This window comes from Bubalus bubalis, chromosome 4 (genome assembly GCF_019923935.1).
Source record: "Bubalus bubalis isolate 160015118507 breed Murrah chromosome 4, NDDB_SH_1, whole genome shotgun sequence".
NCBI classification, from domain to species: domain Eukaryota; kingdom Metazoa; phylum Chordata; class Mammalia; order Artiodactyla; family Bovidae; genus Bubalus; species Bubalus bubalis.
The window spans coordinates 61727397-61799485 of NC_059160.1; the positions used below are offsets into that span (position 1 = coordinate 61727397).

The 72089-nt window shown below is 38.8% G+C and overlaps 1 protein-coding gene and 1 pseudogene across 1 annotated transcript; one reads left to right on the plus strand and one right to left on the minus strand.

Annotated features, from left to right (window-relative positions):
• Window positions 1-14813: 14813 nt before the first annotated feature.
• On the minus strand, window positions 14814-22958 carry LOC102410726 (annotated as a pseudogene).
• Window positions 22959-45997: 23039 nt separating this feature from the next.
• On the plus strand, window positions 45998-47033 carry LOC112584339 (olfactory receptor 6C68-like). The gene has a single exon (XM_025282444.3). The coding sequence runs from the start codon at window positions 45998-46000 to the stop codon at window positions 46931-46933; it is 936 nt and encodes a 311-aa protein (XP_025138229.3). The 3' UTR covers window positions 46934-47033.
• The last annotated feature ends 25056 nt before the right edge of the window (window positions 47034-72089 follow it).

Here is a 72089-nt window from a genome sequence, read left to right on the forward strand (position 1 = left end):
GAAGATAGTGTCATGGGAGGTGATGCTCCCTGTGTCTTGCATCATAGGATGGAAATGTCAGCCTCTTCAAGAAGGTGGCTAGTCCATGGCTGGGCAGGCAGGAAGCACTCCTCAGACACCACCCAGACATTACAATGTAGCCAAAACCCCCTATCACAGGCCTGGGATGGCAACACAGACAAAAACACCCAACACCCCAGGGCAGGCAGGATTTCTTCTTCACAGAGACATGTAAACAGAGCAGGAGCTACAATATTTTTTTTCCCCACAAGATTCCTCAGAAAGGAATAGACCAGGATATCTGTCACTCAAGAGATAGTTTTTGTTGAGGCTTTTTTTTTTTTTTTTTTTCATGTAAATCTGAGTCAACAACATTATCATCTAAGACATTTCAGAGAAAGAAAACAATGGTCACCAAAGGACAAAAATCATCCTTTGGCTGGCAGAGCTGGCTCCAGGATTTGGAAGACTAACCTCCACCAGTAAGACAACTTTTTTTATTGGACTTGAAGCAAGCTCTGGCCTGATTCATAGCTTCCCTTTAAGCCTGCAACTAATCCCTGAACAGGCTGTAGCCCATTGAGGGGTGCAGGCCCAGAGAAGGGAGGCCAGATGTAGTACTGGATTAGGCAGAGGGACCGGGCATCATGTGAGTCTGTAGAGGCAGGATCATGGTGACTCATCTTACAGGACAGCCTGAAGTCTTGAAGTCTCAAGGTAGCCCAGCTCTGGTCAAAGAGGAAGCCCCAGCAGAGTCTGTGGGGCCCCTGCCTCTGAGGAAACAGTCCAAGTCTGGCTCCTTAGCCCAGAAAAGAAGCCATTGCTTGTGGTAGCCAGGAGATGGATTTCTGGGACCCTGTAACTAAATACACATCCTGACCTGTGGCCCTAGAAACCCTTGTCTCGAGGCTAACAAGTTTCCAGCACCTGGTAGAATGATTGCCATTTCTTATCCTGAGACATTGATAAGACATCACTTCACAGACACTAGACATAGATGCCTCAAGCTGAGGGAAAAGGGAGGAATGATCAAATGCAAAAGCAGAGGGGAGTGCAGGGGGACTCTCATGGATCAAGTTGGGGAAAATAAGAGTGGTAGGTTTTTTGTTTAATTTTCTTTTTTTGTTTGTTTAACCATAAAAAATCAGTAAAGAAAAATTTAAAGATTAATAACAGGTTGGTCTAAAAAACTGTATTGCTTAAAACAATTTCAGAATTTTAAAAAGCAACAAGCAGAACAGTCTTATGGACTCTGTTGGAGAGGGAGAGGGTGGGAAGATTTGGGAGAATGGGATTGAAACATGTGTAATATCATGTATGAAACGAGTTGCCAGTCCAGGTTCGATGCACGATACTGGATGCTTGGGGCTGGTGCACTGGAACGACCCAGAAGGATGGCTTAGGGAGGGAGGAGGGAGGAGGGTTCAGGATGGGGAGCACATGTATACCTGTGGCGGATTCGTTTTGATGTTTGGCAAAACTAGTACAGTGTTTGAGATTTAAAAATAAAATAAAATTTAAAAAAAAAAAAAAGCAACAAGCAAGGAAGATATAGACTTGGAACCACTGCTCAACTTCCTGCCCTGCTGGGAGGCCAGTCTTTTTACTTTGGCCAACCTTGGACATGGCCTAGATGTTGCCCATACTGGGTTTGTCTGTTTCCATCTGCCCCACTCCCCAGTAAACTGAGAACAAACAAACTAAAGTAGGAAATAGGCAGCAGAGCAAGGCAGCTAACTCATTAAGCCCAGGGCTTTAAGGACCTGGTGACATACTGGCCACCACAGGACTCCCTTCTGACTACACATGGCAGGTGAGAGGCAAGGTGCTATGGAGTGGGTGACCGTCATGATGCCATGGAGACCCCTCAGTTTCCTCTACCTTTCCTCCTCTGGATCTGCTTTCCATCCCTGGAGGTTTGTCCATCTCCTTGGGCATTGGGCCTGAAGGACTGGGTATTAAGTTTAATTTTTTAAATATTTTATAAATTGAGCTTGTGTAACTAATTTGTAGCAATTAAACTCAAAAAAAAAAAAAAAAAACAGGACTACCAAATGAATAGTCCTACTTCTGGACAGGTATCCAAAAGAATTGGAAGCAGTGTCTCAAAGAGATATTTGTACACCATACTTACATATTCAATAACCCAAACATGGGAATAACCAAAATGTTCATCAATGAATGGATAAAAAAAATGGGGTATATATTAATACATACAGTGGGTTATTATTCACATTTAAAAAGTGAGGAAATCCTGTGTCATGTTAGTGTGAAAAAACCTTGAGTACCTTATGCTTAGTGAAATAAGTGAGCCGCAGAACCACAGCAACTGTATGATTCCACTTATATGACGTATCTAAAGGAGTCAAATTCATAGCAACAGAAAAGCAGAATGATGTTTACCAGGGCCTGATGGAAGGGTGTAAAGGACAGTTGTTTAATGAGAGTTGTTGTTCAGTTGCTAAGTCATGCCCTACTCTTTGCAACCCCATGAACTGCAGTACACCAGGCTTCCCTGTCCTTCACTATCTCAGGGAGTTTGCTCAAACTCATGTCTATTGAATCAGTGATGCCATCCAACCATCTCATCCTCTGTTGACCTCTTCTGTTCCTGCCCTCAGTCTTTCTCAGCATCAGGATCTTTTCCAATGAATTGGCTTTATGAATAAGGTGGCCAAAGTTTTGGACCTTTAGCTTTAGCATCAGTCCCTCCAATGAATATTCAGGGTTGAAGTCCTTTAGGATTGACTGGTTTGATCTCCTTGCAGTCCAAGGCATCCTCAGGAGTTTAATGAGAACAGTGTTTCAAATTTGAAGAATGTAAATTTCTGGAGATGTCTCATAACAGTGTGATAATACTTAACAGTACTGAACCATACACTTATAAATAAATGGTCAGGAAGGCAAATTTTATGTTATGTGTTTTGTATCCCAATAAGCAAATAAATAAATAAATATTTTTATATTGGGCTTTTATACAAGTTATTTCAAACAAAATAATATCAAAGTATCTAAAATTGGAATAAATATTGAAAATGGAGATGTGTGGTAATAAATCTATATTGTTAGTTTGAAAAATTTGTCAAAAGACTAAATTGATTTTATTGCTATAATAAAATATAAAAAATGAAAGAATAATAAAAGTAATTTTTAAACTGAATCTCAAACCATTACAAACATTGAGAATTAAAGCATTTTATTTCTTTCTAAGAAAGGTTTGCACTTTAGTTATGAATCAATTCCAGTTTTAAATTCAAGTAAATAACACCCAGATTATTCACTTATGTACCATCATTGATCAAAGTTAGAGTCACTGTAGTCCTTTCTTTTTCTAAAGTCTGTTCTTTATTGTTTTCTAGGGAATTTATTCAACCATAACTTATTGAAAACCAATTTGAAGATCAGCCCCAGGTGCTATTTCTACCTAGGATCCACCTGCATACTAGGGACAAAATAGCATATTACAGACAAAATAGACAAGGTATGGTAAAATATAACATCAGTTGACTGGAAGATAACATGTCTATGAAAAGGAGATAGCAAAAACGGCTGATCCTCCCTCTGTCTAGTCACTGCACTATGTCTCTTTAGCTCGTTTCATCAGTAAGTGATTCAATTTCTTTCCTTTGGGTCCTGGATGGTCCTGTGACTAGTCTGATGAATAGAATGTGGTAGAAGGGATATTGAGTCTAAGACTCTGGAGCTTTGGATGCTTCCATTCTCTTCCTTGGAGGCCCATGACCTTACCATGTGATCAAACATTGTCTAGAGGATAAAGCACCATCTGGAAGAGAGCTCAGTTATCTTAGTAATGACTCATTAAAGTACTACAGTTGTGAATGAAGCCTAACCTGTCTGGCAAAGCCCAGTCATGCATAACGAGAATCCTATGAATAAATCCAACCAAGATCAACTAATCTCTCCCCAGAGCAGCAGAGACACTCAGCTTACACAGAAAATGGTCAGTTGAACCACTAGTTTTTTGGAGAGATTTATTATCTCACACTAGATAACAGAGGCATATATGAGGGGTTCCAAACATAGTTCTAAAGTACATAAGAAGTCTAGAGAGGCACACAAGGAAGAGAATGCTTTTAAGAACTGACATCATGAGCATAGATGTCAAAATGAAAGATATAAAAGTTGAGAATATTCCAGTCTGCACCATTGAAGACTGGGGTCTAGAGGGAGAAATGTGAAAGATTATAAAACAAAATTAACCAAATGTAAAAAAAAAAAAAAAAAAACTTCAAGAAATATCTGTGAAGGTCACACATTTCATTCCTTAATTTTGAAGATTTTTTTTCCCCTAATAATCTCATTGAAAATTTCTAATGGGCTCCTCTTCTATAAACAGAAACTTCTGAATACTTTGCTGGTTGTTTTGTTGATGTGTTTATATTTAGCTGAGATTTCCTCACTCCTTGTTGGCTTAATTTAGCTACATTAAGGAATTGGATTTTATTGTATATTTCAGTACTTGTCCTGATTTGTCATCCTAAAGATCACTTTGTTGTCTTGACAGTTTCTCAGATCAATGCAATCTAGATTGTCAGTTTGTGAAAGATTGTGCTCTTTCATTTTGGAGGAAATCTAGTGAATCTAAATTCTGAATTTGGGGAATTTAAAGTTTTATTTTCCAAGCTAGTTTTTTCCAGGTTTCAAAGCTTGTATGTTTTCCTCTTCATTGTTAAAATACACTTATTTTTTGTACTAGATTATCCTTATGGCAGAAAGTGAAGAGGAACTAAAAAGCCTCTTGATGAAAGTGAAAGTGGAGAGTGAAAAAGTTGGGTTAAAGCTCAACATTCAGAAAACGAAGATCATGGCATCTGGTCCCATCACTTCATGGGAAATAAATGGGGAAACAGTGGAAACAGTGTCAGATTTTATTTTGGGGGGCTCCAAAATCACTGCAGATTGTGACTGCAGCCATGAAATTAAAAGATACTTACTCCTTGGAAGGAAAGTTATGATCAACCTAGATAGCATATTCAAAAGCAGAGACATTACTTTGCCAACAAAGGTCTTTCTAGTCAAGGCTATGGTTTTTCCAGTGTTCATGTATGGATGTGAGAGTTGGACTGTGAAGAAAGCTGAGCGCTGAAGAATTGATGCTTTTGAACTGTGGTGTTGGAGAAGAGTCTTGAGAGTCCCTTGGACTGCAAGGAGATCCAACCAGTCCATTCTAAAGGAGATCAGTCCTGAGTGTTCTTTGGAGGGAATGACGCTAAAGCTGAAACTCCAGTACTTTGGCCACCTCATGTGAAGAGTTGACTCGTTGGAAAAGACTCTGATGCTGGAAGGGATTGGGGGCAGGAGGAGAAGGGGACAACAGAGGATGAGATGGCTGGATGGCATCACCGACTAGATGGACATGAGTTTGAATGAACTCCGGGAGTTGGTGATGGGCAGGGAGGTCTGGCGTGCTGCGATTCATGGGGTCGCAAAAAGTCGGATACGACTGAGCAACTGAACTGAACTGAACTGAACAGATTCTGGCTTTCTTAATTTTTAAAAATTATCTTGCTTCTGATTGACAATAAGACTAATATTTATGCTTTTTTCATGTTGTCATTTGGATATTTGAATTTCAAGAAGGCTTGAGGTATAGCACTTTGTTTTCACGTAAAGCCAATAATTCAATTTTTTTTGTTGTTCTGTTTTTAATCTATAATAGTTTTTACAGTCTTGTGAGACTGGTCTGAGTTGAGGCCAAGTCTCAATTTGGAGAAATGTCACTTTGTAAAAAGTTTATTTGCAATGACAAAGAAATGAATGATAAAATTGTATTCTTTATTCATTAATAATGATGCAATAAGTATTATAGTAGGAACACACTGAGTGCAAGGAAGAGATAAAAGAATTAATAATGTAAGATTAAACACATAAGGCCTGCTGTATCATGATAAGCTTAATTCTCAGTTTTGACATTCCTTTACTTCTCTGAGATCAATAAAATTCCTTTAAATAAGGCTGTAAAAGCTTGTTTCAGTTGCTTGTTCTTCGTGGTACAAAAAAAGTGAAAAGTCAAAGTGTTAGTTGTTCAGTCATGTCCAACTCTTTGCAACCCTATGGCATAAGCCCAGGCTAATATTCTCATTTGAAGGAAATTCTAAAATGCTCTACATAAGTACCGGAAAGATATTCAAAAGGTATGCTACTCAGAAGCTAAAATTGGGAAGGTGAAAACAGTTCTCTCTTATAGAAGAAAATATTCTCCCTTGAACATGAGAGCCACACCCATCATTAACCTTAGAATGCTTAAGCCTGTTTGGTTAAGCTAGGGTATCTGGTGATTACTATAAAAATAGATATCCTCTACTCCTGATACTCTATCCATGAGGAGGTACAGCTTATTCATGTATAATTTTCAAAAAATTAAGAAATTTGAACTCATACAGTTAGTAAATGAACACAAACAAAAGTTTGTAATCAACTGGACTATGGAACCAGTAGAATGGTAAAGCTGCTTCAAAGAAGCATTCATAAGATAAAGAATTGTGACCCCTGAAATTTTTTTCTAATGGATACTGAACTGGTTAAGCCACATAGAGCTGTAACAGAGTAATCTTTGTATGATCTTTTCTTGGGGCAAAAATCTACAAGATAGCATGTAATCTGGTTTCAAAACTAAGCAAATAGTGAAAAGCAAAGTCAAATGGAAGTATACTTTCCAATTTAATTAAGTACTTCTTCAACTTGTTAAGTCCAACATTGTGAGGACATGCATTGATTCTCCTGCTTCAGTTCCAAGATTATAAAATGTTTTTCTCAATATTTAATTTGTGCAGTATTTCTAACCTTTTTAAACCTTATCTTTTCCCTATAGTGCTGAATACTATACTATGAAGAAAAATAACAATGCAAATCTGTACTCATTAACATGGAAAATAGTCACTTTTTTGACTTGTAACTATGTATATTACTTTCATGTATATTTACACATTTTTATAAGAGTTGAAGAGGAGCCAGAATTATGTCTTTCCATCAGACAATTGTTATGCTCTTGGAATATGTCCAGTAAGGTTGTTGCATCTTATTATCCCCAAGGACATGGTTTCCAGTGATGCCACTGTTAGCTTCTGCCAATATTCAGTTCATATTAGATTCATTAGTCATGTTCAAACTTTGGTCACAAGGGCCCTTTATTTATTTACACAGAGGACCTCTGCTCATCTATAAAATATTGGGACAATAAAACATTCATTTTACTTCATTGTGAAAAATCTTTATTTGTCCAGAGAATTCAGAAATTATCTCTTTCAAAATCTTCTAAAAATAATCTTACATTTCTCAGAAATTTAAAATAAATGTGTTTTTCTTTCAGGATTGTGATGTAAGATTTTTTTTTTTTCCTAGACTTAAAGTGGAATAGGATCTCTGAAGAGTGTCCAGTGTTAGTCAGCGTTAGTGATTCAGTCATGTCTGATGCTTTGTGGCCCCATGGACTGAAGCCCATCAGGCTCCTCTGTCCTAGAATTCTCTAGGCAAGAATACTGGAGTGGGTAGATATTCCCTTTTCCAGAGGCTTTTCCCAATCCAGGTACTGAACCTGGATCTCCTGCATTGCAGGCAGATGCTTTACTGTCTGAGCCACCAGGGAAGCCTAATGAGAATCCATGTCTGCTAAATCAATTGAAAACTCAGATAATCATCTCTGTTCCCCAAAATGTTGTGAGAATGTGGATGGGTTCATGAAAGAGTTACTTATGAATGTACTGACTTCACTTATACATTCAGTTTCATCTTGGGACTAGAAGAATTTCATATTCAACTAAAGCTATGATTGTCTTTCATAAGTGTATTTTCTTTTTTGGTAATATCAGTTTTTCTCTTCCCATTCTATTTACTTCATCTCTATAAAATATCAGATTTATGTTTAAAGATAAAGCAATAATTAATTTGGATATCTCAAAAAAGAAAATAATTCTGTCTGATATTATTTTTTTCTAGAAAATTAAAATGTGAAGGGATTAGACTCACTGGAGATATTTATAACACCCATCAATTGAGACATGGGTTCATTCCTGTTTAGTATTTTTAAATTCAGGAGTAGATTGGTACCAATCACATAATAAGTTTTCAATACATCTATCTTGAATAATTAATGTGTACTCACTCGAACAGAATAATTGAAGGGACAATCAGAAGTGATGTGCTCGATAATGTCACTGTCACTAATCAATATTTATACCAAGATATAACTATTTTATTCTTCATTAGAATGCCAGGTATCTGCAACGTTGTCATCAGTGATTACTGAGCTATTACACGTAGATAATCATGTAAGTAAATAGGAAATATCAATTTTCTATTAAATAGGAAATACACCTGAATTAAAACACTTCATCAACATTCATTAACATCTAGATATGACAGAAGAGAATTGTGGATGTGATAAGAGTTAATTAGAATGGGAAAGTTTTAAAAATTGGATACTGCTTTGAGTTTCATTGCCACAGTGAAATCTCAAGGGCTTATGAATTTTCTAGCTTTGTTTCAGAAGTGTCACTTTGTAGGGGATCTTATCTAAAAGGGTGTCAGAATATCAGATGAGTATTTCTCCCGAGCTTGGACCAGTACCTCTTTCTTTTGATGGTACCAATACACCTATAGGTACTTTCCTAAATGTAGATGATAGATGCTGTCAGTTGTTTTGGTCTCAATGGAAAAACTTACCTAAATTAACAAAACACCAAAAAAAAAAAAAAACCACATTCAGTTTTTTTATGGGTGTAATTTATAGCAAATAAGTGAAAGCCATTTATATAACTAATGATGTTCTCCATGGGAAATCCTTTTCTACCTCAGCATGGAGGAAAGTAAGAAAGCTTGTGATATTTACAAATGGAAATATCTTTCCATGCTATTAATAAATAAATTGTGGCTGAGAATACCTGTGGTGGATTCATTTTGATATTTGGCAAAACTAATACAATTATGTAAAGTTTAAAAATAAAATAAAATTTAAAAAAAAGAAAGAAAGAAAGAAATGTTGAACACCTAGTGCATTCTATGCAGAACTGCAGAGTCAGTAACTCTGACATTAATTACCTGTTAACAGAACATTGCACATACCCAGTCACCAAAATTCTCCTGCTTCTCGTAGAATGCAGAAAAGAAAATCCATTTGTCACAATGGCCATTGCTTAGCGCTCAGATGCATTAAGATAACTTCTGAGTAATTTGGGGGTCAAATAAAAGAATATGAGAACAGAGAGGAACATTAAAAAGAGAAAGAGTTAGAGGTTGAGGCTTTAATTTTCTGTCTGCCAAAGTCTTTGCGTGGATTATAGAATGAATGCTCAAAACAATTTTTTGAACTAGAGGTTATTAAGTAAACTGAGACGAAAAGGAGCAATGTGGAATAAGAATTCAGGCGGTCTAATTCTAGAAACTGCAAAAAGCACAGGAAGTTTACTTTTAAAAAGTAAACTTTTACTTTTAGTCAATAGGAAAGCAATACAGGGATTTGGGGTCATGTTTCCATAACATTAAATTTAATCTCAAATGTCAGTGCAGTTTTTTTTTTTTTTTTCTGATTAACTTTAATAGAGAAAAATCTTTTCTAAATGTTATTTAAAACAGTTTTGTTATTTACTTATTAAAGTTACATTGACTTACATTATTTAAAATAGTTTTAAAATTATAACTTGTTCTTGGTCTATAAAGGCAAAAATAAAATTCACTCTTTGATTATTACTATAAACTTTGGATGAACAGTGACTGTGCCCTTGGCAATAAGATGCTGATGAGGACATAATCCTTAAAATTAAATTTACCAACAAGGCTGGAAATCTAGTCATAAAAGCTGCTATAAGATAATCATATATAAGTTAAATAAGCAGGGTGATAATATACAGCCTTGACATACTCCTTTTCCTATTTGGAACAAGTCTGTTGTTCTGTGTCCAGTTCTAACTGTTGCTTCCTGACCTGCATATAGATTTCTCAAGAGGCAGGTCGGGTGGTCTGGTATTCCCATCTCTTTCAGAATTTTCCAGTTTATTGTGATCCACATAGTCAAAGGCTTTGGCATAGTCAATAAAGCAGAAATAGATGTTTTTCTGGAACTCTCTTGCTTTTTTCCATGATCCAGTGGATGTTGGCAATTTGATCTCTGGTTCCTCTGTCTTTTCTAAAACCAGCTTGAACATCAAGCAGTTCACGGTTCACGTATTGCTAAAGCTTGGCTTGGAGAATTTTGAGCATTACTTCACTAGCATGTGAGATGAGTGCAATTGTGTGGTAGTTTGAGCATTCTCTGGCATTGCCTTTCTTGGGATTGGAATGAAAACTGACCTTTTCCAGTCCTGTGGCCACTGCTGAGTTTTCCAAATTTGCTGGCATATTGAGTGCAGCACTTTCACAGCATCAACTTTCAGGATTTGAAATAGCTCAACTGGAATGCCATCACCTCCACTAGCTTTGTTTGTAGTGATGCTTTCTAAGGCCCACTTGACTTCACATTCCAGGATGTCTGGCTCCAGGTGAGTGATCACACCATCGTGATTATCTGGGTTGTGAAGATCTTTTTTGTACAGTTCTTCTGTGTATTCTTGCCACCTCTTCCTAATATCTTCTGCTTCTGTTAGGTCCATACCATTTCTGTCCTTTATCGAGCCCATCTTTGCATGAAATGTTCCCTTGGTATCTCTAATTTTCTGAAGAGATCTCTAGTCTTTCCCATTCTGTTGTTTTCCTCTATTTCTTTGCATTGATCATTGAGGAAGGCTTTCTTATTTCTTCTTGCTATTCTTTGTGACTCTGCATTCAGATGCTTATATCTTTCCTTTTCTCCTTTGCTTTTTGCTTCTCTTCTTTGCACAGCTATTTGTAAGGCCTCCCCAGACAGCCATTTTGCTTTTTTGCATTTCTTTTCCATGGGGATGGTCTTGATCCCTGTCTCCTGTACAATGCCACAAACCTCCATCCATAGTTCATCAGGAACTCTATCTATCAGATCTAGGCCCTTAAATCTATTTCTCACTTCCACTATGTAATCATATCCCTACTGTCTTCAATTTGAGTCTGAATTTGATAATAAGGAGTTCATGATCTGAGCCACAGTCAGCTCCAGGTCTTGTTTTTGTTGACTGTATAGAGCTTCTCCATCTTTGGCTGCAAAGAATATAATCAATCTGATTTCAGTGTTGAGCATCTGGGGATGTCCATGTGTAGAGTCTTCTCTTGTGTTGTTGGAAGAGGGTGTTTGCTATGACCAGTGCATTTTCTTGGCAAAACTCTATTAGTCTTTGCCCTGCTTCATTCCATATTCCAAGGCCAAATTTGTCTGTTACTCCAGGTGTTTCTTGACTTCCTACTTTTGCATTCCAGTCACCTATAATGAAAAGGACATCTTTTTTGGGTGTTAGTCTTCTAAAGGGCCTTGTAGGTCTTCATAGAACCATTCAACTTCAGCTTCTTCAGCATTACTGGTTGGGGCATAGACTTGGATTACTGTGATATTGAATGGTTTGCCTTGGAAACGAACAGAGATCATTCTGTTGTTTTTGAGATTGCATCCAAGTACTGCATTACGGACTCTTTTGTTGACCGTGATGGCTACTCCATTTCTTCTGAGGGATTACTGCTCGCAGTAGTAGATATAATGGTTATCTGAGTTAAATTCACCCATTTCAGTCCATTTTAGTTCGCTGATTCCTAGAATGTAAAGAAACATAAGCTGGAATCTAGATTGCCAGGAGAAATATCAATAACCTCAGATATGCAGATGACACCACCTTTATGGAAGAAAGTGAAGAGGAAATAAAAAGCCTCTTGATGAAAGTAAAAGTGGAGAGTGAAAAACTTGTCTTAAAGCTCAACATTCAGAAAATGAAGATCATGGCATCTGGTCATATCACTTCATGGGAAATAGATGGGGAAATAGTGTCAGATTTTATTTTTCTGGGCTCCAAAATCACTGCAGATGGTGACTGCAGCCATGAAATTAAAATATGCTTACTCCTTGGAAGGAAAGTTATGACCAACCTAGGTAACATATTGAAAAGCAGAGATGTTACTTTGCCAACAAAGGTCCATCTAGTCAAGGCTATGATTTTTCCTGTGGTCATGTATGGATGTGAGAGTTGGACCGTCAAGAAGGATGAGTGTCGAAGAATGCTTTTGAACTGTGGTGTTGGAGAAGACTCTTGAGAGTCCCTCGGACTGCAAGGAGATCCAACCAGTCCATTCTGAAGGAGATCAGCCCTGGGATTTCTTTGGAAGGAACGATGCTAGAGCTGAATCTCCAGTACTTTGGCCACCTCATGTGAAGAGTTGACTCATTGGAAAAGACTCTGATGCTGGGAAGGATTGGGGGCAGGAGGAGAAGGGGACGGCAGAGGATGAGATGGCTGGATGGCATCACTCACTCGATGGATGTGAGTCTGAGTGAACTCCGCTAGTTGGTGATGGACAGGGAGACCTGGCGTGCTGTAATTCATGGGGTCGCGAAGAGTCGGACACGACTGAGCGACTGAACTGAACTGAAAATAATCATAGGTTACAGTAGGAAGAGTTACAGGAAAGGTTAACTCCATCTTGAAGTATTAAAATGGATTGCTGGTAGAAATGGTCTCCAAATAAAACCTCAGAAGAAAGAAAGAGGAGAGTGGAGAGAGTTCAAATAGAGACATCATTAAGGAGGGAAGGACTAGCACATGGGAATTTCCACAGGGAATTTAAGCATAGCCTTATGTGAAAACGTACAACTAGATATGTTTGATGAAAAGAAAAAAAGGAGACATAAATTAGTAGCCTGATGCTGTAGACTGACCTGTTTATCATTATGGTGTATTATATCTTGATAGTGTCCATAATCATCATACTGGTGGGATAGGGCAAGAAATTAGGTAAATTGTATGATTTGCTACTGGAAATATCAGAAAGATTCTCATACACTTAAATTTTATTATGAGGCCAAAAGAGATTGATTGATAGGATTAATGTTACAGTAGTAATTTGATAGTGAATGTATATGAGAATATATACATATATAACTATCTTGTTCCTCATCAAGCATTTACCTGTTAGCTTTCACACCTATTGAGATTTTCTAACTCCATCATTATGTCTATCCTTTTTAGTTCATACATGACTATGAACTAGTTTTCCTTTATATATTCATTTCACTTTTACATCAAGTATTTTTATCTTATTCTGTGAATAATAAAACACTGCTTTATTTATCATATGAGTCTCAATTCAACTGGATTTTATGTATTCATTCCTAGATGTATTCAACTGGAACCCTTTTAAATTTGTGCATTCCATTTCTCTCCCTTGAATCTTGTTTGATCCTGTGACTAGTCTGGTGAATAGAATGTGGTAGAGACATTGAGTCTAAGACTCTGGATTCTTGCATGATTCTATTCTCTTCCTTGGAGCCCCATGATCTTCCCAAAATACTATCTAGAGAATAAAGCACCATCTAGAAGAGATCTCAGTTATCTTAGTAAGGAGTCATTAAACTACTAAAATTGTGAATGAAGCCTAACTAGATAAGAAGACTCGGGCATCCTTAATGACAATCCTATGAACCCAGCCTGGATCAGCTGATGTCTGCTAAAATTGGCAGAAACACCCATTGACACAGAAACTCAGGTTTAAAACCACTGATTTGGAAATGATTTGTTATTTCATAGTAAATAACTGCAGAATGTGACAGGTGCACATGTGAGGGACTCCAAACAGACAGCTAGGAAAGGGTGCAGGGAAGGAAATCTTTGTAAGAGGAGACACCTAGAACACAGGTCTAGAAATGAAAGTCAAAAACATTCCAGTCTGGACCATTGAAGTTTTTGGTGAGAAATGCAAAATTTAGTAAGGTAAAAAATAGCCAAATGTAGGACATCTTTCTTTGAGAAATAGTGAAGATTATACCTTCTGTTTTTTCAATGTTAAAGATGATCTTTGAGAGGACAATATGCCTTCATATTGGATTCCTTGTCTATAGCCCAAGGCTTCCTTGTATTTTGCTGGTTTAATTTTCTTTAAGTCTAGAACTTTATTTTGCTGAGATTTATTGGCTCTTGTTGGTTTAATTTAGCCATATTTATGACTTGCATTGTATTATGTATTCAGCATTAGACTTTCTTTATCAACAGAAAGATGACTTTATTGCCTCAGCAGAGTTTATCAGATCATTGCTACCTTGATGATGAATTAATGTAGAGGCCGTGCTTTTCACTTTAGAGAGAATTTAGTGAATCTAAACTTTAAATCTTTGGGCTTTCATGTTTCTTTTACAGGGTATATGTGAATCTCCAGGTTTCTAAACTCATATATTTTCCCCTTCTGTGTTAAAACCCATTCCTTTTTGCTCAAATTAACTCATTATTGTTTTCAATAATAAATTCCTGCTTAAGAAGAGTGATTGAAATCATATTTATGTCTTTTGAATGTCTGTACTAGAAAAAAACAATGAATACTATCACTCTATTATTTTCCTATCAATTCAAGAATTCAGTATTTTTTTCACATAAGATTTAATAGTTCTCTAGTTGATCAGAACCAAGATAGAGTTTAGGACAGCCCATATTCCTAAAAATCTATTTTTATGTTCTCTTGATATGATCCATCATCTTGAAGAAACGTTATATTCAACAAGGGTTGAAAAGACCTAACATGCTTATTTCAACAAGCTTTGAAAAGATTATTTGGGGTCCAAGATTCAATAATAACTATAAAAGCATGTTAATATTTCTAGACAATAGACCAGAGTATAGTTAAGAAATTAAGATTGTGACCTTAAGGCCCACTGCTTTTTTTAAGTTTATATATTTATGCTTTTCTTCAACATTCCTTTACTTCTTTGACATCAGTGAAATTCTGTTGATTAAATCTGTAAAAGCTTGTTTCACTTGCTTGTTCCTCAGTGTATAAATGAATGGGTTTAACATGGGGGCAACTGAAGTAGTAAGCACTGATACACTTATTAATTGTCACTTCATCCTTTGCTGAAGGTTTGACATAGATGAAAATACAACTGCCATAGGTGATAGAAACCACAATCATGTGAGAAGAATGGGTAGAAAAGGCCTTCATCTTTTGCTGGGTAGAAGGGAGGTTTATGATGGTCCTGGTGACATGCATATAAGATATAACTACACACAGAAATGTCAAGATGTCAGTCAACACAGCAAGGACAACAGCCTTCTGTTCTATGAACCATGTGTCTGAACAAGACATCTTTAGCACAGGAGAAGCATCACAGATAAAATGATCAATGACATGATAGTCACAGAATTCCAGATTTAAGCCCAGGAAAAGTGGTGGGAATATAACCAGACAACCTGCTATCCAACAGCAACAAACAAATCTTCCACAGACTCTGCTGCCCATGATGGCTGCATAATGTAAGGGTCTGCAGATGGCCACATAGCCATCATAGGACATGATTGCCAGGAGAAAAAATACTGTTGCTCCGAAAAGAATGACAAAAAGTAATTGAGCAGCACAAGCATTATAGGAAATAGTCTTGTCCCCAGTTGATAAGCTGTATAAGAATCTGAGAATGAGGCTGTAATTAATAAGATTTTGAAAAAGAATAAGCATTTGAGGAAAAACTACATGGCAGTTTTAAGGCGAGAATCTACTAAAGTGAGTATAAGGATGGTCAGGTTCCCAGTATACTCAATGTATAGGAAACAAACAGAAACATAAAAATCAGAACCTGCATTGGAGGATCATCTGTCAGTCCCAGGAGTATGAATGTAGATATTATACAGTTACTCACTGCTGACTTGTGCTTCTCCTCAAACTCCTCAGAAACTCAAGTGACATTGAACTGAGAAAACCTATATGAAATCATGAGGCCATGGCCACTGGCTAAAATAAAATCCAATCAAGTCAATGAACAGTCATTTTCTTCTTTGATGTGTCAGTGACATGCCAAAACTTTGGAATTCTCAGTTTTTTTGATGTGCATTACAGAAATCCTCCAGATCATGTTTTTCTGGAATAAGTTTGCACTAGAGTCCATATTTTCATACCCCCCATATGCTCTCTAATCTCTATTTTTCAATTAATCTAAACTCTGTGCTCTATTGTCTGAAATGTATTTAGCTATATAATTAGAAAGGATCATCCATATGATATGATTTTGTGGGTTTTCTAATGACCTTTTGCTCCGAATAATTCTTCACTACTCACAGGTTCAAGTGAGCTTGCAAGCTGCTTAAAGTGTGGGTCCCTGTTAAATGCAAATCAATGGCTGAGACTGATATTTTATACAGAGCCTGGAGGCCATGTGTGCAGTATTTGAATGTTTGTTGTTACTCTAATGAAAAAAGAGTTATTTCATTTTATTTTTGATATCAGGATTATCATGCAAATAACCCACATTGCTTTCCAATTTTGCTATTTATCTTGAAGCTTCTACATCAGTATCTGACTTTCCCTGCATTTCACTGTAATACAACACAATGTTTGATAAGTACTACATAAACAAATTACCTGCCTCAATATTGAGTAAATCAGTATCAGTGAAAAAACCCTGAAGAATTTAACCTCAATTGATTGTACTTCCAAAGTCACAAAGGACATGGGAGACAGGATGAAACACAGGTTGCAGGAGACCAAGGACACATGACAACTCTGTTTCAAGTAGTAACTTGAATCCTGCAACAGAAAATTGACATTAGTGGATAAAGTGGGAAAATCCAAATCAAATTTGTATTTGATTTAATTATTTTAATATTATTATTTTATTTTTTCAATTAACCCTCCTCTCCACTCAGACCCTTCAAGCCAGAGCCACAAAGCTTCTCTTTCCGGTGCCTCTAGGGACTCTCAGTGAGCAATGAGGTTGACCAGCAGGTTGCACATGCTCAGTCCCCAGGCGTCAGTTTTTCCGGTAGGGATCTAGCATGTGGCTCGGTTGCTACAGCCCTGGTCCAGGCACCTAGAGAGCCAGGGACTTGCTGTGGAGATGGTGGAATCTTTGCTGTCTGCCCACAGCCTGGACCCATCCTTACATCTGTAAGTTATTAGTTATTAGTATTTGTATACAGTGTTAATTCCTCAGTATTAATAATTCCACTAAGATTATGCAAATTGCTACTATTAGGGAGAGATGGGTGAAGAATATCTGGGAACTGTTTGTGCTATATTTTCAGTTCTTCTGTAAGTAAAAAGTTATTTCATAATGAAAAATTGACCAAACAGGAATAAAAAAGAAAGAAAATGGGTAAAGCACCAGCAATCACTGAACACTTTCCATATGCCAGACAGTAGGCTGAGGCAAGTCTTTACATGGATTATTTGTCTGGAATAATACATCCTCTCTTCCAATCGTGTGTTCTTCTTTAGCCGTATTTTGGCTGATGTCCATTTTATTCTATCTATAAGTATATAGGATATCATTTGAAATGAATTTTGACAGTTAAAGCTATGGATTAATATTAATCAGCAATATCTGAATTGCATGGATTCTGTCTATACCTAAAAGCCAAACTTATAATGTCAACTAATAAGACCCAACTAATAAGACTCCAAAATTGGAGATTTTGACCCCCCCCTAATAGTACACTCTTGTGATGAGGAAGTCCTCCTTTAGAAAGAAATGTTACCTATGAAACAGATCTTCAAAGTGCTTTCACCACAGGGGGACATTCACTTTACACACCAAAAGAGCATCTACAAGTTTGAGTGGAGTCTGTTTCATGATATGACTCTGTTCATTACCAGCTTCCCACCCCTACTCTTTCCTTCACTAGACTAATATGGAACTTGTAGGTTTTTCAACTTTTGGCTTAGAATCACTTCCTGCAAAAAAAAAAAAAATCTTAAAAATTCATTGTGTAAGTTATTTGACTCTCTTTTTTGCCCCTCTAGATCACTATGCTTAAGTCTTTGTTACCACTAAATATGTGAATGCAACTTTATTGAGATTGGGCTATGTCTTGTTCATTGAGAATCCACAGCAGCTAGCCCTATTTAGGAAAAAGCAATGGCACCCCACTCCAGTACTCTTGCCTGGAAAATCCCATGGACGGAGGAGCCTGGTGGGCTGCAGTCCATGTGGTCACTGTGAGTTGGACACGACTGAGCGACTTCACTTCCACTTTTCACTTTCATGCACTGGAGAAGGAAATGGCAACCCACTCCAGTGTTCTTGCTTGGAGAATCCCAGGGACGGTGGAGCCTGGTGGGCTGCTGTCTATGGGATCGCACAGAGTCGGACACAACTGAAGTGACTTAGCAGCAGCAATGGCACCCCACTCCAGTATTCTTGCCTGGAAAACCCCATGGATGGAGGAGCCTGGTAGGCTGCAGTCCATGGGGTCGCAAAAAGTCCGACACGACTGAGCAACTTCACTTTCACTTTTCAGTTTCATGCATTGAAGAAGAAAATGGCAACCCACTCTAGTGTTCTTGCCTGCAAAATCCCAGGGATGGAGGAGCCTGGTGGGCTGCTGTCTGTGGGGTCTCACAGAGTCGGACACAACTGAAGTGACTTAGCAGCAGCAGCCCTATTTAAAGTTTGTCAAGAGCTCAATAAATATATTTATTGTAAAATTAATAAATTTTATATGTACAGTTGTGACTCAGAATAAGCAGTTTGTTTTCTCAGTTAGTGAAATTTCCATTCTCTTTTTGGTCCATTTTTAACAGAAGTATGTAATCCCAAGACGGTTCCCCAATTCTTTCCTAAAAACAGTCAATTGAATTCTTCTGTGTTTTAGCTTCATTGAAGTAGAAATGATATTAAAATGTACATTCATTATGTATGCCATATATAATCTCTGTTGTCAATTCCACTTCATTTTAAAAATGAGATCTTTAAGATATTAAAATAATTCTTTACTTTCTGGCAGTACACAAAATGCTACCTGATATACCTAGTCCTAGACCAAAAAAAAGTTATTTTAAAAATTTTTTGATCAAAAAATATTATATATGTTGCATTCTCTGATTACTTAGGGCTTCCCAGGTGGCTCATTGGTAAAGAATCTGCCTCCAATGAAAGAGACTCAAGAGAAGCAGGTTTGATCCCTGGGTCAGGAAGATTTCCTGGGGTAGGAAATGACAACCACTCCAGTATTCTTGCCTGGAAAATTCCACTGATAGAAGAATCTGGCAGCTACATTCTATGGGGTAACAAAGAGTCCAACAAGACTGAGCACATAACACACACACATGCACACACACACACACACACACACACACACTCTGATTACTTACATAACAGCTAAATGTTTCCTATCCTTCAGTTGTTATCTAGATACCTCATCACTTTCCTATGTTACTGAATCAAAAGGCATTTGACACAGAGGCTTCACTTAAATGGTTACCTGGAGTTTCACTTGGTTGCCTTACAGAATTCCCGTTCTTATCATTAAGAAAGGTGAATTTAAGCTCTTGCTTGGCACCTACTCCCATTTAGCCTAAAGTGTTTATAGAAAAAAAGAAAAAAAAAGAAAAAGTTTTGCCTAAAAGTTAGCCTCCCCACCTCAACAGGAGCTTAAATGTCATACAGAAACAACACAGCATTTCCAGTGGTGGGACAAGAATGAATATTCTATGCAGCCTAGATGCCTCCTAGATGCTATCACCCAACTCCAGGTATCTGACTCTCTCAAGGATCTAACCTGTGTGTCCTGAGGAAAGAGACTAATCTTTTATTCCAAATTTATCACTATTTTTTTCAGTCCTTCATATTCCACCTTCTTAACACTTCAACGAAACTAATCGACACTTATACTGATATAGATGTTAAAATACTGAATTTTCATTACAATATGAAAGACTATTAGGGGATGGAGTCACTGACTTGTAAGCAAATAAGTCACTCAATTCGCGTATATTACACACAGTTTTTGTTTAAAATGATGGAAAGCTTATGGCAGAGAACATGTAGGTGCATTTCTCTAAACTTCCTTTGTATTTAGATGAACTTCACCATATTGATACATAAAAACAGCTTATTAATGATTGCCCTATATTTGCCAAACATATTAAGAGGCCGCACTTTATAAGTAGTTGTTGAAACCTTTCATAAAATATTAAAATGACAAATCATATGAGTTATTTCGGTAGAGATACTTTCCTCAGAGGAAAGCATCATTCTAGAATTCAGAAAAGGGACAGGAAATGATTTACAAATATTTCTTTGACAGTCATAACCTCTGATGTTCCCTGAACCCCAAAGTTGCAAAGGGAGAAAAAAGAAGTCACCCAGGAAGGTCTTATGGTGGATAGAGAGGAGGGTGATCTCTGCCCATTCTTAGAAGCAGAGACTCCTACTCACAGAGGGCTCTGCTGCTGATGAGTTTTCAGTAAGTTGTCCTCCACCCACACAAGATGAAGATTTTTCTCAACAGAAGGCCTGCCTCCCACTGAATCCCTGAAGTCTTTACTCTGGAACTGCAGAGCTAACAGTAATTTAAATGGCTATGTAGGGATCTCTCTCTGTTCTTGGAAAAGTTGATATCCTAATATTTCTGGCAGAGGAACATATTTCTAAATTGACAGAATTACCCTTTAAAAAAATTGACCCAATTTTCAATTAAGTGAAACAAGCAAACGTGTCTTAAACGTTACTAATGAGTCTCTTGTGTAATAGACTTTGGGGACAGATAAGAGAACACAGGCCTGGGGAAAATGTCCTCAGAGAGGTGCCTGTAAATAACATTAGCATCAGAGGAGGCCAGGTATGCAATAATTAGTATCAGATTATAAGACAAAAGGTAATCATCTGTTATTTTATTTTAAAATTTTGTGAGGCATCTTAAGATGATAAAGACAATGTTTCCAGTTTATTAAACTTGTAATATTTGTAATTAATGGTTGAATGTGGGCTTCCCTTAAAGCTCAGTTGGTAAAGAATCTGCCTACAATGCAGGAGACCCAGATTCGATTCCTGGGCTGGGTGAATCCCCTGGAGAAGGAAATGACAACCCACACAAGTATTCTTGCCTAGAGAATCCCAAGAACTATAGCCTGCCAGGCTCCTCTGTCCATAGGGTTGCAAGAGTCAGACACGACTTAGCAACTAAACCATCACCAATGGTTGAAAGTGAAAGTCAAAGTCACTCAGTTGTATCAGACTCTTTGCTCCCCATGGACTATACAGTCCAAAGAATTCTCCAGGCCAGAATGCTGGAGCAGGTAGCCTTTCCCTTCTCCAGGGTATCTTCCCAACCCAGGGATCAAGCCCAGGTCTCCTGCATTGCAGGCGGATTCTTTACCAGCTGAGATAACTGAGCCTCAGGGAAAGCCCAAGAATACTGGAGTGGGTAGCCTATCCCTTCTCCATCAGATCTTCCCTACCCAGGAATCGAACTGGGGTCTCCTGAATTGCAGGCGAATTCTCTACCAACTGAACTATCAGGGAAGCACAATTAAGTGTCAGTGTAAACAATTCACATAATAATAGAGAAAAAATATTTTATCCAAAGAAAAGGCAAAGTGAAAATGTACTGTTGATAGTTTTCAGATATACCTTCCAGATCTTTATGATTCTTCTGTTTATACATTTCATGGGCCTTTGTAAAAAACTGAAGTATAGGTGACTTACTGTTGTATTAATTTCTGCTGTAAAGTGGTTCAATTATACACACATATGCAATCTTTTTCATATTTTTTTCCATTATGGTTTATCATAGGATATAGTTCCCTGTGCTATAAATAGGACCTTGTTGTTTATCCATTCTATGTATATACTAGTTTGTGTCTGCTAATCCCAGACTCTTGTACTATCCCTCTGCCTCTCTTCTCCCCACTTGAAAACCATGTATGTTCTCTGTGTATGTCTGTTTTTATATGGGAGATAAGTTCATAGGTGTTATATTTTTAATTCCACATAGAAGTGCTATCATATGGTATTTGTCTTTCTCTTTCTGACTTACTTCACTTAGTATGATAATCTCCATCTACATCCATGTTGCTGCAGATGGCATTATTTCATTTTTTATGACTAAAATCTAATTGTATATATATGTTGCACCTTCTTTATCCATTCATCTGTTAGTAGACATTTAGGTTGTTTCTCGTGGGCCTTTTTAGTTCTATATTTATTTATGATCTTATTCTATTTCATTTACATTTTAATACACATTTTTATATTTATGTTTACATATATTTTATATTTATTCACGTTCATGTATTTTTATTTCAGTTTGTTTTATAGAAACATTTTTAAATGCTTTCTCTATGAAAAGTGAAAGTCACTCATTTGTGTCCTACTCTTTGCGACCCCATGGACTGTAGCCTGCCAGGCTCCTCTGTCCATGAAATTCTCCAGGCAAGAATACCAGAGTGGGTAGCCGTTCCCTTCTCCAGGGGATCTTCCTAACCCAGGGATCGAACCCAGGTCTCCCCCATTGTGGGCAGATTCTTTACCATCTGAGCCACCAGGGAAGCCCAATGTTCTAAATCTGGTTAATAGCCTCTGTATGTGCATGCTAAGTCGCTTCAGTTGTGTCCGACTCTTTTCAACTCTATTTAGACAGTAGCCCACCAGGCTCCACTGTCCATGGGGTCTCTCCAGGCAAGAATATTGAAGTGGATTGCCATTTTCTTCTCCAGGGGATCTTCCTGACCCAGGGATAGAACCCACATCTCTTATGTCTCCTGCATAGGCAGGTGGGTTCTTTACCAATAGCGCCACCTAGGAAGAGCTAAATTTTAATCATTTGGTCACACTCCAGGGCATGTGGGATCTTAGTGCCCTGACCAGGGATCAAGCCGGTGGCCCCTGCCCTGGCAGCTCAGAGTCTTAACCATCGAACCACCAGGGAAGTCCCTAGTGCTTTGATTTTAATATGTCTGTGTGTAATTTTCTTTGAACATCACTTTTATGAGTTGATTAAACTTCTTAAATGTATAGATTTACTTCTAACATTTTGGAAAGTTTCCAGCCATAAATTATTCTTACCTTTTTTATGTCCCATTCTCTCTTTCTCTTCCTCTTGCATCCAAGTTACACATATGATAGACTTCAACATCGACCATTGGCCCCAGTATCTTTGTAAATTGAAAAGTTCACTTCTCCCTTTTATAAGGATTACACAGTTTCTATTGTTGTAATTTTCAATTTATCACCTTTTTCTTCTGAAATCTTTATCCAATAATTAAGCCCAAAGTGTGACTTTCTTCAGAAACATACAGCATTTTTTCATTTCTAACATTTTACTTTTAATACTACATGTTTTCTCTTTCTGTTCTGAGAAATCTTTGATTTTCATTATCTTCCTTTATCTCATAGCACAGTTGTATAGATTGATTTAAAATCTCTGTGTAATTCTATCAATATCTGAGTCCTCAGGACTTGGCACCTGCAAGATGTCACTTCAGTAAATGATTTTTTTTTTTTTTGGAATGGGTCACATTTTACCCATTCTTTATATATCTGTGGTTTTGGATTCTATCCTCATGTTTTGAATATTATACTACATAAACTCTGAATTCTATTTTATTCACCTGGAAAACGTGAATTATTTTTTTAAGCTAGCAATAAATTATTTGAGACTCAAACTACAAGCTTAGTCTTGTCTTATGTTGTATGGCTGAACTTTCAGTTTAGTAATTTAAACCTTTGCTACAACTGTTTTTCTTTGTTGCTGTTGTTGTTTGAGCCATGGGCCTCTGGTTCAGGGTTCATCTTGAAATATGCATATGCTTATATATGTTATTAAGGTCTGCTCTTCTCTAAATCTCTCGTGAATTCCTGCATTCCTGTCAGACCTGCCCAGAGACCTTACCATGTATCCTGTTATTATATAGCATATTCTGCTAATGACATTTAGTTTCAGTTGGTTTATGGGTTATTGGGACATTTTATATCCTTATTGACTATCTGCCTAGTATTTTTATCTGCTACTGAGTGAGTAGTACTTAATTTTCCAACTGTAAATGTAGATTTTTTTAATTTTTCATTTATTATGTTATTTTTTTGCTACATGTACTTTGAAGTTCTCTTTTTAGATGCTTTATTAGGTTGCTCCCTGGAGGAAGGCATGACAACCCACTCCAGTATTCTTGCCTGGAGAATCCCATGGACAAAGAACCTTAGTGGGCTACAGTCCATGGGGTCACACAGAGTCGGATACGACTGGAGAGACTTGGCACCTTCACACTCATTAGTTTGCTTTCATAGCAATATAACATAATCCTAGAATAAGACAACAGAAATACATTGTCTAACAGTTCTGGATGCTAGAATTCACAAATCAAGATATCAGTTTCTTCTGAAGAAGAGGAAGCTGAGGAAGTGCCTCTTCCATGCCTCTCTCTGAGCTACTGGTGCAGTCAGTGTCTTTCGTGTTCCCTCACTGCATATCTCTAGTTTCTGCCTCCATTATCACCTGGCCATCTTCTTCCTCCATGTTTCTGTCTTTATATCATCTTCTCATTATTTGTGTCTGTCTTTCATCCAAATTTACCCTTTTAATAAGACCACTTGTGATACTGGAACAGAGCCCAGCCTAACGACCTCATCTTAACTTGGTAGAAGGTAGAGCTGGAGAAGAGGAGCTAGGGCTGGAGCCAGGTATGAGATAGGGTTTCTCTTCTGCTCAGAGGCCATCATTGCCTATTGGGAGTTGGGTTAGGTCCCAAGTTCCTGACTCAGAAAGCCCAAGGGTTGGGTCTTAGCTGGTTCATTCCCTATAAGTTTGGTCTTTCTTCTCTTCCATTCCTACCCAGTTCTGCATGGATCTGTCTTGCAACCCTGGTTGTACATGACTCCTGCCTGTCTCCAGTTAACCTTCAGAATGAGAATCATTCTATATGTTGTGTTTTCAATGTGATCCTAGTTGGGGAGGTGAATTCCATGTCCTCCAACTTTGCCATCTGGAAACACAAGTTTGAAACGTTTTTAAGTTTATATTTCTATACACCCTTGCCAATATTCATCATTTTTGGACTTTTTTGAAGATTAGTCATCCTGAAACCTAGGAGGTGTTCCAGGTATTGCTATGGGTTCTTCTTATTTTAAATGTAAGCAATAATTTGAGAATGAAGAATAAGTTGTTCCTCATCAAATTATTTTTATATTGGTTTTCACCTATAGAGATTTTCTAATTCCATGATTACATCTATGTTTGTTGGTTCACATGTGACTATAAGAAAAGTTTTTGTGGTTTTTATATATTTATTCATTTCACATCATATTTTTATCTTACTCTATGAATTATAAAGCATAGCTTTGTTTCTCATATGATTCTCATTTTGTTCTAGATGTGTTCAACAAGAAACCCTTTAAGCTTGTGCTCTGTCTTTTTGATAAGCTTCCATCATTTAAAAAATAATTTAATAAGCTCAAGAAGTTTAAAACTGCATCCTGTGCTGAATTCTAGATTCTTTCCACATCCACTTCAATCCAATGTATTGATCCAGAGTTAAACTGAAAGGAGAAAAATAAATTTGGTGTGGGAGTAAACCAAACTGATGCTGCATTTGTGAAAATATTTAAAGAATTCAAGTAAGAAATTGTCACATTAGCCCATGTACCTATTGACATTAATCTAGGACAAAGGAGGCAAAATATACAACAGAGAAACAACTCTATGTAAAGAATGAAATTATAACATTCTCTAATACCACATGCCGGAGTCTAGCCCCAGCAGGATCCAGGGGTACCCTCAGGATGACGACCTAGGCGAAAGGATAGCAAAGCAGAGAGCAGGGCTTGATCTCCCTTGATAAGCACAGAAAGCCAATAAAGCTCCTGGCACAGAACTTGTTCTGTTCACAGAGGCCACAGGTACCCTCTCGGTGGGGTAAGGATGCAAGACGCCCCCTCCCTAGTGAAGATGCAGGGCACCTTCTCGATCGGGTCTTAGAAGCCCAGGCAAAAAAGTGAACTCAGAGAGCCCCTGTGCACCAAGGAGTCATCCTGAAGGAAGAACAGAGAGAGAAAAGGAGGGAAAAGGAAAAAAAAATGACACGGGGAGACCAAGCTTCGGTGAGCGAGGCCCATAACTTTATTTTCAAAAGGAACTTTTATACCTTGACTTGTACAAAGAGGGAAATGAAAGATGCAAAGTCATACAGAGTCAGCCAAAATGTTACATCTGTTTATCAAAACCAGGATTTTTTCTGCACACCTTTCCCATAAACAATGTTGTGTACAATATCTTCTGGCCTTGGGGGCCTCTGGACATTTTATGACCCTCTTTTGATAAAGGCTGCTCACCCAGAAAACTTATTTTCCCTTGAAGTGCTTTTTCTTTATATTTCTAATCTATGTCAGCCTCAGAAAGTGCTAAACAGAGTTACATTCTCACAGAGCAAAGGTGCAGTAAGTTACAACAAAGAAAGAACCAATTAGCTCAAAGGTCTGATGTGGTTAATTCCAAGGATGCTACTTGTTTTTCTTATATTCCAACTATGTTAACTAATGCACTGCCAGGTGCACAATGGATAAGGGATATGGGAACTTGGCAGCAAGCATTGGCTCAACAATGAAATCTTACACCAGCACTACTCTAATATTGTTTAACTCTTTGAAAGGCTCTATATTTCTAGAATGTTTTAGGCTTCCCATGTCTCTCATGGTTGGGAGGCTGTGAACAGTCACATGCGTAGCTGCAAGAGTCTAGATAAGCCTGTCAGGCAAGCTAGAAAGCCATCAGAGGGGTGCCCAGGAGACTTATTAACTAAAGCCCTAAGTTGATTTTTTTCCAGAGAAAGGTGATCAGGGATAGCCCCCTGTTAATGACAGAAGAGTTGGTGGAAGGCATAATATAATAAACAGTAGACAGATTTTGGTTTTGGGGTAGATGCTCAAGCAGATTCAGGGGGTCCCTTGAGACCTAATCTGCCTTTGCCTGTCAGGTCTCTTCCGCATGACCTTTGTCATGGGTGGGATCTCCCGTGGTGGCTATTGGCAACCACACACAAAAGTAGTATTGAAATGGATTAAACACCTAAGTGTAAAACTGGATACTATAAAACTCCTAGAGGAAAATTTAGGCAGAATACTCTGACATAAATCACAACAAGATCTTTTAGACCTGTCTCCTGGAGTAATTAAAACAAAAACAAACAAATGAGACCTAATTAAACTTAGAGTGTTTGCCCAGAAAAGAAAACCACAAGTAAGAAGAAAAGACAACACTCAGAATGGGAGAAAATATTTGCAAATGAACCATCACAAAGTACTGACCTCCAAAATACATAAGCAGTTTATGCAGTTCAATATCAAAACACAAACAACCCAACCAAAAAATGAGCAAAGACCTAGACAGACATTTCTTCAAAGACAACACACAGATGACCAACAAACGCATGAAAAGATGCTTAACATCACTCATTATGAGAGAAATGCAAATTGAAACCATAGTGAGGTGTCACATCACACCAAATGGTCATCATCAAAAAAAAATCTACAAGCAATAAATGCTGGAGAGAATGTAGAGAAAAGGGAAAACTTTTGCTTTGTTGGTGGGAATATAAGTTGAAACAACCATTACAGAGGAATTGGCACCAGTGAGCCATATTTATTGTTTTTAAAGAAATCACTAATTGCTTTCTGTAATTGCACTGTGGATAAATGTCCTAAGAGTCCCTGATACTGTACAGAATCTTAAATTATTCAAGGAAAATAAGACAGGTCAAGCTGGTGCTACCCATTAGTTTGATTTTTTTTTTTTTTTTCTGTTTTATAGTTTGTTTGCTCTGCATGGTACTCGTAAAGCTTAAGTATTTTGAGTGTTATGTTGTCTTTAGAAATTGTTGGAATTGTACATATGGTACTCTTTCGTAAATGATAAATGATTCCGAATGTTAGTATTTTATGTTCTTATAGGAAATATTTTTGATGAGTCGAAAAAGACTGCTCTGTTTCGTTGATTGAATGAAACACATCTCTGTCTGTTCTCTATAAGGTGGTCTGTCCCTGTTGTAGATGAGGCTTCTCCGAGGAGCTGACGGGTTTTGCAGCCCCTCTGTGTGATTCTCCCACTCGCCCCTCCCCCGACTTTCAGAAAACCCTCTTGGTACAAATCAACGGGTGGTTCCCAGAGCCGGCTGCAGTTGGCACGTCCAGCCCCCTCCCAGCTGGGACCCGAGTCCCCTGTGCTGGGTTTAAGCAGCGCAGGTGGCGGTGGCCTGGGGCCCCTGTGGTCACGCCTGCCTTCAGGCGCAAAGAAGCTGCTCCTCGAAGGGCTCTGGGAGCCAAGGCCTGTCTGGGCTCCTCCTGTCTGTGCACTCGAGGTGTTGAGATGCTCACAGCCCCCAGAGCCAGTCTGGATCACGTCTCGCCTGGGTGAGGCTGGTGTCTGGAACCATGGGTACTCACTACACCCCTTGACTGTGAGGGGGCACACGGGACACCGGAGAGTCGCCACAGGCAGCCCGTCCTCCCTGTCGGGGCCTGGGGCGGCCTGAGTGGCCATCACCCTGGGCTCACCTGCACTGACCCCTCCCTTCTGTGTTAAGCCCCCAGTTCTCCCCTTGGTATGAGAGGACCGAGCCCGTCCAGTGCAGTGTCGTGGTGTTGGCTGGAGCCCGGAGTCCGTGGTGGAAAGCGGCCCTCACCCTGCGGTCCCTGAGTTCTGCTTTGCCCACAGCGGTGCAGCCGGTGCGGAGGGAGGCTGGCATGTGGACGGGGAGCCCCGGAGCATGGGTCCCGCACGCCGGCCACTCCCCCGGGGTCTCCCGTGCTGACGTGCTTCCCTGGTGTTAGCAGGACGCCGGGCCGACCCTCCAGGCCTCGGGCTGGGGGCGGGACTTCGGGCCCCGATGCAGGTGTGTTCGCTGGCGAGAGTTTCCGTAGTACATCGTGACCTTCGTTATCAAGTCGGGCTTGCTCCCTTTTTACACTAGCAATAACTTTCCAGAGCAGGCCAACTCCAGGTGGTGGGAGCACTGCTCCCCTCCCCCGTGTGAGCCCTGCTCCCCTCCCCCGTGTGAGCCCAGCACCCTGCCAAGCTGGACCCGGGGACGCGGGTGTCAAAAAGACAGCTAACAGGGCATTAAGAGGTAATTTTGCCAAAACTGTTGTAACTCTCAATTTCTTGCTATGGAGACTTCCTGTGTGTTCTGAGTTTTTACATCTACCAATCTTGGTTGAAAGAAAAATGAGATGCAATTACACTAGTTTCGTGGGTTTTTTGTTTTTTGTTTTTTTTTTAATTATAGGTTTAAGGAGTTCAGCTCTAATGACTAAAATCAAGCAGATCCATAGTATATATAGTCTTATACAGTCAGCCCAGGGTAAATTTATTGATTCTCTGGGGCTGTACATTTTTCACTACGATTAAGGAGATTTTAACAACGTAATTCCCATTTTAATTTAAGGTCTGTGTCACTCATAAATTGCCAAAAACATTTTATACAAGGGGGTGGGTGCGGGGGTTGGAATAGTGGGTCTTAGTGTGGTGTTGCATGGTTGGGAAGATTTTATATTTATAATAAACACATGAATTAACATGTTCTTTTGAAAAATCTCAAGCAATACACAGGAAGTGATGTACAGGAAATTATGTAGATTAAAAATTTCAGCCCATTTTTGAGATGTCAGCACATACTTTGTTGTTTGATTCAGTTTCGTTTTCCTCAATTGGTTACCAGTAGTGGATTTCTAAACCACTCCTGTTCTCAGTGACGCAGTGAAATAACATCAGTGGAATTCTCTAGATGATGTCGGTGAGGTTCATCATACCTGGTTCACAGCAGTATTTCCTGGCCTCCTTTGGGATCTGTCTTACTTTGGGAGAGTTCACGTATCTTAAATCCCACGATAATCTATCCTTCACCTCCTTCCTAGCTAGGTGTTAACTTGTGTTATCCAGCAACTCAGTCACAAGCCAGAAAGAGAAGGGTAGGAAAAGTGCTCCCCCCAGATCCTCCTGAAACTTGGGCTGTACGTCTGGGTGAGAAGCCATTCATCTTAAGGCTGAAGAAGCTCCAGGAAGCTGAATGGAGAACAGAACCCATCTGTTCTATTTTTAAATGTGCAGGCGATTGTTTCTATGGAAATGGATTTATCTCAGAAAAGTCTTTTTCTCTGTCTTGCTGCCATAAAACGCCTTTCAAAACCTCTTCCTTTTATCACCACCTCCCATGGGGTGTCTGTGGGGTTAATGACTTACTGCATGTTTGTCCTGAGGGCCCCAGGGCAAGGGAGGCAGCTCCTGGTTTTCTGAAAGTTCCACAAGTGAACCGAGTGTGAGGCTGCAGATGGGGGCTTCATCACCAGGGGCTTCAGAGCATTAGCCTTCTGAGAGGTAGCCTTAAAACAAGAGTGGGTGTACGCAGTTACTTCCGATTTAAAACCTCAGAAACACTGTTCCTAAGTGGTAAGGGTGTGGGGGCGGGTTTGGCTCAAGTTTTGGCTCTCAAAAAGGAAAGCTCTCTTTAGTTACATAAGTGAGTTCTCAAAAGATGTGTTGACAGTATTGAATCACCAACAACCTGTTACGTGAATGGCTGGAACATGGTTAAGTTCAAGTTGGCACAGGCACAGACGGATGGCAATCGCAGACTGCTGTGAGTAGCCACTGCTTCATCCCAGCTGCCAATGCCCCGCAGGGCTGTCCCACCTCCGAGGTTTCACTGTTGTGCTTAGACTCGGTTGTAAGAAGTTCACGGCAATATAACAAGTTAATGAACTTTGAGTTTAAATTGTGTACATTTTTAAATTGTAAGATTTTTACTGTATATTGATGCATAGTGTGATTCAAATAAATTGCTTGTAATTTAAAAACTATTTAATATTCAAAATAAATATAGTTATATATTTATTAAAAAGAAGAAACTATGAACAAAACTGCCATATTATCAACAAATCCCATGACTAGGCTTATACCCTAAGAAACCATAATTCAAAAAGACACTTGTACACTGCTATTCATTGCCATACTATTTACAATAGCCAGGACATGATGGCAACCTATATGTCCATTAAAAGATGAATGAATAAAAAAGTTCAGATCAGATCAGGTCACTCAGTCATGTCTGACTCCTTGCGACCCCATGAACCGCAGCACGCCAGGCCTCCCTGTCCATCACCAACTCCCCGAGTTCACTGAGACTCACGTCCATCGAGTCAGTGATGCCATCCAGCCATCTCATCCTCTGTCGTCCCCTTCTCCTCCTGCCCCCAATCCCTCCCAGCATCAGAGTCTTTTCCAATGAGTCAACTCTTCGCATCAGGTGGCCAAAGTACTGGAGTTTCAGCTTTAGCATCATTCCTTCCAAAGAAATCCCAGAGTTGATCTCCTTCAGAATGGACTGGTTGGATCTCCTTGCAGTCCAAGGGACTCTCAAGAGTCTTCTCCAACACCACAGTTCAAAAGCATCAATTCTTCAGTGCTCAGCCTTTTTCACAGTCCAACTCTCACATCCACACATGACCACAGGAAAAACCATAGCCTTGACTAGACGAACCTTTGTTGGCAAAGTAATGTCTCTGCTTTTGAATATGCTGTCCAGGTTGGTCATAACTTTCCTTCCAAGGAGTAAGCATCTTTTAATTTCATGGCTGCAGTCACCATCTGCAGTGATTTTGGAGACCAGAAAAATAAAGTCTGACACTGTTTCCACTGTTTCCCCATCTATTTCCCATGAAGTGGTGGGACTGGATGCCATGATCTTCGTTTTTTGAATGTTGAGCTTTAACCCAACTTTTTCACTCTCCACTTTCACTTTCATCAAGAGGCTTTTTAGTTCCTCTTCACTTTCTTCCATAAGGGTGGTGTCATTTGCATATCTGAGGTTATTGATATTTCTCCTGGCAATCTTGATTCCAGTTTGTGTTTCTTCCAGTCCAGCGTTTCTCATGATGTAGTCTGCAAATAAATTAAATAAACAGGGTGACAGTATACAGCCTTGACATACCTACCTCCTTTTCCTATTTGGAACCAGTCTGTTGTTCCATGTCCAGTTCTAACTGTTGCTTCCTCATCTGCATACAAATTTCTCAAGAGGCAGATCAGGTGGTCTGGTATTCACATCTCTTTCAGAATTTTCTACAGTTTATTGTGATCCACACAGTCAAAGGCTTTGGCATAGTCAATAAAGCAGAAATAGATGTTTTTCTGGAACTCTCTTGCTTTTTCTATGATCCAGCGGATGTTGGCAATTTGATCTCTGGTTCCTCTGCCTTTTCTAAAACCAGCTTGAACATCAGGAAGTTCACGGTTCACATATTGCTGAAGCCTGGCTTGGAGAATTTTGAGCATTACTTTATTAACGTGTGAGATGAGTGCAATTGTGCGGTAGTTTGAGCATTCTTTGCATTGCCTTTCTTTGGGATTGGAATGAAAACTGACTTTTTCCAGTCCTGTGGTCACTGTTGAGTTTTCCAAATTTGCTGGCATATTGAGTGCAGCACTTTCACAGCATCATCTTTCAGGATTTGGAATAGCTCAACTGGAATTCCATCACCTCCACTAGCTTTGTTCGTAGTGATGCTTTCTAAGGCCCACTTGACTTCACATTCCTGGATGTCTGGCTCTAGGTCAGTGATCACACCATCGTGTGTACATATATACAATGAAATATTACTCAACCATGAAAAAGAATGAAATTGGGTCATTTAGTGATGTGGAAGAACCTAGACTCTGTCACTGAGTGAAAAAAGTCAGGAGGAGAAAAACAAATATCATACATTAATACATATATGTGGAATCTAGAAAAATGGTACTAATGAATCTATTTGTAGGACAGAACTAGAGACACAGATGTGATGAATGAACATATGGACACAATGAAGGAAAGAGAGGGTGGGACAAATTGAGACAGTAGCATTAACATGTATCCCCTAATATGTGTAAAATAGGTAGCTAGTGGGAAGCTGCTATACAGCACAGGGAGCTCAACTCAGTGCTCTGTTGAGCAGTAGGCTAGGAAGGGGGTTGTGGAAAGAGGCTTAAGAGGAAGGAGATAGCTGATGCAAGCTGTTGTACAGTAGAAACTAACACAACATTTTAAAGCAATTATACTTGATATAAAAAAATTAAAAAAAAAAAAAAAAAGGATCAGGTCAGCTGAAGTGGTTAGTATCCTCCAGTTAGGGCTGCTAAAATCCAACTAAGGACAGCTGGAATCTGAGCAGAAGTTCCCCAGGTATCTTTGGCTAACTGATTGAACACATGCAGAGCATGTGTAGTCTGTGTTCACCAGTGATAAGGCTGAAAGTTTGACAGAGATAGTAGGGGCCAAACAGTCAGTTGACTTGGAGTTTTGGCCCAGCCAAAGTAAAGACAACTTATGAATATCTTCTCAACCACAGGCTTCCAGCTGAACACTGGGAGAGCCACTTAAGAGTCAGGACTACATTCTGGGGCAAGTGTCAAAAATATTAAAGCCTGAGGATAAAATCAATCCACACTTCTTCTCATAAACAAAGTTTTATTGGATCATGTTCACTCCAACTCATTTGCTTAATATCTAAGGCTGCTTTTAACAATAAAGCTGAGCAATTTTAACAGAGACCTCATGGCCCCAAAGGCCAAAACTGTTTAATTTCTGGCTTTTTACAGAAAATGTTTGCCCACCTCTGGTGTGGAAATAGGGGCTTCCCTAGTGGCTCATCAGTTAAGATTCCACCTGCAATGCAGGAGAGTAGTTTGATCCCTGGGTTGGGAAGATCTCCTGGAGGAGGTCATGGCAGCCCACTCAAGTATTCTTGCCTGGAGAATCCCATGGAATGAAGAGTCTGGCAGGCTACAGTCCATAGGGCCACACAAAGTCAGACATGACTGAAGTGACTTATCATGCACACAGTATAGAATTTACTTTTGCATTATTTGGGAAGAAATAATGAGAGGTAGTTTTCTAAGCAGCTAATGTTCTCTTCATCTCCCCAGATTTTTCCTGGGAGTTAGCTCTTACACTTTTTTTTTAATGCTTTGCTCAGTTGTTGCCATACCCTCCTTTAGGGGATCTTCCTGACCCAGGAATCAAACTCCTGGTGTCTCCTGTATCTCCTGAATTGCAGGTGGATTCTTTACCAACTAAACTCATGGACCAGCTAAAAGAATCCAATTAGCCCATCCCTCTATAATCTTCCCCTTTGCTCCTGAACACTTTGAAGGGTGAGAATTTGGGAAAGACTATATATTCTGTCCACCTAGAGCTCACACTAACAACTATGTTGCTGCTGCTGCTGCTAAGTCACTTCAGTCGTGTCCAACTCTGTGCGACCCCACAGATGGCAACCCACCAGGCTCCCCCATCCCTGGGATTCTCCAGACAAGAACACTGGAGTGGAATGCCATTTCCTTCTCCAGTGAATGAAAGTGAAAAGTGAAAGTGAAGTCGATCAGTCATGTCCGACTCCTAGCGACCCCATGGACTGCAGCCCACCAGGCTCCTCTGCCCATGCGATTTTCCAGACAAGAGTACTGGAGTTGGGTGCCATTGCCTTCTCCGAATAACTATGTTAGATAGTTAGAATAGGAAAAAGAAGTCTAGAATGGTGGTGGCTAAAAGACAAGGAAGGGAAAAGCCTACAAAAATAGAACAAAGGAAGATCCGAGGACTGGAGTGAGGACCTCAGGTAGAACAAAAAGCACTCCTGGCTAGCCCAATTTACATAGGGCAGGCCCAGGGGGAGGAGAAAAAAACATATAAAAAAGGAGCCAAAGGGACGGGGGTCTCTCTCCTGCTCTCTCCTGCTCTCTCCCACTCTTTCTGCTCTCGCTCTCGCTCTCTCTCTCTCTCTCTCTCTCTCTCTCTCTCTTCTCTTCACATCTTTTGGGTCAGCATGCTCTCACACCTTGAGAATGTATTTTCCTTTATTTTCTAAATTAAACTGAGCTGTAACACGGAGCTGTGACATGATCTGTCTGGGGGCTGTAATCCTGGTCCGTCACTTCAAATTTTTGCTGTGATGAGACAGAACCTAGGAAATTATATATTCCCGTGACATCTATGGTGCCCTGACTCTGATGTAACCTGGCTGAAACAACCTTGGCACGCCCCTGCAAGGAGGAGGCCAAGCACAGCAGGAGACCAACTCCACGAAAGCTCCCGCAGTGGAAGCTGAACGCAAAGAAAACCCAGTGCAGGGGAAGTGACAAGAAGCCCAGCGTGCTGAAAACCAGGACAGAGAAAAGCGAACTCAGCAGAAAGCTCACACAGCTGTCTCACATTCCAGAAGACCTCTGGTTAAGGTAGGCAGTCGTTGCTCCTGTGGCTGGAAGGACATATACCTAGCAAAATCTTAATTCCTTTACAACCTCTTGTTTCTTGTTTCCTTGAACTACCCTGTGAACAGGCAAGTGTTAGTGGATGCAACTGAGGGACTCTGGAGAGGCTACTTCTCAGTATGCCCCAAAGGCTCCACTATCTGCTGAGCCCCGGTAGCTGTTACCCAAGCCAGTGGGGGTTCTCCTATCCTTAATCTTCTTTATGCCAAGGATCAGGCCAATGAAAATTGTGAGCACAGGTCAGGTATTGAGCAGATTTTCTGGCAGGTTATGAAGGGGATTCCTTGGCAAGTTTTTCCCACTACTTTTTCCTCCCATCCTCCAGCTCCTCTCTCCCTGGACTTGAGCCCTGCCAAAACCCATGATGCCTGGCTTCAGGACCTAATGAATCTCAGGCTCTGATGTCTCATTGCAAAAATTCATGCCCTTGTGCTATGTCATTCTTTCAAAAGTTGTGCCCTGCCCCCTTCCCTCCTGTTTCATGCTCTTTTCCTGAGCCCCATCCAGGTCCACAATGTTGCCTCTACAATCTTCTGGAGGGACAACCAGAAAATAGCTGGCCCTTGGGAGGGAAATACTGTATAATATCCAATCCCTCTAGATAATCAGGACTTCATCTTCCATGTTTCCTACAACATGTACAACATCAGCATCTCTCAGTGAACCTGCTAGGGTGGGAGACAGGCACACAATGCTTGCTAGAAGTCTATCTGTTGGCATCCCTTCAAAGGCAATTGGGCTTCCAGGGATAATGTTTGCCACTTTGGGGGTTAGCCCTGCAGGCTGTTCGGGCCCAAAGCCTTACCATCCTTCTCCTAACGTTACAAGCATCAGATCAGATCAGATCAGTCGCTCAGTCGGGTCCGACTCTGCAACTCCATGAATCGCAGCACTCCAGGCCTCCCTGTCCATCACCAACTCCCGGAGTTCACTCAGACTCACGTCCATCGAGTCAGTGATGCCATCCAGCTATCTCATCCTCTGTCGTCCCATTTTTCTCTTGCCCCTAATCCCTCCCAGCATCTCCACTCCACTTTTATGGAACATCTGGTTTATTGCCTCTTATCAATTTGTTCTTAAGCCGATTACTAACTCCTACAACCAGGACCCTGCCCCCTTGTGGGCAACATTGCTTCACCCTGCTTATTATTAAAATACATTAATCCCCCTAACAGGGCCAGATAACCCACTCCTTTGTCTTTACTTCTGTTATTACCTAAAGTGGGTCTATGACAATGGAATGTTTACCATTGGAGACACCCTAAACTGCTCTTATAGAGGACTATGGGAGGAAATCAGTGACTTACAATCCTTTAGAGTAGTAAGAGGATAAGGCTTATGACTGTTTCACCAGGTTCCCAGTCCCTGGGCACAGGCTTGGATTGCTTTCATCATGATATCTATTCCCATCTGTGGTGAACAAACTGGCAATAAGTTAAAATTGCAACCCCTTAATCTTACCCAGCACTGGTCATGCTGGAGACCTTGGGGATGCCCAACTCCAGCCCAGGGGTTCCAGGAGGTCGACCTGCCTCGATCTGCCTAGGGATCCAGTCCCCAGGAGGTTGTCACACCTCAGCCTACTTGGAGATCCATCAGCCTAGGATCCCAGGAAGTTGACCTGCCTCAAACTTCCTAGGGATCTTGTCTCTGAGAGGTTGTCATGCCTCAACCTGCTCAGGGATCCACCAGTCCGGGGGAGGGAGGAGGTGGGGGGGGAGCTGGGCCCCAGAAGGTCAAAATGCTTTGACCTGCCTAGGGATCTGGTCCTCAAAAGGTTGTCACGCCTCAACCTGCTTGGGGATCTGCCAGTCCAGGAGTCCCAGGAAGTCAATATGCTTCGACCTGCCCAAGGATTCAGTCTCCAGGAGGCTGTCATGCCTCAGCTTGCCTGAGGATCTGCACCCTGACCCAGGGACGCCCTGCTCTCAGGTTGCAACAGTACTGGGTAGGATAAGCTTCAGAAAGACTCACCCCTAAAGAAGTCCACCCATGGAAATAGAAGGAAGCCTGTTACTTGTGGGACTGTGCCCAGTCTCAGCAATAACTCAGGAGCCCAATGAGAACCCCATGGCCTTTCTGGAAAGGCTAAAAGAGACCTTCCAAAACTTTACTAATCTGGACTTAGACTCTTACAAGGGACAGGTGACTTTAAAGGACAAATTCCTGTCCCAATGTGTATCAGACATCAAGATAAAGTTATAACAGCTACAGCAGCAGGACCCTGCTGCCTCTTTAGATGAGATGGTCCAGCCAGCCACCAATACCTTTTGTAACAGAGAACAGGAAAGGGAGGCCCAGGAGAGGGAGAAAAAGAAAGAGACAAGGCATGCCCAGATGCTGGCCGCCCTCCAGGGAAGTGCTATGGCAAACCCCAAGTCCTTGAAGGACAAAGCACGAGGCAAATGCCTAATCTGTAGACAGGCAGGGCATTGGGTCAAAGAGTGTCCACACCTGTGACAAGCCTCCTAAAATGGCTTACTACAAATACCACAACTGGGACACTGGGTGGCACTCTGCCCTTGGGACCCAAGAGCCTCAAAGTCAAGCGCCAAGCTTTCCATCACGATGGTTCAACAGGACTGAAGCGGCCCGCTCCAGCCAACCTGCCTGTCACAGATAACCATCATGGGACTGGAGTGAAGGGTGCAACTGGATGTGGCAGGTAGGTCCAAGAATTTCTTGGTAGACACACAGGCTACCTGCTCTGTCCTGACCTCCTACTCCGGAGCCTTCTCCTCCCAAACCTATACCATTTTGGGTGCTACAGGAAAAACATTTACAAAAAGATTCACCTGAGCACTTGTTGCTGGGATAGACAAATATTTTCCCACCAGTTTCTAGCGGTCCCTGACTGTCCTCCCTTATTGGGAAGAAATTACTCCCTGCCTTTGAAATCTTGCAGCTATTGCAGTCCTGATGGAAGATGCTTTAAAACTCTCTTTTAAGGGCAAACTGACTATTTTTACTAGTCACCAAGTGAAACAACTCCTAAACTGGAGAGGCCATTTATGGATGTCTGATCAAAAAATCCTCAGACATCTAGTGCTGATGGAAAATCCAGGCCTCACTATCTACCCTTGTGAGATTCTTAACCCAGCCACCCTCCTGCCTACCCCCAAGGGCTCTCTCCCCTTTTACTCTTGCCTAAAAACCTTGGGCCACTGAACAAAACCCTGAGAGGGATTGTCGGAAGATCCTCTGACCGATCCTGAGGAAATATGGTACACTGATGAAAGCAGCTTTGTCTTGGATGGAAAAAGAAGAGACAAATATACAGTAGTCTCCAATTTTGAGACCATAGAGGCTAAACCTTTGCCACCAGGTACTTCAGCCCAATTAGCTGAGCTCACAGCCCCGACTTGAACTTTAGAGCTGGAAAAACGAAAAAGAGTAGCCAATTACATTGATTTCAAGTATGCCTTTCTGGTGCTATATGCACATGCTGCTATTTGGAAAGAAAGAGGCCACTTGACAACCCGAGGGTCCCCAATTAAATATGGTGATCAAATCCTTAGACTCTTGGAGGTAGTCCATCTGCCCACTGAGGTTTCAGTCTCCCACTGTAAAGGACAACTAAAAGAGATCACGGAAGTGGCACAAGGGAACCAAGCAGCTGATTAGGCAGCTAAGAGACCAGCATTACAGAACAATGATCTAATAAGGATTGCCACCATAGACCAATTTCCCAGAAACTCCTTCATATACTGAAGGTGAGACTCAAAGCTAAGAGTGAGGGTTTCAGGTTTAAAAAAAAAAAAAAAAAAAAACCCTCAATAAAAATTGCATGGAATTGAAAAAAAAAATATTTAAATAGAAAACAAATAATACAATGATAGATTTAAATCCAACCGTATCAATTACACTAATGTAAAAGATCCACATTCCAATTATAAGGCAGACACTGTCATATTGAATAAATAAGAATTTATAACTACAGCAACAAGAACATTACAGAAACTAAGAACAGAAAGTTGGGACATTAATTAATTATAATCAAACCACTTTTTTGTATACCTGAAACTAACGCAACATTGTAAATTAACTATACTTCAATTTTTAAAAGTTAAAGAAAATAAAAAGGAAATAATAAACTTCTAATTTATACCTAATTTGTACCTTTAGTAGACTGAACATAATTCTGCTAGATTTATATCAATACTGAAGAAATTTAAAAACATCTGAGATGAAAGCAAATGGTGAATAAAATTAAGTTCAAACTGAAAAAAAAAAAAAAAAAGAAGATCATACGGGGTTGTTCCAAAAGGAGGGACTCTTTTTTCTACCTGAGAACCTCCAGTGGAATTTGGTTAACTCTTTACATGCCACCATTCATTTAGAGGAAGAGGCCCTCCAAAGATTACTAAAAAGGTCCTTCAGAGGAACATGCCTCCAAATGACTGTAAGGCAAGTGGTCTCCTCTTGTCCCACTTCCCAATTAAACAACCCCAAAGGAGCTTGAAGACCCCAGCTGGCCCAGCCTATCCAACCACGTGGGACCTACCCAGGATAAGGCTGGCAGATGGACTTCACCCAGATACCAGTTTCTCAAATGTAGAAGTACCTATTAGTCATGATAGATACATTCACAGGATGGATTGAAGACTTTCCCACCCAGAATGAAAAAGCTGAGGAGATGGTAAAAAAAAAAAAAAAAAAAAAAAAAACTACTCCAAGAAATCATTCTGAGATTTGGTCTGCCCAGGTCATTACATAGTGACAATGGGACATCATTTACTTCTAAGGTCACCCAAGGGGTCTCTAAAGCATTAGGCATTACTTATTATCTCCATTGTGCTGGAGGCCTCTGTCTTCAGGAAAAGTAGAAAGAGCCAACCAATTCTTAAAATCAGCGATAAAAAAGATAATCCAGAGACTTCCCTGGGATGGAAGGAGGCTTTACCAATGTCCTCCGCACCCATGTAGCCACTAAGAAATAGGTTGGTCTTCGTCCTTATAGATGCTATATGGGAGACCTTTTGTTTATGTCAATGACCTCTTCCTAGATCCAGAGGCTCAGACCCTCTGGTCTTGTACCATGGCCATTGGGCAATCCCAACAGGATATACGCTTGTGGGGTGTCAACCAGGACCCAAAAGATTCTAAAGAGTCACCGCTATATGCTCCAGGTACCCAAGTCCTAATTAAAGTCTGGAAAGATGGGTCCCCAAAGGCTCAACTCCAGCCCAATGGAAGGGCCCCTACCCTGTAATACTTTCTACCCCCACAGCAGTCTAGGTACCAGGACATGACTCCTGTATTTACTACTCACAAGTCAAGCTGTGGAAGAAAACAGAAGAGGACACTTAATACACCTATGAGCCTCTGGGAGATGGCAGATATCTATTCAGAACTACAGATGAGTGCCATTTTAATGAACACCCCCAAAATCAAGTTTCTGGGGATAAGATTCCTCAGGACAGCTCTAAAGAGCCAACACAGCTTGGCAGGGGTTGCACTCCAAAACAGACAGGAGATAAATCTTCGATCCCTGAACAAGGAGGAACTTGAGCCATCTTGAATGAGACATGTTGTTTCTGGGTAAATACCTCCAGCTAAGTTAAAGAAAGTCTCACAGTCCTCAAGAAAAACATTCAGACCCTCTGGACCTCAAAGAATGAGCTGGAGAGTTCTCGGGGTGGCTACAATCTCTCTTTGGGGGATCCTCCTGGTGACGGAAATTTGGAGTTGACTAATGCCCCTACTAGTGCTTGTTATCATCATATTGATGCTGCTAATGATTGCTCCATGTACTATCAATTGTCTAACCGGTTTTGTTTCTGCCCAGGTCAACAAGCTACAACATAAAGTGCCAGTTCAACAAGGATATGCAGAACTACAGCTAACCACAGAAAATATCACTCACTCTTAGAAGGACACCGCTACAAGGACTCTGAGGACTGAGACTAGCAAGAAGGGGAGGCCCAATGCCCCTTGCCATCCCAGTTCAGCAGGAAGTAGCCAGAAAGACCTCGACACCCCTAATCCCAAAGAATTGGGCCTCTCATCTCCTGAGAGGGGAATGTTAGGTAGTCAGAATAGGAAAAAAGAGTCCAGAATGGCAGTGGCTAAAAGACAAGGAAGGGAAAAGCCTGCAAAAATAGAACAAAGGAAGACCGAAGGACTGGAGTTAGGACATCAGGTAGAACAAACAGCACTCCTGGCTAGCACAATTTGCATAGGGCAGACCCAGAGCAGGAGAAAAAAACATATAAAAAGAGGAGCCAAAGCGCCAGAGGTTTCTCTCCTGCTCTCTTCCACTCTCTCCCTCGTGGGCGCTCTCTCTCTCACACACTCGCTCTCTATTCTTCAAGTCTTTTGGGTCAGTCTCGCTCTCTTGCATGCACATGCTCTCTGTCTCTCTCTTCTTCATGTCTTTTGGGTCGGCATGCCCTAACGCCTCAAGGATGTATTTTCCTTTATTTTCTAAATTAAACTGAGCTGTAACACGGAGCTATAACATTGATCTATCCGAGAGCTGTGACACGGTCTGTCCAAGGGCTGTAATGCTGGTCCATCACTTCAAATTTTTGTTGTGATGAGACAGAACTGAGGAAATTACACACTTCCCATGACAACTAAAGTTAGAACCACTTCAATGTTTTATCACATATGGGGAACTAAATTGCTTTGCCACTTAATATAAAATTTTGTTTAGCACACAAACTCCTATAAATATTGAATTTCACTTCAACCTTTCCCGAGAAAAATGGATTTATTTACAACTCCCATGATTGTATATGCATAATTCAAAGTCAAGTCACAGGAGTATACACCCTATGTCTACTATTCCTAGTCAAGGCACCTGAATGATCTGCCCATCATTTGACTAAATTTTTTCATGTGCCGTAAATGAAAGCTGTTGTCCCCAAAGCTGGACAATGTCTCTCTGATGCCCTTTAGCTGAGTCATCACAATGCCATATGCCCTGCATTTGCATAAAAGTAGGCTTTCATTTTCAGCCAAAGTCACCTCAACCTGAAGAGATACAGGGCACAGAATATAGAGTAGGTTCTCAATAAATATTGACAATAAATTAACAGTGTGTTTTATAAAATGTAAAAAAAAAAAAAAAAAAAAAAGCAAAGAAGTGATAGTAGCTGGAGTATACAAATAAGAAAGCATTCAATGAGGTAAGTGCACATTGCTGGCTTTTTTCTTAAAGTCACACACCCTCTCAATAGTCTGTTGCTATAGCAGTATTGGTTTTTGATTCTCTGATTCCTATAATCATTATTGGAAGCAATTCTTCCCAGGGTCCTCTATAGATATTAGACTAAGGAAGTCTAATTAGACTAAGGAAAACAAAATTATGAACTGAACTCTCTATTAATCATCTATTTTTGTGTAGTTGAAGATAACTCTTTCTGGTACAAAGATGCTAAGACTTTTTAAAAAAACTATGAAGATCATCTATCCAGTCACATTCATTCTAGTGATTTCTTCTCTGAGATTGAGACCAAATATATTTTTAATACATCTAGTGTGAAATATATATCAAAAACTATGCAAATATAAAAACTTTTCTACCTAAAACTAAGAATGCCTCCTTTGGTCTTGTGTACATAAGCAATCACATGTATAAAGATATATTAAAACTTACAGCAACATTTTTTATTATAAAAAGAAGAAATATAAACAATAGAAGTTTCCAAACTCATGGTACTTATTATCAAAAACATTAAAACTACATAAATTCTGTCATGAAAAATTACTATAAAATATCTGTATGAGGATAATTAAAGATAGATTGCATGTAAATGGTAGATCACAATAGTTTTTACAAATTTACTTATGTACTTATGCTTGAGTTGGAAAATCTCTGACATTACTTTTGTAAAATAATCTGTGATGGCAATCTCTATGTCATTCTTTTTTTCCTTTCTACCTTCATATTTTTCATAGTATCCATGAGATACTTAAGAAAGTGGCAGAAGTCTTCTTATGCCAATTGCATTGCCTTACTACTACTGCAAGGAAAACATCAAATAGTATATCACTTGACTTCTATTATCCTGCACCATCTTGGTGTGTCTAATGCAATTGTTGCATTTTTTTGTTCTCAAAGGCACTGTCCTCACTGCTGCCTGTGTGAGGCTGGATGCCAAAACTTTTTATCCCTTAGTGACTTTTAAACCTGGATCTCTAAGGACTCTTTTGTTTGTTGATTCTATTGACTATTGTTATGAATGGGATACATAAATTAACTAACCATAATATTTGGTGCCAAATATGTTTTCCTGATCAACAAGTTCAGCAGATCAATTATCTCTAATTATTTAGTCACCCATGGTGCACCTAGCCCATTAGACAAGACATTACTTCCTTTTAGCTAGCAAGAGAAGAACGTATATTCTCAGAGTAAAATGGCACAGGGCCTCTCACAGAGGAAGCTCTGTATGGTATAGGAGGGCTCTGAGCATTTTCAGGGATTTTCTAGCTGAGTGTGGTTCCCTAAGAAAACCTAGCAGTCACACGTCTCCTCTGGTATATTCCTGTTCAGCGTGTGTATCTTCAAATAAACTATCAACAAGTGCCATGAAATAATTTACTGCTTAAAGGGTAAGTATGAAAATGTTTGCTGCTTCAGTTATATACACAGTATGTACATGTGTATTCTAGCAGAAAGTGGGAGGTGGATGAGGAATGTTATGATAGATTTCTCTAAGCAAAGAGTTAGAATTTTTAATTCACTTTTAAACAATTTTTATTGGAGTACAGTTTATTTACATTGTTGTGTTAGTTTCTGCTGTACAGCAAAATGAATAAGTTAAACATATACATATATCCACACTTTTTAAGATCCTTTTCTCATATAGGCCATTGCAGAGTATTTAAAAGAGTTCCCTGTGCTATACAATAAATCCTTACTACTTATCTGGGCTTCCCTGGTAGCTCAGCTGGTAAAGAATCCGCCTGCAATGAAAAAGACCCCAGTTCAATTCCTGGATCAGGAAGATAACCTGGAGAAGAGATAGTCTACCAACTCCAGTATAACTCCAGTATTCTTGGGCTTCCCTAGTGGCTCAGTTGGTAAAGAATCTGCCTGCAATGTGGGAGATCTGGATTTGATCCCTGGATTGGGAAGATCTCCTGGAGGAGGGCATGGCAACCCACACCAGTATTCTTGCCTGGATAATCCCCATAGACAGAGGACCCTGGCAGGCTACAGTCCATGTGGTCGCAAAGAGTCGGACACAACCAAGCACAAGCTCATTATCTATTTTATATATAGTGGTGCATTTATGTCAGTCCCAGTCTTCCAATTTATCCCTCTCTTCCATGTAATACTTAAATAGCCAAACACTGCAATGAATACTAATATTAGCATTTGACAGGAATAACCCACAGCCATTTTTCTAGAATGATGGCTCTTAGAAACCATTAATAGGATTTTTGCTGAATATTCAGAAATAAAATCCCTAAAGAAACACAAAAATAAAATCCACTGCACACCTGCACACATCAATAGCAGAGATTTTATTCATTTTTGATCTTTTGCAAAATTAAAATATTTTGTGAAAGTTAAATTCTTAAGGCAGATTTTAGTCAATTTAAATACATGATCATTAATAAACATTTAATACTTATGTTAGACTGAATGCAGATAAAAGCAAAAGATTGATTTTTAAGGATGAAATTGTTTTAAGACCCAAGCAAAACTGAATCAAATGTGAAGGGAACTGCTGCTGCTGCTGCTAAGTCGCTTAAGTCGTGTCTGACTCTGTGCGACCCCATAGACAGCAGCCCACCAGGCTTCCCCGTCCCTGGGATTCTCCAGGCAAGGACACTGGAGTGGGTTGCCATTTCTTCTCCAATGCATGAAAGTGAAAAGTGAAAGTGAAGTCGCTATGTCGTGTCTGACTCCTAGCGACCCCATGGACTGCAGCCTATCAGGCTCCTCTGTCCATGGGATTTTCCAGGCAAGAGTACTGGAGTGGGGTGCCATTGCCTTCTCCAATGAAGGGAACTACTGGTGGTGAAAAAGGACTTTAAAAAGACAGAGATTCGCATTGTGAGTTATGGTCACCAACAGATGACAATGCATTGCCCAAGAGGGTATCAGTCTTCCATCAAGTTTTATCTACCCTGAGCCTCAATTAATATTCCTGTCTGTGATGGGGGTCTGTCAGCTATGGACACTTCACCCAGTCGACTAAACCAATAGTAGCAGAAGACAGGATTTACTTGCTGAGAAAAAAATGGGAAAGACATTGTTCAAAGCTTTGTGAAATAAGTTAAACAGAGAAAGAAAAACATCCTATGGTGTCAACTATATTTGGAATCTAAAAAAAAAAACTTCTAAAATATAAAATTGGACTGTAATTCAAAATTCACTTCAGTTTAGTCATTCAGTCGTGTCCAACTTCTTGTGACCCTATGAACCGCAGCACGCCAGGCCTCCCTGTCCATCACCAACTCCCAGAGTTTACCCAAGCTCATGTCCATTGAGTCCGTGATGCCATCCAAACATCTCATCCTCTGTCATCCCCTTCTCCTCCTGCCCTCAATCTTTCCCAGCATCAGGGCCTTTTCAAATGAGTCAGCTCTTCACATCAGGTGGCCAAAGTATTGGAGTTTCAGCTTCAACATCAGCCTTTCCAATGAATACCCAGGACTGATCTCCTTTAGGATGGACTGGTTGGATCTCCAAATTCACATTTATAAAATAATTTCCTTTGGTCATTATGTATAAATAGACTGGGTGGCTCAGCTCACTGTAAAATAGGAAATGTATCATTCAAATCAACAAGTAAAAACCATGGATGCTGGATGAGCCAAATAAGCAACAGAGTGTTCATTATTGGCTGATGTCATTGAATTCTGCAGTTCAAACATCTCTGACATTTACAGGTAGGTTTGGCAAAATCCAGGAGTCAATAATGAGAAACCACACCACTGTAACCGTATTCATTCTTCTAGGACTGACAGAAGATCCTCAGTTGCAAGTTTTGCTTTTTATTTTTCTATTTCTCACCTACATTTTGAGTATAACTGGAAATCTGACCATCATTACCCTAACACTAATAGATCCTCACCTTAAAACACCCATGTATTTTTTCCTCCAAAATTTCTCTTTCTTAGAAATCTCATTTACAACCTCCTGTATTCCAAGATTCCTATACAATATATCAACTGGGGACAGAACCATTACTTATAATGCATGTGCGATTCAATTATTTTTTACATATCTTTTTGGAGTAACTGAATTTTTTCTCTTGGCAACCATGTCATATGATCGCTATGTGGCCATCTGCAAACCCTTGCATTATATGACAATCATGAGCAACAAACTGTGCAAAACAATGATCATCTGCTGCTGGATGGTGGCACTTATGACTATCCTCCCACCACTCAGCTTAGGTTTTCATCTGGAATTCTGTGATTCTAACGTCATTGATCATTTTGCCTGTGATGCATCACCTCTCCTGAAGATCTCATGCTCAGACACATGGTTAATTGAGCAGATGGTAATAGCCTGTTCTGTACTGATCCTCATCATCACTCTCATATGTGTAGTTTTCTCCTATATATACATCATAAGGACAATTCTAAAATTCCCTTCTCTTCAGCAAAGAAAAAAAGCCTTTTCTACCTGTTCTTCCCACATGATTGTACTTTCCATCTCTTATGGCAGCTGCATCTTCATCTATGTCAAACCATCTGCAAGAGAGGGAAATATTAACAAAGGTGTGTCACTGCTTATTTCTTCCATATCACCAATGCTGAATCCTTTTATATATACTTTGAGGAATAAGCAAGTTAAACAAGCTTTTAATAACTCACTGAAAAAAACTGCATTTCTCTTAAGAAAGTAAAATAAACATGTTGATAAATCAACTGAAAGATACACATCTATCTTATCATTTACATAAAGCCAAGAAACTATATTGTAACTTCTTAGCTTATAACCAAGCAGATTGATCTCAGAACCATTTAATCTTTAATTTCCCCTTCCATTCATATACTAAACAACTAATTATTGAATATTGCTTTATGAGGAACAAAATATTTCACTCACAATTCTTTAATGAGAACCTACCATGATCAAGTCATTCCTTTTACTTCTTTAAGTGATTTTCCCAGACATTTCATAATATTGGTATAGGGGGGAAGCCATTTTTACTGAATTATAATTTTTATACAGTATTTATTACTTTCAAGTGTACAACAGAATGATTTTATATTTTTATACATGGTAAAATCATCACCACAATATGTCTAGCTACAATCCATCTGTTGATTCTCCAGATATCAACATATTAATAAGGGAAGATTATGAAGAATGTTAAACCAATATAGTCAAAACTTAGATGAAATAGAATAGTTAGTTAAAAGATAAAATTTGAGAAGTGACCCAAAAGTAAACAGAAAATATGGATACTTTTCAATTTTAGAAATTGAATTAATATCTAAAAATCTTTTCCCAAAGAAAACATCAAAATCATATTGACTCAAAATGACGTTGATGAATACCATCAAAGGGATAAATAATGCATTCTATGAATATTGTTTCAGAACACATGAAGAAATTATACATTTTTAGTCTTTTGTGAAGTTGATATAAACCTGATACAAATACTAGGCAAAGAAATTATAAGACTAAAATTGTAGGCCAAAACCCCTCATGATCACACATGCAAACATCCTTAACAATTTACTATCAAAGCACAAATAAATAAAAATTATCAGGAAAATTTAGCAGACACTTTCAAAGGAATTACATGAATAGCAAATTAATTAGCACATGGAAAGAAGCTCAATATCATTAACATTAGAATACTCAAATTGAAACAAGTCTAACACTCATTAGAATGGTCACAATTAGAATGTAGGCTGTATTGTCAAATATAAGTCATAACGAGGACAGAGAGAAACTGGAACTATCATGCAGTGCTGTTGGGCATACATGAAATGATACAGCTTCACATAAAGTTAAACACAGTTATTGCTTCCATCTTTCTAAATTCCATATATATGAATTAGTATATTGTATGGATGGTATGGAGAGGGAGGTGGGAGGGGGGTTCAGGATTGGGAACACGCATACACCCGTGGCGGATTCATGTTGATGTATGGCAAAAGCAATACAATATTGTAAAGTAATTACCCTCTAATTAAAGTAAATAAGTTAAAAAATAAAAACTGAAAAAAAAAGTTAAACACAGTTATCATAGGTCTTAGCAACTTGGTGTGTGGTGATTATTTAAATAGATGTATTTTTCAAATTTTCTCAACCTTTATACTTAGAATGGTTGCAATTCATTGTGTATAAATTATACTCTAATAACATCGATTTTAAAAGCAAAGAAAATATCTTCAGGAGGTACTTCACATAAATATCTTGTGATTTTCCTGCTTGTCCAGTGGTTAAGACTGCACACTCCTCTGTAGGAAGCACAGGTCCATTCTTGGTCATGGAACTAATATCTTTCACGCCATTGTGTTGTTCATTCGCTCAGTTGTGTCCGACTCTGTGACCCCATGGACTACAGTATGCCAGGCTTCCCTGTCTTTCACTATCTCCTGGATCTTGCTCAAATTCATGTCCATTGAGTCGGTGATGCAATCCAACCATCTCATCCTCTGTCCTCCCCTTCTCCTCCTGCCTTCAATCTTTCCCAGCAACAGGGTCTTTTCTAATGAGTCAATTCTTCGCATCAGGTGGCCAAAGTATTGGAGCTTCAGCATCATTCCTTCCAGTGAATATACAGAGTGGATTTCCTTTAGGATTGACAGGTTTGATCTCCTTGCAGTCCAAGGGACTCTAAAGAGCCTTCTCCAGCACCACAGTTAAAAGCAACAGCTCTTTTGCACTCAGCTTTCTTTATGGTCCAAATTTCACAACCATACATGATATTGGAAAAACAATAACTTTGACTATCTGGACTTTTGTTGGCAAAGTAACGTCTCTGCTTTTTAATATATTATCCAGTTTCATCATAGCTTTTCTTCCAAGGAACAAGTGTCTTTTAATTTCATGACTGCAGTCATGATCTGCAGTGATTTTGGAGACCAAGAAAATAGTCTGTCATGCAGGGTGTGAAGAAAAAAAAAAAAAAAAAAACTAAACTAAATGGCAATTAAGCATATGAAAATGAGACAGACCAAGAGGCATCCATAAAGATTCTTAATGAGATGTGCATTCTCATGGGGATTCTCCAGGCAAGAATATTGGAGTGGGTTGCCATGCCCTCCTCCAAGGGATCTTCCTAACCCAGGAATTGAACCCAGGTCTTCAGCATTGCAGGCAGATTCTTTACCATCTGATCCGCTAGGGAAGCCCCCATGGAGATGTGGAGAAATAAGAATCCTTACACACTTCTCACAGGAGTGCAATTGGTACTCGCACTTTATAAAATATCCTGCATGACTAACAACTGAATCTTAGGTATGTTACCACCACAAATGTACACAATTATTGGAGTTAACCAAGAGCTTGTATCTTCGGTGTACATTAACAGCAGTACCAATCAATTTTGGCATAATTGTACACTGAGATGTTACACCACATTGAAAAAGAACTACTGCAATATGCCTCAAGTGTTTTTTTTTTTTTTTTAATTGGAGGATAAAACTTTATATACTGTTCATGGGGTTCTCCCCATGAACAATAATACTGGAGTGGTTTGTCATTCTCTCCTCTAGTGGACCACATTTGTCACAGCTCTTCACTATGATCCATCCATCTTGGGTGGCCCTGAACAGCATGGCTCATAGCTTCATAGAGTTAGAGCATGGCTCAACTTCATAGAGTTTACCATGATGAGATGACTGTACACATGGACATCATCAGATAATCAATACAGAAATCAAATTGATTATATTCTTTGCAGCCAAAGATAGAGAAACTCTATACAGTCAGCAAAAACAAGACCTGGAGCTGACTGTGACTCAGATCATGAGCTCCTTATAGCAAATTTCAGGCTTGAAAGGAAGAAAGTAGGGAAAACCACTAGACTATGCAGGTATGAACTAAATCAAATCCCTTATGATTATACAGTGGAGATGATGAACAGATTCAAGGGATTAGATCTGATAGCTAGGGTGCCTGAAGAACTATCAATTGAGGTCTGTAACATTGTACAGGAGACAGTGAACAATCATCCCCAAGAAAAAATTCAGGAAGGCAAAGTGGTTGTCTGAGGAGGCTTTACAATGAGCTGAGGACTGCAAGGAGATCAAACCACTCAATCCTAAAGGAAATCAGTCCTGAATATTCACTGGAAAGACTGGTGCTGAAGCTCCAATACTTTGGCCACCTGATGCAAAGAACCGACTCATTGGAAAAGACGCTGATGCTGGGAAACATTGAAGTCAGGAGAAGGGGAGGACAGAGGACGAGATAGCTGGATGACATCACCAACTTGATGGACATGAGTTAAGCAAACTCCAGGAGTTGGTGATGGACAGGGAAGCCTGGTGTGCTGCAGTCCATGGAGTCACACAGAGTCGGACACAACTGATTGACTGAACTGAACTGAGGAAAGAAGAGGATCAAAATGCAAGGGAGAAAGGAAAAGATATACTCAGTGAATGCAGAGGTCCAAAAAAAAAAAAAAAAAAAAAGCAAGGAGAGATAAAAAAAGATCTTCTTAGATGAACAATGCAAATAAATGGATGAAAACAGTAGAATGGGAAAGACTAGAGATCTCTTCAAGAAAATTGGAGATATCAGGGGAACACTTCCTGCAAGGATAGCACAATTAAGAACAGAAATGGTAAGGCCATAAGAGGAGCAGAAGAGATTAAGAAGAGGGGGCAAGAATACACAGAACTATACAAAAAGGGTCTTAATGATCTGGATAACCTTGATAGTGTCACTCATCTACATGAGTCAGACATCCTGGAGTGTGAAGTCAAGTGGGCACTAGGAAGCATTACTATGAACAAAGCTAGTGGAAGTGATTGAATTCCAGCTAAGCTATTTCAGATCCTAAAAGATTATGCTGTTAAAATGCTGCACTCAATATGCCAGCAAATTTGGAAAATTCATCAGCGGCCAAGGGCTGGTAAAAGTCAGTTTTCATTACAATCCCAAAGAAGGGCAATGCTAAAGAATGTTCAAATTTCCATACAATTCCACGCATTTCACATGCCAGTAAGGTTATGCTCAAAATCCTTCAAGCTAAGCTTCAGCAGTAAGTAAACTGAGAACTTCCAGATGTACAAGCTGGATTTAGAAAAGGCAGAGGAACCAGAGATCAAACGACCCATTGGATCACAGAAAATGCAAGGAAATCCAGAATAACATCTACTTCTGCTTCATTGACTTCGATAAATCCTTTGACTGTGTGGATCATGACAAATTCTGAAAAATTCTTAAAAGAGAATTTTAAAAAACCAGACCACCTCACTTGCCTCCTGAGAAACTTGTATGTGGATCAAGAAGCAACAGTGTGTTCAAAAGCAGAGACATTACTCTGCTGACAAAGATCCAAATAGTCAAGACTATGGCCTTCCTAGTGGTCACATACAGTTCTGAGAACTGGACCATAAACAAAGCAGAATGTCAAAGAATTGATGCCTTCAAAATGTGGTGTTGGAGAAGAGTCCTGAAAGTCACTTGGACAGCAAGATCTAACCTGTCAATCCTAAGGGAGATTCACTGAATATTCACTGAAAGGACTGATGGTGAAGCTGAAGCTCCAGTATTTTTGGTCATCTGATGTGCACAGACAACTCATTGGAAAAGTCCCTGATGCTGGGAAAGATCAAGGACAGAAGGAGAAGAGGGTGTCAGAGGATGAGATGGCTGGACAGCATCACCGATGCAATTAACATGAACTTGGGCAGACTCCAGGAGATGGTGAGGGACAGAGAAGCCTGGCATGCTGCAGTCCATGGGGTTGCAAAGAGTCAGACATGACTGGGTAAACTGAACAACAAGAACAACTCTTAATAAATCACTAAACATAAAAACAAAGAAGCTAAGTGACTCTGATATTTTTGAACATGTTTTGAAAACTAAGGGATATAATGACTTTGGGTGGTTAGTCTTAAAGTCATTAATAAAAGTAGTGAGGGAAAGGAGGAGATAGGGTATTCAAATTCCCAGCTCAGGTACCACATTTATGACCTAAAGGTTCCATTTTGCTCTGAAGGAGAGCCTCATCTCCTATAGCTTCAAGGCAGAAACTGCTGAAGGTTAACTGCAGAATCCGATCCAGCAAAAGTTGTCTCTTCACCCCCAGTGGCAGCAGCATCTCTAGCCCCCAAGGTTGGCCTCTCTACTCACTTCCATCGAAGGTCACATAACAAGTCTCAACAAATTTAATACATTGACATCATATAATGTATTTACTCTGACTACAATGAGATGAAGCTAGATATCAATAATAAAATATGGCAAAACCAATACAATATTGTAAAGTTAAAAAATAAAATGAAATAAAAAAAAAACAAAAAAAAATATTTTAAACAAAACAAAATAAACAACTAATAAGCCACAGAAGAAATCACAAATGAAATTAGAAAATACTTAGAGACGACTGTAAATCAAAGCATAACTTTCAAAACTGGCCTAAGTGACAAGAAAGGCAGTGCTCAAGGGAAATTTAGGTATGTAAATACCCATCAATAAAAAAGAGAGATCTTAAATCAAGAGCATAACCTTACAATTTGGGGAACTAGACAAAGGAAAAGCTAAACCTAAAACATGGGAAAGTAAGATAATATAGAAGTATAGGAATATAATAAAGATTAGAACAGAAAGAAATGAAATAGAGAATAAACTGTAGAGAAATGGCTTTATTTAATCTGTGCTTTGGTCCAAGTGGAGCAGAAAATGAAATAAACAAGCAATAACAAAAACTTAAGAACCAGTTAAAAGACTATATGGCAAGTTAGCACAAACAGATACCACAAAGTTCTGCAATCATTAGAATTGGTCAGCTACAGTTGATTTTTTAACTTTTTCCCTTTCTAAGTATAGTATTTATAAGTTGTGCTTGGGGAAAACATAACTTTGAAATGCATGTATATATTTCTTCAATTTTTAATTTATTTCAGTTTGACATAAAACTTAGGAGTGTCACTAAGCAAGACCTTATGAGACCTCCTGAAAAAACACCAACCTTGTGCTCTGTCTAACTTTTGTCTATAGAAAAAAAGTTAGTCAAAGAACAAATTGAATCAGAGCAGTGAATAAATGCAGAATTATAACAGTCAAGCAAGACAAAATAATGATACTTTACCCATTTAACAAAGTCAAGGACCTTTAGTTCTTCCTGCAAGACTATAGATAATAATCTTGAACCATGTCCTTTGACCTGTTGTTCAGATACTGAAACCCCCACCATATGGAAGAATTTAACTGTGTGCCGCTTACAAGTACATTGACCTTACATGACTCCTTAGACCCAGAAGGCTGATAATGCTAACTCCCCATTACCTCAACAACATCCAATCAGAAGAAAGTCCACAAGTTGACCGTGCCTTGCTCTTTGAACCTTTACTATAAAACTCCTTACATGTATAATATCATATATGAAATGAGTCGCCAGTCCAGGTTTGATGCATGATACTGGATGCTTGGGACTGGTGCACTGGGACAACCCAGAGGGATGGTACAAGGAGGGAGAAAGGAGGGGGGTTCGGGATGGGGAACACGTGTATACCTGTGGTGGATTCATGTTGATGTATGGCAAAACCAATACAGTATTGTAAAGTAATTAATCTCCAATTAAAATAAATAAATTTATATTTAAAAAAGAAAAAAAATAAAACTCCTTACTACCCTCTTCAGGTGGGGATGCACACTTTTGAGGACATTAGTTCCCTTTACTTGAAAAACCAATGAGCTATTTCTTTCTACTTCATCCAAGACTCTGTCTCTAAGATTTAACATGGCACCAGTGTACAGAGGCTGAGCTTTGATGTCAAGAGAGTGGTAATACATGACTGCTTTCACTCTCTCCCTTCTCAATTTGAATTGCTTTCTTTATATTATGAAGCATCTTTTTGTGTTTTAAAATTTCATAGTTCCAAAAGTTCGGAGTGTATATTTTCCCACTGCAATCACTTATTGCTAAATAATACATTTATGAGTGTGTACATGTGTGCTCTGAGTCATGTCTGACTCTTTGTGACCCCTTGGACTATAGCCTGCCAGGGTCCTCTGTCCATGGAATTTTCCAGGGAAGAATATTAGAGCAGGTTGCCATTTCCTACTCCAGGGGATCTACCAGATCTACCAGATCCAGATCGAACCTGCATTTCTTGTATCTCCTGCATTGACAGGCAGATTCTTTACCACTGTGCTACCTGGGAAGCCCAAATAATACATTTTACACTTTTCAATTAAAACATCCTACTGTATTTTTATAGTTATGTTGTCATTGTTAAAAATAATTTATCAATATTACTGAAGACTATTTTATGCATCAGTGTCTTAACTGATGTTTTAAAAAAGTAATACACATAAACTTTTAAAGAGTTTCCTTGAAATTACACTTCTATTATACGGGAGAGGCTGTACCATACACTGGAATGGACATATACCTTGGAGATGAATGCTGCTGGGTGCAAATAATATTTTCCAGCAATTACTAGCAATAGATAGCTTTGCTAGATCTATTCAAATATATTTTTCATAAAAACAAATGCAAATAAAAAATAAACTTTAAAAACAATAAAGAGGGTTGCCAATGGAAGAATGGGAATGAGAAATGGAGATACAAGAGAAAAATTTTTTTTTAAAAAATAAAGGAATAGGAATATCTAAAGATGATTATAATACAAAAAGGTCCAAGAGACATGACTTTCAACTGTCTACACAGAAGAAGGAAATGGGGATCATTAAACTTCAATTTTACCCTTCCTCAAAAATTTACCTAGGAGACTGACTTGTTTTGAGAATTTGCAAATGCATCTTATGGAAAAATTTATTACTCATTGTATGATTAGCATTTCTATGAGTGAAAAATGTGAAAAGACATTTTAAAATTAAAAGATATGTGGAACACTTTGTTATGAATAAAATTTCTTTCCATTTCACAAAAATTGCACTCATCTTATTCTCTCTATATGATTCTTATTCAAAGTTAGAATTTTTATAGATGTTCCCTCTCTCAAAGATTAGTCTTTCATGTTTTATATGGGATTTATTCAACTAACATTTCTTTAAAAAGCAATATTGATCATCATTGGCTTTACAGACATTCATATGCACACTAAACACATAATAGTAATACTTGAGAAAAAGTAGATGGGGAATTCATGACATTTAGGGGAAGCATAGTTTCTGTGGAAATTAGATAGCAAAGATGGCTTGCTCTCTCTGTATCTACACCCTCTGCAATGTGTGTCCGAGCTTCTTTCATGCACAAGTGATTCCGTTTTTCTCCCTTGAATGTTGGTTGGTCCCATGACTTGCTTGCCTAATAGAATTGTGTGTTCAGTTAAATTCAGCCACTCAGTCGTGTCCAACTCTTTGTGACCCCATGGACTGCAGAGAGCCAGGCTTCCCTGTCCATCACCAACTCCTGGAGCCTACTCAAGCTCATGTCCATTGAATCAATGATGCCATCCAACTATCTCATCCTCTGTCGTTCCCTTCTCCTCCCACCTTCAATCTTTCCCAGCATCACAGGATTTTCAAATGAGTCAGTTTTTCGCATCAGGTGGCCTAAATATTGGAGCTGGGGATATTGTGTCTAGGACTTCAAAGACTTTGCCTGCTTCTATTCTCTCCCTTGGAGCCTCATGATCTTACCATGCGAACAACTGTTAGCTGGAAGATAAAACACCATCTGGAAGAGGGTTCATTTATCTTAGGAAGGAGTCACTCAACCTCTAAAGTTGTGAGTGAGGCCCAACCTGACAACAAGACGTAGTTATCCTTAGTGACAGTCCTATAAACAAACCCAGCCAAGATCAGCTGATATCTGCTCAAATAGACAGAAACACTCCATTGACTCAGAAACTCAAGTTTTAAACCACTGATTTGAGGATAATTTGTTATTGCATAATAATGAAATGCAGAAAGTGACAGCTGCCCATACATGGGGCTCCACACAGAGCACTAGAGAGGGATGCAGGGAAGGAATCCTTTGTAAGAGGTGATGCCTTGCAGGCCTTGAGATGAAAGTCAAGAACATTCCAGTCTGGACCATTGCAGTTAATGGTGAGAAATGTGAAAGGGACAAAACAACCAGATGTAGAACATCACTCCTTGAGAAATATTAGTAAAGGCCATACCTTGTTTTTTCAATGTCAAAGATAATCTATGCCTTAATATTGAATGCTTTGTCTGTATCACAAGGCTTCCTTGTATTTTGCTGGTTTAATTTTCTTGATGTTTAAGGACTTTAGTTTGCTGTGATTTGCTGGCTCATGTTGACTTAAATTAGTTATATTTAGAACTTCCACTGTATTGTGTCTCAGTACTAGTCTTGATTTATCATCACAAGGATGGTTTTATTTTCTCAGCATATTTTTTATAAAATCACTGTCACCTCAGTGATAAATTAGTGTATAGGATTCTTTGCTTGAATGAGAATCCAGTGAATCTAAACTAAATATTTGGGCTTTAAACTTTTTTTTACAAGGTACATGTGTATCTTCAGGTGTCTACACTCTTATTTTCCTCTCTAGCAAAATAATCCTTTCCTTTTGCTCAAATTAATCCATTATTATCTTTAGTTATTCCTGCTTGAAAAGAACAATTCTAATTATATATATATATATATATATATATATATATACACTGTTTTGAACATTTACATGCAAAACAAGACAATAGATGCTATCACTCCACTTATTTTACTATCAGTTCAAGAATTCAATTTTTTTTCCACACAAGAATTACTAGTTATTGTATTGGTCACAGTGAGATTAGAGTTTAAGTAAGGCCCTTTTCCTAGAAATCCACTTCCATATTTTTTTGATATGAGTTGTCATCTTGTAGAAAGTTTGTTTTCAACAAAAGTTGAAATGACACAACTTGTCTATTTCAACAGGCATTGAAAAGATGGTTTTGGATCCAAGATTAAATAATAACAGTGGTATAAGAATGTTAATATAAACAAACAATAGACCAGGGTACATTAGTTAAGTAATGAAAACTGTGACTTTAAAGCTAAATGCTCTTTTTAAATTTATATTTTATGCTTATAAAATAAAAGTTTCAATATTCCTTTACTTCCTTGAAACAATGAAATTCTTTTGATTTAGTCTGTAAAAGCTTGTTTCACTTGCTTATTCCTCAGGCTATGAATTTATGGGTTTAAAATGATGGCAACTGAAGTAGTAAGCACTAACACACCATTATTAATTGCCATTTCATCCTTTGCTGAAGGTTTGACATAGATGAAGATACAACTGCCATAGGTGATAGAAACCACAATCATGTGAGAAGAACAGGTAGGAAAGGCCTTCAGCTTCTGTTGGGCAGAACGAAACTTTATGATGGTCTTGATGATGTATATATATGACAGAACTATACACAGAAATGGCCCAATGTCAGTCAACACAGCAAGGGAAACACTATGTACCATGTGTCTGAACAAGAGATCTTCAGCACAGGAGAAGCATCACAGAGAAAATGATCAATGAGATTATAGTCACAGAATTCCAGATTTAAGACCAGGCAGAGTGGTGGAAATATGACCAGCCAACCTGCAAATAACAGGTCTTCCACAGACTCTGCTGTTGATGAGGTTGTATAAAGTAAAGATTTGCAGAAGGCCACATAACGGTCATAGGACATGATGGCCAGGAGGAAAAAAAATCTGTTCTCCAAAAAAATGACAAAAATTAGTTAGGCAGCACAAGCATTGTAGGAAATAGTCTTGTCCCCAGTTGATAAGCTGTATAAGAATCTGGGAACACACACCGTGGTGAATAAGTTTTCTAAAAAGGAGAAGAGTTTGCGGGAAAAGTATATGGCAGTTTTAAGGCAAGAGTCTACTAAAGTGAGTATAATGATGGTCAGATTCCCAGTGACACTCAATAAGTAGGAGACAAACAGAAATATAAAAATTAGAACCTGCATTGGAGGATCATCTGTCGGTCCTAGGAGTATGAATGTAGGTAATGAGGTGTTGTTTCTCATTGCTGACTTGTATTTCTCAAGCTCCTCACAAAGTCAAGTGACATCGAACTGAGAAAACTTGTATGAAATTATAAGGCCATGGCCATTGGGTAAAAAATAATTCTAATCAATGCAATGAATAGTCATTTTCTTCCTTGACTTGACAATGACCGATCATAACTCTGGAATTCTCAGCTCTTTTAATGTGCATCATATTAATAAGTCGCTTCGCTTGTATCTCAGTTGGTAAAGAATCTACCTGCAATGCAGGAGACTCAGGTTCGATTCCTGGGTAGGGAAGATTCCCTGGAGAAAGAAATGGCAACCCATTCTAATACTCTTGCCTGGAGAATCCCTTGGACAGAGGAGCCTGGTGGGCTACAGTCCATGGGGTCTCAAAGTTGGACACAACTGAGCGACTGCCACATGCACACACACACAGATAGGTAGTGATAGAAATCCAAAACTACATCATGACGTGGGAAAGATGCTTTTGCCAAATGACTTTGTAGAATTTGAAAACTGTCAAAAACACACTATAAAAGAGAAAAGTATGTAAGATGTATCTAATATATCATATCCTTGTTCCAAATCCACAGATCAGGGGAAAGATAGATGGGAGAGAGTCAGGAGATTGCACAAATAAATAATTGAAAAAAAGTTCAAATCTTAGAAATGAAGCAGGAGAGTGCCTGTCTTTACAATCTAATTGTAAATGCGTTTATCTAAAAATATTAGTGGAGAGCAATTATGTATAGTTCCAGAAAAATATGAAGTGGCTGGACCAAAGTGGAAACAATGCTCAGTTATGGATGTGTCTGGCAGTGAAAGTAAAGTCCAGTACTGCAAAGAACAGTATTGCATATGAACCTGGAATGTTAGGTCTATTAATCAAGGTCAATCACACAAGGTCAAGCAGGAGATGGCAAAAGTAAACATTGACATCTTAGGAATCAGTAAACTAAAATAGATGGGAATGGGCGGATTTAATTTAGATGACCATTATATCTACTACTGTGGATACGAATCCCTTAGAAGAAATGGAGTAGCCCTCATAGTCAATAAAAGAGTCTGAAATGCTTAGTAGAGTACAATTTCAAAAATGACAGAATGACATCAGTTTGTTTCCAAGGCAAACCATTCAGTATAACAGTAATCCAAGTCTATGCCCCAACCACTAATGCCAAAGAAGCTGAGGTTGAACAGTCCTATGAACACCTGCAAGACCTTCTAGAACTAAAACCAAAAAAGGATGTCCTTTTAATCACATGGGATTGGAATGCAAGAGTACAAAGTCAAGAGATACCTGCAATAACACAAATTTTCCTTGGAGTGCAAAATGAAGCAAGGCAAAGGCTAACAGAGTTTTGCCAAGAAAATGCACAGTTCATAGCAAACACCTTTTTCCAACAACCCAAGAGATGACTCTACACATGGACATCACTTTAATAGTCAACACTGAAATCAGACTGATTATTTTATTTGCAGCCAAAGATGGAGAAGCTCTATAAAGTCATCAAAAACAAGACCTGGAGCTGACTGTGGCTCAGATCATGAGCTCCTTAATGCAAAACTCAGGCTTAAATGGAATAAGGTCGGGAAAACCACTAAGCAATTCAGGTATGATCTAAATCAAATCCCTTATGATTATACAGTGTGGATGATAAATAGATTCAAGGGATTAGATCTGATAGAAGAGTGCCTGTAAGACTATGGATGAAGGTTCGTAACAATTTTCAGGAGGCGATGATCCAAACCATCCCAAAGGACAAAAAGTGCAGAAAAGAAAGTGGTTGTCTGAGGAGGATTTACAAAGCTGAGGAAAGAAGAGAAATGAAAGGCAAAGGAGAAAGGAAAAGATATACCCAGCTAAATGCAGAATTCCAGAGAATAGCAAGGCGAGATAAGAAGTCCTCCTTAAGTGAACAACACAAAGAAATAGAGGATAAAAATAGAATGGGAAAGACTAGAAATCTCTTTAAGAAAACTGGAAATATCAAGGGAACGTTTTATGCAAAGATGAGCATGATAAAGGACCGAAACGGTAAGGATGTATCAGAAGTAGAAGAGAATAAGAAGAGGTGGCAAAATACACAGAAGAACTATACAAAATGGTCTTAATGACCCAGATAACTACAATAGTGTGGTCACTCACCTAGAGCCAGACATCCTGGAGTGTGAAATCGAGTGGGCCTTAGGAAGCATTCTTATGAACAAAACTAATGGAGGTGATGGAACTCCAGCTAAGCTATTTAAAATCCTAAAAGATGATTCTGTGAAAGTGCTGCACTCAGTATGTTAGCAAATTTGAAAAACTCAGCAGTGGCCACAGGACTGGAAATGTCAGTTTTCTTTCCAGTCCCAAAGAAGGGCAATGCCAAAGAATGCTTCATACTACCCTACAATTGTGCCAATTTTACAGGATAGCAATGTCATGCTCAAGATTTTTCAAGCTAGGCTTCAATGTATGAGAACCAAGAACTTCCAGATGTACAAGCTGACTTTAGAAAAAGCAGAAGAACCAGAGATCCAATTGCTACCATCATAGAAAAAGCAAGAGAATTCCAGAAAAGCATCTACCTCTTCTTCATTGACTATGCTAAAGTCTTTGACTGTGTGGATCACAATAAACTGGGAAATTCTTCAAGAGTTGGGAATACCAGCCCACCACACCTGCCTCCTGAGAAACCTGTATGCATGTCAAGAAGCAATAGTTAGAAGCGGACATGGAACAATGGACTGGTTTAAAATTGAGGACTGCAAGAGGCTGCATACTGTCACCCTGATTATTTAACTTCTATGGAGAGTATATCATGCTAAATGCTGGGCTTGATGAATCAAGCTGGAATAAAGATTGCTGGGAGAAATAATAACAACCTTAGATATGCAGGTGATACCTCTCTAATGGCAGAAAGTGAAGAGTAACAAAAGAGCCTCTTGATGAGGGTGAAAGAGAAGAGTAAAAAAGCTGGCTTAAAACTCAGCTTTCAAAAACCTAAGATCTTGGCATCTGGTCCCATCTCTTCATGGCAAATAGATGGGGGAAAAGGGAAGCAAAGACAAGTTTTATTTTCTTGGTCTCCAAGAAAACTGTATGAAAAGTGTATATGGTGACTGCAGCCATGAAATTAAAAGACACTTGCTACTGCCAAGGAAGCCTATGGAAAACCTAGACAGCATATTAAAAAGCAGATACATCATTTTGCCAACAAAGGTCCCTATAGTCAAAGCTATGGTTTTTCCAATAATCAGGTACAGTTGTGAGAGTTGGACCATGAAGAAGGCTGAGTACCAAAGAATTGACGCTTTCCAATTGTGATGCTGGAGAAGACTCTTGAGAGTCCCCTAGCTTGCAAGGAGATCAAACCAGTAAATCCTAAAGGAAATCAACCCTGAATATTCTTTGGAAGGACTAATGCTGAAGCTGAAGCTGAAGCTCCAGCATTTTGGCCACCTGATGCAAAGAACCATCTTATTGGAAAAGACCCTGATGCTGGAAAAGATTGAGGGCAGGAGGAAATGGGAGGACAGATGAGATGGTTGGCTAGCATCACTCAATCAAAGGACGTGAATTTGAGCCATGAAAAAGATCAAATTTGAGTTAGCTGAGCTGAGGTGGATGAGCCTAGAGCCTATTATAAATAGTGAAATAAGTCAGAAACAGGAAAAAAATATCATATATTAATCCATACATATGGAATCTAGAAAAATGGTACTGATGAAACTATTTGCAGGGCAGGATAGCCCCACAGATATAGAGAAAGGACTTGTGGGCAAAGCTGGGGAAGGAGAGGTATAACAACTTCTTTATCCATTCATCTCTCAGTGAACATCTAGGTGGCTTCCATGTCCTGGTATTGTAAATAGTGATACAATGAACATTGGGGTACGTGTGTCTTTTTGAGGTATGGTTTTCTCAGGGTATGTGTGCCCAATAGTGGGATTGCTGGGTCATATGGTACTTTTATTCCTAGTTTTAAGGAATCTCCATACTGTTCTCCATAGTGGCTGTATCAATTTACATTTCCACCAACAGTGCAAGAGGATACCCTTTTCTTCACATCCTCTCCAACATTTAATGTTTGTCAATTTTGGTTGATGGCCATTCTGATTGGTGTGAGGTGATACCTCATTGTAGTTTTGATTTTTATTTCTCTCAGAATGAGCGATGTTGATCATCTTTTCATGTGTTTGTCGGCCATCTGTATGTTTTCTTTAGAGAAATGTCTGTTAGGGTCTTCCACTTTTATATAATTTTACTTATTTATTTATTTCTGACTGTGCTGTCTCTCCCATGCTGTGCAAGCTTTTCTCTAGTTGTGGCAAACAGGGATTACTCTCTTATTGTGGTGTGCAGGCTTACACTGCAGTGGGTTCTCCTGTTGCCAAGCACAGGCTCTATGCACGCAAGCTTCAGTAGTTGCAGCACATTGGCTTCAGTAGTCGAAGCTCCCGGGCTGTAGAGCACAGGCTTGATAATTGTGGTGAATGGGCTTAGTTGCTCCACAGCATCTGGGATCTTCCAAGATCAGGGATCGAACCCCTGTCTCCTGCATTGGCAGGCAGACTCTTTACCACTGAGCCACCAGGGAAGTCCCTGACCATTTTCTAGTTAGGTTGCCTGTTTTTCTGATATTGAGCTACATGAGCTGCTTGTATATTTTGGAGATCAATCCTTTGTCAGCTGCTCTGTTTACAAATATTTTTCTCTCATTCTGAGTGTTGCCTTGTCTTCTTGTCTATAATTTCCTTGTTGTGCAAAAACTTTTAAGTTTAATTGTGTCCATGGGAAATAGATGGGGAAACAGTGGAAACAGTGTCAGACTGTCCAACTCCAGCAACCAGGGATTCAACCTGAAAAGATGGACTGTGTCTGCGAGAGAAATGAGACAGCCTCTCAGTTTTCTATGGACTGCCTGTTTATTTCAAGTTTAAGATTCTCTTTTATACTTTTACAAAAACATTAGGCCAGAGGTTTGACATTTTCAGTTCCCCCTCTCCCAGATTTATTATCTCCATAAATCATTGTTGCTCTTCAAACAGAGTTCCTGCTTCAGTGATTCTCTTGGAATTAGCCTTATCATCTATTATCTACCTCCTCTAATGTGTCCTATAGTTAACTTGTGATTACATTGTAGCTCGTGCTACATTCCTCAGTTTACTACTTATCTTCATAAATCCTGTTTGCCCTTAACATCCGGAGCTCACTATCTCTTAAGAAGGCTTCTAGCTATAGTGTCTCTAAAAATTCCTAACTTCTATAAGCTATAGTAAAATATGCTAACTTTACAACATTCCTAAAATCTTTAACATCTAACTATCTTAATTATTCCTAAGCCCTAAATTCAGCAAACTCCTTTGCCATAAACATTCTCCTCACAAATAGGCTTCAGATATCAATCCCTCCCATGGCCTCAAGCTACGGCCTATGTGCTCATCCTGGAACACTCTTTTGTAAAAGTCCTTGAACAAATGTCAATGATTAACTTTATGAATTATTTTCTGAGCACAACTGCAGAAGGTATTGTGCCTTCTCATGCTCCTCTCAAGACCAATAAGCACCTTAATATTCCTTTTCAGTCAACTCAGCTGAGGAGAGGAAAAGACAAGTCAGATTTACAAGGCCTAACTACTTCATCCCGGGATCCGTGCCTGCGGAATGAGGAGAGGGGGCTGGGGACAGTGCCTCCATTTTGTCAGTAATGCCTGATGCGGCTCCCGACATTTTTGGGCTCCAAAATCATTGCAGATGGTGACTGCAGCTCTGAACTTAAAAGATGCTTACTCCTTGGAAGGAAAGTTATGACCAACTTAGATAGCATATTCAAAAGCAGAGACATTACTTTGTCAACAAAGGTCCGTCTAGTCAAGGCTATGGTGTTTCCAGTGGTCATGTATGGATGTGAGAGTTGGACTGTGAAGAAGGCTGAGTGCCGAAGAATTGATGCTTTTGAACTGTGGTGTTGGGGAAGGCTGTTGAGAGTCCCTTGGACTGCAAGGAGATCCAACCAGTCCATTCTGAAGGAGATCAGACCTGGGATTTCTTTGGAGGGAATGATGCTAAAGCTGAAACTCCAGTACTGTGGCCACCTCATGCGAAGAGTTGACTCATTGGAGAAGACTCTGATGCTGGGAGGGATTGGGGGCAGGAGGAGAAGGGGACGACAGAGGATGAGATGGCTGGATGGCATCACTGACTCGATGGACGTGAGTCTGGGTGAACTCCGGGAGTTGGTGATGGACAGGGAGGCCTGGCATGCTGCGATTCATGGGGTCGCAAAGAGTCTAACACAACTGAGCGACTGAACTGAACTGAACTGTTTACTTTTGTTTTTGTTTCCATTAGTCTAAGAGATGAATGTAAAAAGATCTTGTTGCAATTTACATCAAACTTTCCTGTCTATATTTTCCTCTAAAAGTTTTATAGTTTCTGGTCTTACATTTAGGTCCTTAATCCATTTTGAGTTTATTTTTGTGTATGGTGTTAAGAAGTGCTCTAATTTCATTTTTTTTTTTTTTTTTTTTTACACATGGCTGTCCACTTTTCCCAGCACCGTTTACTGAAGAGGCAGTCTTTTCTCCACTGTATATTTTTCCATTCTTTGTCAAAGATAAGGTGCCCTAAGTGGATGGATTTATCTCTGAGCTTTCTGTCTTGTTCTATTGATCTATATTTCTGGCTTCTTTGCCAATATAATACTGTCTTGATTACTGTGGCTTTGTAGTATAGTCTGAAGTAAAGAAGGTTGATTCCTCCAGCCTTTTTTTTTTTTTTTCCTTTCTCAGTAATGCTTTGGCTAATCAGGGTCTTTTGTGTTTCCATACAACTTGTAACACTTTTCATTCTAGTTCTGTGAAAAACACCATGGTAATTTGATAGGGATTTTGGATGTCACAAACAAAACTTATTGCACAAAACAAGATGCATACAAATACATAGTGTATTAATTATTTTAGAGGAAGTTCAAAAGCAAGCCAATGTAATATATGGTAATAGAACTTAGAATAGCAGCTACTTTTGATTGAATCTTGGCAGAGGTTAAAATAAAGTTATTTTGATTGTTGGTGGTTATATGGTTGTCTATATTTATAAAGAGTAGTTGACCAGTAAAACTCAATTTTTTGCCCTGATAGTAATGTGCTATATACAAATATATTGTTAAAAGTGAAACAGAAATTTCCAGAAAAACAAAAACAAGGTGAATTCATCACCAGTATACCAACACTAAAAGAAAAAAGTAATAAAGTGTCCTTTATAACTAATAAAAATAATGATATGTATTCTTGAAAGTGCTGTAATTAATAAAGCATAAAAGATAAAATAAATTAAAAAGTTAAATACACATTTTCTGTGATAATAATAAAACCTTACAGTATTTAAATATAGAGAGAACTTTTAAAACAAGAAAAATTTCTTGGGAAAAGTAATATTTCCTGGCATAACAGTTAAAAAGATTAAGGTTTTTCTTTTCTGTAAATTTCCTTTATCTGAAAATAAAGAATAGAAAGAGTCCTATAATATTCCATTGTTTTATTATCACTTCAGACTCTTTAAGTCTGGACAAGTTAGACTTACATCTTTTAAGTCCTTGAAGGACTTAATCCAGTTTAGAAGATACCAATCCAGGCTTTAACCTTTGAAAAGAAAAAAATCCAAATTCTATCCAAACATCAGCTACCCTCTCCTTACAAATGAGGCTGATGGATGTGTCATCTACCTTGACTGTGGCAATGGTTTCACAGATGTATGCATAAGTGCAAACTCGTCAAATTGTATATGTTACATGTGCACACTTTTGTACATCAATTATACCTCCCAATAAAGCTGCTGAAAAAAGCAGAATTGAAATTTGGGGAGAATTTGTAATCTTCTTTACCCTTTTAATGCACTGGTGCTAAATAATTTTATTTCACAAATTAACATTCTAGGAATATTTTCTAAGAAATCTGTACCTATAAGTTGTATGAACCTATACACTGGAAGAATATTTAATCATCTAAACTTGGGACATCAATGTTATGGAGGTTGTTTTTAACTAATTTATTTACATTAATTGGAGGCTAATTACTTTACAATATTGTAGTGGTTTTTGCCATACATTGACATGAATCAGTCATGGGTGTACATGTGTCCCCCATCCTGAACCCTCCTCCCACCTCCCTCCCCATCCCATCCCTCAGGGTCATCACTAGAGTATCTATACTGTCATTTGATCTTAGATGATATGTATTAGATATAATATCTAAATACTAGGCATTGGAAAAATATTAGGACACAAATTTTAATTGATGGGTTTAGAGTGGCCTTGGCAATTTATTTAGTACCCTTATTGGGAGTAAATTCTAATATATCCACCATAGACCCAGAAAAACATTCAAAGGAACTGATGATGCGAAAATAAAATGGTAAAGGTAGAAGTTGTTTAGTCTTAAAGAGAACTGATCTTCTCTCTTGAGGGGTATAATCATATGATTTGTTAACCATTGGCTTAAATGAAGCCAATTTGATTAAGAAAAATAGTTACTGGAAATGTGGTAAATATTAGGAAGAAATATATGGTCTCTACTCTCCATATTCTCCCTAAGTGGAGGTTTTTCCTATTATATAATAATTTTCAGAAGTTAGAAAATACATGAGTCATACAATTATTCAATGAACACATGTACAGGATTTTATTTTACTAATTTAAAATAATTTAAGCAATCATATGACTGCCGTTTCAGAGGAGAAATCAAGGAACAGCATATAATCAAAAGACTGCTGCTGCTGCTGCTAAGTCACTTCAGTCGTGTCCGACTCTGTGCGACCCCATAGACGGCAGCCCACCAGGCTCCCCCGTCCCTGGGATTCTCCAGGCAAGAACACTGGAGTGGGTTGCCATTTCCTTCTCCAATGATGAAAGTGAAAAGTGAAAGTGAAGCCGCTCAGTCGTGTCCGACTCGCAGTGACCCCAGGGACTGCAGCACCAGGCTCCTCCCTCCATGGGAGTTTCCAAGCAAGAGTACTGGAGTAGGGTGCCATTGCTTTCTCCGAAAAGACTGCTATTCAGTATCTATTAGAAACTGAACGGAATTTAATTAATATTAAACAGTGCCATAAGTATTTAATGTTATTTAAATAGCTATTTAACTATTTAAATGTTAAATCGCGCCAGTTTATGTATCACTTCACAGTGTCTGAACTTGAAGGAGAAAGTAATTTCATTTTCCTGATAATTAAATGATTTTAGATGAATATATTTACAATTAGATTGTAAAGAAAGGCAGACACTTTCCTATTTTATTGCTAAGATTTGGACATTTCTTCCAATCATTTATTTGTGCAATTTCTGGACTTCTACCTATTCTGCCTGAGATGGGTGGATTTTGAACAAGAATATGATATATCCTCCGTGGAGGAGGGCATGGCAACTCACTCCAGTATTATTGACTGGAGAATCCCCTAGGACAGAGGAGCATAGCGGTCTACAGTCCTTTAGGTCGCAAAGAGTCTGACATGACTGAGCAATTAAGTACAGCACATGATATACTCTGATTCTGGGAAAGATTGAAGGCAGGAGAAGGGGACAACAAAGGACAAGATGGCTGGATGGCATCACAGACTCAACGGACGTGAGTTTGAACAAACTTCAGGAGATAGTGAAGGACATGGAAGCTTGGCGCGCTGCAGTCCATGGGGGCACAAAATGTCAGACATGAATTAGTGACTGAACAACGTGATATATTACATCCATCCTATTCCATTTCCTCTTTACATTGCCTTTTCTACAGACATATTTCAGACTCTTAAAAGTCATTTAAACGGTCTGTCCCAAGTAGTAGGGTGGAATTAGATTTCTAGTACTCTCTATCTAGGGAAATAGAAAACTCACTAACTTGAGATTTTCTTACTGGGATATTCAAAGCCATCTTTTCAATACTTATAGAATAAAACTGATATTTTAATCTTCATTTACTTGCTTACTTTCTCTCTTTAGTTGACTCAGAACTCAAATAAGAAATAAGGGTGAAATTCATCAGATCCCATAATCCCAGCAGTACCAAAGAAAGACCCGAATGCTTTCATGATAAACAAGTTGTATTACACACTGGAAGCAAAATGTAACAATACACTTCAGAATTCTAAAATGTAGGCCTCAGGAATTCCTCTTCTGATAATATTAAGCTAAGGAAATAAGGATGCTTATATAAAATTTTTAATATTATATTTATAGTAATTAAATATCAGAAGCTATATTAAATAATGGTTTATCCATTAAAAGAGTATGATACAGAAAAACTGTGATGCAAATATGTGTCTTACCATGGAAATAATTACAGATATTGATTAGAAACTGACTTTATGTATACAGCTTATCATATATATAAAAATATACATATGTAAATATTTTCCCATGAAAACATAGACATAAAGCAACTTTGGTCTGTTTTCTTAATGCTTTATTATATGAGTTGAAGAGTACCCAGAAATATCTTTCCATCAGAACATTATTGTTTTACACTTAGAATGTATCTAATAAAATTGGTGCATCTTATTGTCTCCAAGGACCCAATTCCCACTGCTGCCTCTGTTACATATTTTGCCAAAATTCAGTACATATTAGACTCATTAGTCACTTTTGAGCTTTAGTCACACTTTATTTATCCACAGAGAGGAAACCTGAACATCCGTAAGACTCTAAGATAATAAAACATTCATCTTACTTCACTGTGTAAAAAACTATCTTTGCCAAGAGATATCAGAAATTATATTTTCCAAATCTACAAATATATTTCTCAGACATCAAAAATAAATGACTTTTTATTTCAGCTTTGAGACATAAAAATTGTTTCCTAGATTTAAAGTGGAATAGAATCCTTAATGAGAGTTTGTTGACAACTCAGAGAGTACTATCCACTGCAAAAATGGTGAACGTGTATGTCCTCATGAGAGGGGCATTTGTGCATGTATTTAAGACCACTTATAATTTCAGTTTCATCTTGGGGACAATGAAGATTACACAGTCAACTAAAGCCATGGTTACCTTCCTCTAGAGTAAGTATGTTCTTCTTTGGTAGTATCAGTTTTTTTTCTTCATTCAACATACTAGTTCCTTAGTTTCTGCAAAATATCAAACTTACCTATTTAAATAAGCATCAGAGACAGCAATGAATTAATTTGGATATCTCCAAAAAGAAAATAGTTATTTCTAGTGTTTTTGAATTAATGGACATGAGTTTGAGTAAACTCTGGGAGTTGATGATGGACAGGGAGACCTGGTGGGCTGCAGTCCGTGGGGTCACAAAGAATCGGACACGACTGAATGACTGAATTGAATGTTTTTTAGTATCAGAAGAATGAAATATGAAGGGATTAGACTCACTGGAAATACTAATTACATACATCATAGAGATGGGTTACTTATCTGTTCCCTCTTTTTTATCAGTATCTACAGCAGAACCAGCCAAATCATAAGTCTCAATAAATATGTTTCAAATCAATTCATGAGTGCTCATAAGAACTAGGGTGATAAACAGAAGTGACCTATCCTACTATGTCACTCTAATGAATCAATACGCATTTATGCCCATATGTAACTATAAGATACTTAAAGTGCCAAATTCCCAGCAATGTTGTGATTAGTGATCAAATTATAGTGAGCTAACTATAAAAGCAAATGATCCTTGAAATATATTACAAAGAAAATTCACATGAACAAAAGCGATTTATCAGAGCATTCACTTAACACCTGGATCACAGAAGATAAGAATCAGTAACTAGAAAGGCAGGAGAGTTTGGGAATCCTGAACTATGGTCTGAGTTAGGATGCCACAGCAAAGCACTGAGAGCTTTAGAATTTTCTCAGCTTAGTTCAGAGTGTCAATTCGTTTATGATACTATCTAAAAGTTTACCTGATTGCTAGCTAGTTATTTCTCCTCTCAAGCCAAGATTAGTGCCTCTTTTCTATAGAGATGCTTATTAACCATAGGTGATTTCCTATCTATTGCAGTCTGATGATGTTATTTGTTACTGTCTTGATAGAAATAACAAGCCTTTCATTCACTAGGCCTTAACAGAACACGTCTCTAGGTTCTTGTGGAATAGACTGCAAAATAAGTGAAATGATTCACATAACAAATGAATTAATCTTTCCATGGGAAGTCCTTTTATTCCTTAGAATGAAGGGGGAAAATGGCATAAACTCCACATTTACAAAAGAAAACTGCTGCCCAAATAATTACTCAATGATAGCTGAGAAAGAAATGTGGAATATCTATTGCCTTGTGTTCAAAATTTTAGGTCTCTGGAATCTGCCCTTAGTACTTCTCCACAGAGCACTGAACAGGTTGACAGAGGCATGGAAGTCCACCAACTTTATAACTTTAGACAGAACACAGGAAAGGAACACAAGAGCTCTATGGATTAATGTCATCATGGTGGTTTAGTTGCTAAGTCATATCCAGCTTTTGCAACCCCATGGACTGTAGCCCACCAGGCTCCTCTGTCCTTGGGATTTCCCAACAGGAATAATGGGGTGGGTTGCCGTTTCCTTCTCCAGGGGATATTCCCAACTCTGGGATCAAACCCAGGTCTCCTGCATTACAGACAGACTCTTTACCAACTGAGCTACCAGGGAAGCCCCTAATGTCATCATACATCAATATAAGTAACAGTTAGCATAAGTTATGGAGCAAAAAGAAAATGAGAAGAAGGAAGAAAATGAAGGAGAGAAAAAGTAGAGGAAGTGACTTTAACTCACCATCTACCGGTCACTCTGCATGGATTATCTCAATCAATATGCACAATAACTCCATATACTTGGCATCATGGGGGAAACAGGCTAAAGAGAAAAGGGGAAATAAAAACACTGCATCTCACTCCACAAGCTGTGTAAAAACCACAGGAAGTAAACTTCCTCTCCCTACACATCAGTCCACAGGAAAGCAACAGAGAGTCACTCATATCTGCTTAATAGTAAAGGCAGTCAAAAGATCAGTTGAATTTTACCAATTAGGCTCATATAAAAATTTAAAAATCTTCTTAAAGGTCACTCTAAAAACCCACTAAATCATTTTAAAGAAAAATACTTTATGTTTGATGTTTAAGGCAAATATAATATTCATTTGTTTACTCAAATATTTATTACCTTAAAACAACCTAAATGCTATGCACTTGAAATTCAAAATACAAGAATATGTTCTGTATCTTCCTCTTCAGAAACCTCAGCTAGAGCCTAAATGAATTAACTTCCATGAGCTTTAAGGAAATATCTAGTATGGGGTAACTTCAGATCATTATTTTCACAACCCTTAGGAAAAAATTATCATATTCTGGGCTTTAGAAAAGTGATTCTGATTGTGTTGCTTTTAAAATCTTGAACAGAAGAAGTAATGATATATGCTGAGCATATGTTAATATACTTTTGCAAATATTTCAGCTATGAGATAAAGATACCCATGGTAAAATTGTCATGGGAGAAACAGGCTAAAAAGGAAAAAGTGTGTAAGAAATGCAAGGAAAAATTTAAGGAATCACAAGACTTGATAATAAACTGAAGATGAGAGTAAAGAAAGAGGAAGAATTAAGAATGTCCTCATGAGACTAGGGATTTACAGAGAAGGAAATACTTCTCTATGATATTTAAATGAGTGCCATATTTAAAATCTCAAAATGGACACATCTAGAGGTCACTCAAAAGGAAATACTGAAGAAATGAAATAGGAATGCTTAAAATAGTAGATAGTAATGAGTGTTCCCCATGTTCTGGTCACAGCTATAGATATTGTAGATATTGTATGCATTATCTACATTTATCAGTACAATCCTAAAATGTATACATTATTTTCATCTCAATTTGCACTTGAAAAAAGCACAAGATACAGAAGTCAATTGTCCAAGGAAAAGTCTAAATTCAAACCCTCTGTGTGTGATCTATATGTCCAAGAATAAGTTTAATGT

Coding starts and splice junctions, on each gene's coding strand:
- LOC112584339 (XM_025282444.3), top strand. CDS start 45,998: ATGAGAAACCACACCACTGTAACCGTATTCATTCTTCTAGGACTGACA.